Source organism: Bidens hawaiensis, unplaced genomic scaffold (genome assembly GCF_021521415.1).
Source record: "Bidens hawaiensis isolate Kalapana, Puna unplaced genomic scaffold, B.hawaiensis_p1.1 tig00028533_1, whole genome shotgun sequence".
In the NCBI taxonomy this organism is placed as follows: Eukaryota; Viridiplantae; Streptophyta; class Magnoliopsida; order Asterales; family Asteraceae; genus Bidens; species Bidens hawaiensis.
Genome location: NW_027505122.1, coordinates 1 through 72,089, shown reverse-complemented (window position 1 = coordinate 72,089; position 72,089 = coordinate 1). Strand labels below are relative to the sequence as shown.

Here is a 72,089-nt window from a genome sequence, read left to right as displayed (position 1 = left end):
AGTAGGTGTTGAACCAAGACGCTCTTTGCTCGAACCAAGATGTTTCCTCTTGCGACACTAAAGTCAATAATGATGATGCCGTCTAATCTTGTCTTCCGTCCCAAGACTGTTGTTCGGCTCCCAATCAATTGAACAGGGGCCTATCCACCACTAAATCAAGATAATATCAATCCTTTTATAATTAATAAATGCCTACATCCCTTAGACTTGCGTGGCAAGGCTTTATTTTTTTCGTGGCCTCCGTTCAGCCTTTGTTTTGCTTTAGCTTAATGGGCTTCCAAGCTCTCATTTAATTTGGTGTATATTATGTCCAGCCCAATACTCTTTGTTATAGCTCTCGAATTTCCTGTTAAAATGTAGCCACTTATTTGAGTTAATAATTATCATAGATGACTTTATTAATTAAAAATTTTGAGTTCACATAATTTTAATTTACGTCTCATTCATCATAATGATTAATTCACACTTAAATTAATTTAGTTGTCATACTAACTTGATCTATTTAGATTGACTTCCTTTTAAACTAAAACATATATGTTTTAGCTCATAGTCTCTTTAAAATTTTAAAATCTAAATATGAGCCAAGAATGTGTATAAGTTTTTAAAAACTAGCTCAAAGCACTTAAAATTGTAGGAAATACTTATACAATAATGTATATATTTTAGGCCATATCAATGCAAACATATTAAGATACATATAAAATAAAACTAGTGAGGAAAAATTATTAGTTAATCATTCACATTACGATATGCAGTTGTACATGGTCATTAATAAACACGTCATGATTATAAGCTCTTTCATAATACTTATGGGAGATAGTCCTTTAGTTATAGGATCCTTAAGCATATCATGAATGCATTCGATACGAAAATTTAGTTTCCTTAGCTCGTTCATAAACAAATAATTAATTTCACATTGAATTTTAATGCAACACCTCTCAAATTGTTACTGAATGAGAAAACATTATAACTGACTTTATCACAATAAGTCTTCAATATATAATTTATACGGAGTTAAGAAACTTATGAGTCCACTGATAAATTCTCAACAACACTTATTGACATCTGCATTGTGATTAATCAACATGTTATGTCATCATGACTTAGGTTGTTGTTATTAACTCATTATGACTCCTCCATGAGATAGATTTATCTGCTGACATAAGAATATATCCCGAAAGTTACATTATGTTATCTTTGAACATAACTAAGTTTAGAGTTATCAACCAGTTTGTGTTCTCACTTCTGAATTTAAAACTATAGTCTCTCGTTTCCTTTAAAGATATTTTAATACTCTTTTAGATGTTTCACATGAGTCTAGATGTACCTAGTGTGTTGCAATTTGAGTAATCTCTAAAAGAGTATCTACTTGAATGTTAGAAAGATGTGATTTATTGATAAATCATATTTCATGACAAGACAGATGCGTTAGAACTCATTCAGCGTGTAGCTAACTTTCAGTATGCATGCAGGTATTGCTGATGATGTGGCGAGCTTAAGATGCGTATGAGGCTATCCATATTGAATATTAGTTAGATAAAGAAGTTAATGAATAAAAGTTTTAGTTTCTGCTGCATATTTTATGTGCTTTCGTTGTAACAAACATAGATTATGGGTAAATCCAACGTCTAAAGTAGGGCACCCGGGTCTGAGGCCTTACAAGTTGGTATCAGAGCAAAAGTTTAAGAGATTTAAGCATCCTTACATTCTTAGACTCAAACAGAGAATGAGACCTAAAAAGAATGACAGTATGGATAGTCGTCGTATGCCACTCAAGAAAGCTCACAAGTAGTAAAGCATATAATTAATTTGAATGTTAGAATGTATGGTATAGTGCGAATGAAAGTATGTGTTAAGTTTTGTTGTTGTTCCGGATACGTGGGGGGAGACAAATAAGATCTCGGAGATTAAGATTGAATATGATTGGGAGCCCCCCAGATGTTCTCTATGTGAGGTGTTTGGTCATTCGAACACTCAATGCCCGAAACAAGTTCATGATAAAAAGTTAAATGAAGAACCAACGAAAGTCACTAATGATGATGGTTTCCAGAGGGTGAAGGGAAAGAAAAAAGTTATTGTCAAAAAACATAATCTTGTCTATCGACCGGTCGTTAAACCTGCTGTGTCACAACCTATAAATAAACCACCTGCTCATGGACAAGTTAATAATCATCCTATGGGTAAACCTACAACTCCTATGGCTGTGGGGGTCCAGTTAAAGGAAAAGCATGCTGTCCAAACAAGTAACCGGTTTGGTAATTTGGCGGATGAATCGGAAAGTGATGCAGATGATGATGATGTGGAGGAGCTGTTTACGGATGTGGCTAAAGCTATGAAAGCGGATATTGGTTCTGAGGGTGCAAGCACACCCGGTGAATTGGGTGTTTAATGGGTACCATCGCCACTTGGAATATAAGAGGGTTGAACCGCCCTCTTAAACAAAAAGAGGTTCGTAAGGTAATCCAAGAGAATAATATTCAGGTGTGTGCTATTCTTGAGTCTCACGTCAAATTAAACGCGGTTTTTGATGTTTGTAAGAAGATTTGTAAAAATTGGGATTGGACCAGCAATGGTAGTGTTTGTGATAAAGGTACTCGGATTATTGTGGGGTGGAATACGGATTTGGTTGATCTTATGGTTATTGATTATTCGAACCAGGTTCTTCACGTTCAGTTAAAGTTTAAGCTTGATAGCAAGGTGATGTATGGTTCTTTCGTGTATGCTGAGAATTGTTATTTGAAAAGAAGGGAGTTATGGCATAATCTTGCTGTTCATAATCAATTCACTCGTGGTAAACCTTGGGCTTTACTTGGAGATTTTAATTGTGCTCTTAATTTGGAAGACAGCTTGCATGGTTCTTCCAAAATTTCCACTGGGATGCTTGATTTTCGTGATTGTGTTAAGAACATTGAAGTTGAGGATATTAATGGGGTCGGACTCCAATTCACTTGGAGCAATAAACCGAAAACGGGTATGGGTCTTTTCAAAAAGCTTGATAGGGTGATGGGAAACTCTAAGTTCATGGAGATTTTTAATGATTCTTCGGCGGTGTTCCTTCCATACCGGATCTCAGACCACTCTCCATGTCTTTTGAAATTCCCCTCTCTTATTAAAGGTAAGCCTAAACCGTTTAAATTCCCTAATTTCTTGATTGGAAAACCGGGTTATAATGATATTATTGCTAACGGCTGGAATATTGAGGTGAATGGTTATCACATGTTTCGCGTAGTAAAGAAACTACAAAACTTAAAACATCCTATCCGTTCTTTGCTGCACCGGCAAGGCAATCTCCACAAGAAAGTTAATGATCTGAGAACCCTTCTGGATGCTTGTCAAACCCGTCTAGACATTGATCCTACTAATTTGGAGATGATTCGGGAGCAGAGTAGTTATCTCAAGGCTTATCATGAGGCGGCTAAAGATGAGGAAGAATTCCTTAAACAGAAGGCTAAAGTTGATTGGTTAAAGCTTGGTGACTCTAACACTGCGTACTTTCACAATTCCTTGAAAATGCGAAACCATAGGGGTCGTATTGATATTATAAGTGATGCTCAGGGTCGTTTATTTGAGGGGTTGGATGTTCCTTCGGTGTTTGTTAATCATTTTAGGAACATTTTTGGTTCAGATTTGCAACCATTGAGAAAACCGGATAATCAGATTTTTACTACTAAGCTCACGGCCTCTCAGGCGGAGCTTATGGTTAGACCTATATCCGATTTGGAAATCAAGGATGCGTTTTTCTCTATTGGGAATTCCAAAGCGCCGGGTCCTGATGGGTTCTCCTCGGCTTTCTTCAAAAGTTCTTGGGATATTGTTGGGAAAGATGTTTGTTTGGCGGTTCATGAATTTTTCAGAAAAGGAAGTCTCCTTAAACAGGTAAACCACACTATTATTGCCCTTATTCCCAAAGTGACCAACATTGTGACTCCTAATGATTTTCGCCCCATCTCGTGCTGCAACACTTTATATAAATGCATTACCAAGATTATCTCGGTTCGTATGATGAAGGGTTTGGAGTCGTCAATTGATATCAATCAGTCTGCGTTTGTGCCTGGGCGTAGGATTTCTGATAACATCCTTTTGACCCAAGAGTTAATGCATAATTATCACACTAATAATGGTCCGCCTAGATGTGCTTTTAAAGTTGATATCCAGAAAGCTTACGATACGGTCAGTTGGGACTTCATTCGTGATATTCTTTTTGGGTATGGTTTCCACGATAAGATGATTCATTGGATAATGGAGTGCATAACCACTTCTTCCTTTTCGATATCCGTTAATGGGAACTTACACGGGTTCTTTAGTGGTAAAAGAGGTCTGAGACAGGGAGATCCGATGTCCCCTTATATTTTCACACTGGTTATGCAAGCTCTCACGTTAATTTTGCATCGAAAGGTTCGTATTGAACGCTCGTTCCGTTTTCATCGCTATTGTGAAAAATTAAATATTATCAATATTTGCTTTGCGGATGATTTGTTCCTGTTTGCTCAAGGTGATGTGAATTCTGCTAAAACTATTATGGGGGCTCTGAATGATTTCAAAGATGTGTCCGGGCTTACTCCGAGTGTTCCGAAAAGTACCGTGTTTTTCTGTAATGTCCCGGACCGCGTTAAAAGTGGTATTTTGAGTATTATGCCCTTCGTTGAGGGAAGGCTCCCGGTTAAATACTTGGGAGTTCCACTTATTTCCACGAGGTTAAATTACCGTGATTGTAAGAGGTTGCTGGATTGTATGGATAGTCGGATTGGAGATTGGAAGAATAAAACTTTGTCCTTTGCGGGTAAACTGCAGCTGGTCAGGTCTGTTCTGTCGTCCTTATATATTTATTGGTCTGCTGTGTTTTCACTCCCTTCTAGACTTATTGCTGATCTTGAGAAACGGATTAAAAATTTCCTTTGGGACTATGGTCACAATAAGGGAAAGCATAAAGTCTCTTGGGATATGGTGTGTCGGCCGAAATGTGAAGGGGGTTTGGGTATCCGGAGTATCCGGGATGTCAATAACTCTCTTCTGGTTTATCATATTTGGAGTTTAATCAATGTTCGTAATTCGTTGTGGGTTAAATGGGTTCATGAGTATAAAATGAAGGGGCGAAATTTTTGGAGCTTGCAGATTCCTAACTCGTGTACTTGGGGGTGGAGGAAAATTCTTCAGTTTCGTCCCCATATTAGACAGTTTATATGGCATGAAATTGGTAATGGGAGAGCTACTTCAGTTTGGTACGATAAATGGGACGTTCTTTGTCCTTTAATTGATTATATCAACCCTAGAGCAATTCATCGGGCTGGATTGTCTTTAGAGACCTGTGTCAGTGATGTTGTTCATCATAGTAACTGGGGTTGGCCGCCTGATTGGTCGTTGAGATACCCAATTCTTTCGAACTTAAAAGATGTAAGTCTTTGTCCGGATATGAGGGACAAGATAGTGGTTTTGGATGAGAATGGGACTTCAATGAATTTCTCGACTTCAGGTATATGGCATATTCTTCGGAGACCGGCGGATAAGGTGTCCTGGGTGCATGTTGTTTGGTTCTCTCAATGTGTTCCAAAACACTCCTTTATGTTGTGGACTGTGATTCATGACAGGTTGAGCACGCAGGATCGTATTATGGGGTGGAAGATTGGTGGGTATCCAAATCATAACTTGTATTGCTGCCTTCTTTGTAATGGAGAGCCGGATTCTCGTAATCATCTCTTCTTTGACTGTAAGTTCTCTTCTGAGGTTTGGAGTATTGTAAAAATGAAGGGGAAGTTTCAGGGGTGCAGAAATGGTTGGGCGAATATTCTCCAATATGTGTCTCAATTTGGAAGGTCCAACTCTATTGATAATGTTGTTAATCGGCTGTTATTTGGGGCGTCGGTGTACGTTATTTGGAAGGAGCGAAATAACCGGCTTTTCAGGAACTCCTTGAAGACTCCTACGACTGTTGCTGAAGAAATTATTAGGGGTACTCGCCTAAAGCTTATGACTCTAAAGTTCAAGAATTCGGAACGGATTAATCGGGTTCTCGAGGATTGGCACTTTCCGCGGGGAGTTTCCCATCAAATTGATGATAATGGTTGATTTGTTTTTTTTGTTTTGTTTTTCCTTGGTTCTTGTGTAAGCTTTAGCTGTGTTTACCAGTTTTGGTGGTTTTGGTTTGTCTACTCTTGTATGGCATGTCATACTTGAGAACTAATATGGCACTCTGTCATATTACTTGTATTTTTTTGGATGTGTGAATGCATTTAACCGGGTGAACCCCTTTACCCAAAAAAAAAGTATGTGTTAAGTTCATGATTTAATTCATGTGATAGAATGTATGTTTTGGTGTAATATTTTGTAAATACTAGCTTAGTTGCTAGAGATAAGGTGTTAAGAATGTTTAAAGTATGATTGTGTGATTAATGCGAGTAAGTTGTAGAACCTATCACAAGTGTGGTCATAAAGGGAAGTATGTAGGACAAGGGGAGTAACGTGGTTAGTTAATTCATGAAGTAATAGCGTTTGTGTTTCTCTTAAGATTTAGATCACTAGATGGTGCAAGAGAATAGAGATGAGGATGTCGTACTTGACCCATGGTGAACCGTGTGCCAACCGGGCATCTTCTGCGAAAGTGTGTAATAATGTAATGAATGGGAACAGTAAGACTCAGGCAGTTGAAGACAATGAGGAATGGTGAGCTAACATTGAGAATTTCTTATGTATGTGAGATTATGTTATTGAAGTTAATTTAATCTCTCTATATATACACCCAAGGGGAAACCTTTTGTTAGCTAGTAAGGGTAATATGGTCTATCAGCAATTACCAAGTTAATATATAATAAGGTATAATTAATATTTTGATATATTATTATATAAATAATTATAATGACCATATAAATAAATTTATGTTAGTGTATTTATTCTTACAGGATGATAAATAGGGGGCTTCCCTCTACAAATACCGACACCAAAGAAACTTTTGACTCAAGTGGTGCTAGCCTCAACCCAAAACTTCAAAATCTGGGTGCATTATAAGCTATTTTTTTCTATTCTGATAATAAAATACATGTATATATGCAAGTAATGTGATAAAATTTTCATAAATATTTTTCTATCAATTGTGTATATTTAGTCGACCATTCAAAATGAGAATAATTCTCATTATTTGCGACTGAACTATTCATGCAAGGATAAGGAGACAACTGATCTTAAGGCACACCACAACAACATAAAATGTTAAATATTCTTGCAACCTTCGATAAAATAGTGAAGAAAAGAAATACTCGATCGCAGAAGAGAGAGGGGATGCCTCCCACAAATGGATTTTATTGGCCTTATGTAAGGCCGCAAACTGTGCATCTTACTAAACGTTGTATTTACTAATAAACATAGACCATAGTTACAAATATCAATGTTAGTACATGTTTTGGCGTCTCAATCTTGGTTTATTTATATAATTGGTCTTATTAATGTAAAGGGCATTTTGGTGATTGTAATAGTGCCATTCGTTAATGTAAGGTGCCATTCGTTATGTGTTGTATAACGAATGAGCACATAAGTTATTATTAGGCCAATCGTTAAGTCTGTTTAACGATTGAGAATCAACGAATGAGTTATTCGTACTTAATGTATTAGATAGGACGAATGGAGCCCATTCGTTATGTGATGTATAACGAATGGAGTCGTCATCTATATATATATATATATATATATATCCATGTAACTTAATGTTTATGAAGAAGTTGTTAGTATTATTGAATCCTCTCGATACGCTGCCCAAATTAACAGTCACACATTCATCCTTAACGTAATTCAACCTGTACCTAATCACTAGAACATATCAAGCGACTAGATCCTTGTGTAATCATATTTATCGTAATTGTAATCGTACGGAAGTGGTTTCTCATGTGCTATTAGAGCCACTGTCCGGTTTTCAAGTGATTAGAAGCTGAATTAACATCAATTGATGTTAATTGATTGATTAATTGTATTGAATTGGATTATGAAATTGTACGGAATAGTTTTGATCAATTACACAGTAATTCGTTGTCAATTGATATCAAAATTACTTGTGAACAGTTCGTAATAAGATCCTGAAGGTTCATTTGTGATTAATTGTATTTGTTTGGATCAAATCAATGGAATTGATAATCTGGACGTTTTGGTGGAAACAGAGGTAGTTTGGATCAGAATTTGGGGTCCGGATTGGTTTGGTAAGGTTCGGAATGAATAGACGAGTAATTTGATAGGTTATTTGTTGATTTTGGTTGAGTTTGGACATGTAATCCAAGTTTGATTGAGGTATAAATTCGTGTATAAATATGGAAAATTTATGAATATTTGAATATTTGAATGACTATTCATTACGGATGAATGCACATTCGTTAGGTATAACTGATCATTCGCATGAATAGTAGTAACCATTTGTTAGCACGTGTCATTAGGTTACAACTGATAATTCGCTACACTGATTCATTCATTACATCAACATTACCCCATTCGTGATCAAACCTCATTACTTATCATTCGTGTGATCATTCGTTATTTAATAATTCATGTGAATAGTAAACCCATTATTCACCATTCGTGATACATATTAACCCATTCGTTACCAAATCATAATCCATTCGTTACCGAAACCATCTTCCATTCGTTACCAAAGGTAGAACATATTCGTTAAAGTTTTTGGTTCATTCTTTAACCAAACTTTCAAAACATGATAGTTTTGACAAATAATTTTACAAGGTTGATAGTTTTAACTATAGATTTTCTTAAAATGACTAACTTTTACGCGTTAGCTTCTCAGAACATGTTATGCAGTAGATGCTTCATCTGGATGCTGAGATTGGATCACATTCAAAGTGTTCAAGACTTAAAAATCAAGTGACTTCGCAAAATGGGAACCGGGGTTAAGTGCTCATTTAGGATCCGTACATCCTAATTGTGCTTGAAGCCTTGATAACGTTTATAGCCCTCCAATGATTGGTGATCCAAGTACCAATTATGAAGAAAAACCGTTTGATACTTATTCTCAAGATGAGAAGAAAGCCTTGTAGATTGAGACTAAAGCTTATCCAACGTTGATAATGGCTTTACTTGATAATATTTTCCATCAAGTTGGGAGTATTATGATTTGTGCGTCTCTTTTTCAACATTTGAGAAAGAGAAGTATTGGTAACACGTTGGAAAGCAAGAAGGTCATGTTAAAGTTTCAATATCGACGTTTTTGTTTATTGAAAGGAGAGACCATCGAAGGAATGCTGAAAAGATTTTGTCATCTCATTGTCGAAATGTAAAATTTAAAGATGGAACCTACTCAATTTGACCAAATTGTTACGGTCAAAAATTCGTTGCCAACTTCATATTCTACTTTCCTACTTGTGTTGAAAGAAAAAACTTTTTTCAAGAAAGACGATCTAACTGCATTGGAGTTCATGCAGAAGATTGAAGAAAATGAGTATGATTTGAGATGCCAAAATTCTTCAAAGGATAATCAAGATCCTAGTCTATATGGTCGTTCCTTACATATGAGTAGCACTTATGTTCATATCTATGCTTTTTATTTTCAGAATACTAAAGAAATCCCAAAATCTGTTGGTGATTCTATGCCTAACGTGTGTTTTATGGCATCAGGTACCAACAATGCATTTGGATATTCTAGTGCTTAATTTGATGGTGCGAGTAATTATTCTACATCACAACCATCATAAGTCAACATGAAAGAAGCTGAACAACATTTTGTTTTCTTAAGTGCATTTATGAGTTAATATGAACAACTAGTGGATGGGAAGATTTCCACGAGTGAATTAACTGATGAGGACTATGACCAAATGGATCCAGATGACTTGGAGCTTATGGATCTCAAATGGAATATGACGATGATTGTGAGAAAGGTTAAGAGGTTCATGCAGAAGTCTAGGAAGAGGTTAGTCCTGATCCTACTTGTGTTGAATCTGATAATGTAAGATGTGAAACTGTGAAAGAATCTGAGAGCTCATCTTGTGTTCAATGTGAAGAATTTAAGTCTAAATATGACTTAATTCGTGTTCACAATGAAAGCTTGATGAAAGATTTAGCGATAGTTCATGATAACTACCGGTAAGCCTCTGATTTGGATCAAAAATAGAAAATTAAAATTGAGGGGCTGCCAAATAGTAATCATGATCTAAAGGCTGATTTTTTGAGAAAGTTTATTATCATTGATCGACAGTTTCAAGAAATTCTTAAATCAAGAATAAAAATTACTGAACTTGAGAATGAAGTATTTGAGTTGAAAAATAAGCTTGGGAAGTTTAGAAATTCATCTTTTCTGTTGAATGAAATAATAGAAGTATCTGGTAAACAGAATGGTTCTAAAAACGTCTTAGGATTTGTTAAGGTTCCTCCCCCGTTTCATAGTGATTATTCAAACAATCCATTTTCAGGAGAAAACGAAAAGGTTGTTAATGATAGTTCTTCGACTGTTAATCCTCCTAAAATGGTTGAACCAATAATTAATGTGGAGAAACCAAAACACATTAACAATGAAAAACCACTTTTTCAATACTCAACTCAAGGAACTCATGTTAAAAGTAACAAAGTTTTTGTTAAAATTGTTGATGAAGTAGTAATCGAGGATGTGCTTGAACAAGAAGAAGTACACAAGGAAAAGAACATTCCTCATTCTAATCACATTTTATGTTTACCTCATGAATTTGAGGAAGATGTGTATGGTTCAAATACTTCTAAAGTACACACCAAGAAATCAGAAAAACCAACTATTTTTTATGAAGATTTAATGAAATTCAATAATCCATTTGTTGGTAAAGTAAAAACCGGTAGTTTTTAACTTAAAGGGTGTGAACAAAGTCTTTGATGAGAAAGAGATTCCATTACACTTGATCAAACCTGAATTGATTAAGAGTGTCTTTTGGACAGGATAAATTGTTTCTCATGTGGTGAACGTGGTCATGTGGCACGTAAATGTGGAACTAAGGTAAACAAGACTACAAAACATGTATCCAAGGAACAATCATCAAAGGTTCATTTGGTTAAGGAAATTTTGAAAAGACAACCACCGCAAGTTCAGTTTGATGATACACAAATCAACTTTCATGACGTGAAACCACGGAAGGTGGTTCATGTTAATGAAAGTAAGATTAATTTAAAGAACAAGTTGTTTGAACCCACTCAACCAATTTGTAAAAATCATGATACAAATGTGATTAAAGATGATTACTTACGTAGAAAGTCAAAGAGTCCTATGAAATACTCTCAAGTGCATAAATCACATTTGGAATATGAAGTTATTGGATCTCAAAACGAAACAAAATGAAAGTGGTGCCCAAGATTGTGTCCTAGGCAACCTTTTTGGTCTAATCATTTTCCTTGTTTTATGCAGAGTTCATCCAAAACTATTTATGGAGATATATGGATCAAGGATAAAGGACGTTCTCGACATATTACCATCAATCTCAATCTTCTTACAAACGTCAATGAAATTCAAGGAGGTTATGTTGCTTTTCCTGGAAATCAGGGTGGAATGATTACCAAAGAGGGTGATGTTTCAAATGGTAGCATTACATTTGAGAAGGTTAATTATTATGATAAGGTGGATCACAATTTGCTGAGTGTATCTCAGATTTTTGTTAAGAAGTACACCACCTTATTCACTGATAAGGAATGTATAATCCTTAAATCGGTTTATGTTATTCCTAAGGGCATGGTTGTCATGAGATCTCCCTGATCTAATGATATTTATGTACTTAATATGAGTACGAATGTATCGTCGTCTTCATATTATGTTGAAACTTGTTTTTTCTCAAAAGCAACAGAGAAAGACTCGATTTTGTGGCACGTGTGGATGGGTCATATTCATGTTAGAAAGATGAATCATTTGATGGCTGATGATTTGGTGGACGTTGTTTCACTAAAGCATTTCAAATTGACCGATAACTATGTTGCATGCAAGAAAAGAAAAAAGATGAAGAAGAAGTCGCACTCGTTGAATCAAATCAATTCCATTTATATTTCTTTGGAACGTCTTCATATGAAATTTTTAGGATCCAAGAATCGTTTGAGTGTTGCTAGTGATTGGTATTTTTGTAACATCGTGAAAATTTCGGATCAAAAATACCAAGTTTAAAAAGATAAAGGATCAAAAGTGTAAAATTCGGATTTCCTGAGCCATCGCGATACGCGACGGATCATAAGACAAGCTCATCACGTATCGCGAAGGGCTTGGTTACAAACCCAAGAAATAGATACGTAACGATACGCGACTTCCAAACAACCAACGCCATCACGTATCCCGATGACGTGGTGTGACATGTGCGACACGTGTTGCCACGTGTCAACCGGTGGCATGATGTATTGCCATGTGTCACCACGTGGCACCATGTCCGCCACGTGGCACCATGTGGCAGGCCTAGTTGTGACTTGGCAGACCTACGTCGCGATACGCGACAAGCTAAGCAAGGGGCCATCGCGTATCGCGATGGATCCCCAAAAATTTCTATAAATAGCAAGCTCCGGCCATTCCATTTCTCACACCAAAATTTCATACATCACTCTCTCTCTCTCTCTCTCTCTCTAACATCTTTCTAGACCTCATAAAGCGTACCCTCGATCACCTTGTAAAACGTGCCCAATTTCCTTGATATCCGTGCCACTAAAACAACAAGCCCCGAAGTACCTAAGACGTCATCTTGAAGTTTGAGCCATCACGAGACGATCCAACGACCCTCTCGAAGTACGTGCCGTGAAGATTGGGTGCCTCGATAAACGTGTCAAAGGAAGGGTTGACCAAGAAGATAGAGAAAACGAAGCGGCGTCGAAGTTCTGCTCGATTGTGTAGGGTTTCTATAAGCCAACCAAGGTAGGCATAATGCCCGAATAAAATAATAAAGGCTTAAAACCCTAAGTCGAGGATATACTCGATACCTCGAATAATAATAAAAGGAAATCATAACAAAGAAAAGTAATATAATATTATTCTTTGTTATAAATGTTATTTTAGTTTAATATTATTATTCTTAGATAATAAGTAAAAGAAAGTATACATTTCTTAAAGAAGAAGAAACGTAGGATTTTAAAGAAAAGTAAGTAATTTAAAAGAAAGAGTTTTACCTTATAAAAGAAAAGAAAGAAATAATACTTTTAAACTAAAGGTTTAAAGTAAAGAAAGAGTGTTTTGAACTAAAGGTTCATAAAGAAAATATAATCGAGGTAAAGATTATAAAAAAAGACTAGAGGTCTTAAGTCGGATTAAATATCCGACTAACAAAAAGTTATACTCGTACTGTAGGTGCGAGATAGCAAAAAAAAGGGAAAGACCCTCGGACAGTGTATTGAAGCTGATCCAAAAGAAAAGGTGAATACGCCCCAACTTTATTATACTTGTTTAGTCGAGTCAAAATAAATGAAAAGAATTACATGGGACTACGTGTCTCTAAAACGTTATAAACAAAAGTAATCGCTAGCCATCAGGTTGGCGTGTATGTTTGTTTGGATCCTTACATATGTGGTAAAAAGCCGGTGGGCACACCGCACCACACTTGGCCATGACCTCCGCCACTATGGGTCGGACCTAATTTACGTCCGTGTGAGACTAACCATGTGTGTACGTATGGTACCTAAGTAATGTCGAACGCTGCGGTGTTTGCTGGGGTGCCTTGTGTGAGACTTACTTTATAAATGTGTTTGTTTTAAAAGCTTGATTATTCCTAAGCCACGATGGCCCGGACCTAAGTTATGTCTCGAGGGGTAATCAAGTAAAAGAAAATATTTTTGCGTTAGCATATTCACCAGCATGTGTTGCTGACATATTTTCTAAACATTTTGTAGGTAATCAAGAATAGAAGCTTGGGATGCCGAAGTACTTAAGTTATCCGATGGCTCAGATAATTTTGTTAAACTTTAAAATATAAATGGTGGTTTGTATAAACAAGTAATATATTATAAATATTAAACGGGTATTTATAATCCCGTCTTTTGTAATGTAAATATTATAATATAACTTCCGCTTTAAAACCCGCAACTCTGATTTATTTATAATTGTGGTACCAACATATGCGTCACACGCCTAGGCCGTGGTCTGGTGTGTGAAAATTTTTCTTTTATATATAACACAAACTGAGCTACATCTGGATAAAGAGTTCTAAAGATCTTACACCAATTCTTATGCAAAACTTAATCACTTAGATCGAATCACTTTACAAACACAAAGTGAGGCGTATTCGAAGTGATATGGTACGAAGTTTAAGAACAATGTTTTGGAATTTTTCTGTATTCAAAAGGGAATTCATATGGAATACAGTGCTCCATACACACCACAACAGAATGGTGTTACAAAGAGGAAGAACCGAACACTGATTGAGGCTGCATGAGCGATGTTTTGCGGATTCAAAGCTTCCCATTCAATTTTGGAACGAAGCTGTGAACACTACTTGTTATACGCTCAATCGTGTTCTAACGATTAAAAAGTTAAAGAAGACGAGTTATGAGCTTCTCAATAACCGTAAGCCTAACTTAAAATTTCTGGAACCTTTTGGGTGTCCATGTACAATGCCGAAACGTGAGGCGGGGAAATTCGATGAGAAGGCCATTGAAGGTTACTTTCTGGGCTATGCTTTGCCTAAGAAATGTGTCTCTAACTTTTCTTTGGTTGTGTAGAGGAATGGTATCACGTTGATTGTCAACGATACACTACACCAGCTGTCGACATGGGACCTGATTGGATGTTTGACTACGAGGAATATTTAAGTCATTTACTCCATCGGTTGAAGTACCAAATGAAGACTTGGTTTGTGCTTATTTGGAAGAGCAATTGTTTTCCATACCAAGATCTTCTATTTATGATGATACTGTGGTGCATAATCAACCTAAGACAACCGATGATGTTTCTGTTTCTTCGGATGATGGTCATTTTTAAGATTCTTATTCTGCTCCATTTATTGACACTCCAGAAGTGACTGAGAAACTTTTAGAGAATCGTCTCAAACATGAATGAACTAGCAGCAGAAGAAAACATCACTAATTTAGAAGACGACGTTGTTGTCTCTGAGAATCCGACTCTTCGGATTAACACTTATCATCCTCAAGACATGTATGAGACATCAAGTTGCTAATGTATGCGATGATAACGTATTGTGTGCATATGCTAACATGCATGCTTCGGGAATCATGAGTATCGCCCGATACACTTGCTTTCTATCTTAAGTAGAGTCGACAAGTGTCCCTATGTCACTTCAAGATTCTTCATGGGTTGAAGCAATGCAAGAAGATTTGCAACAGTTTGTGCGACTGGGTGTATGGGGTCTCATTGATAAGCCTGAATGGGTTAAGAACCTTATACCGAAAAATGGGTATTTAAGTGTAAGAAAGATGATCGTGGGGTTATTGTGAGAAACAAGGCACAGTTAGTTGCTCAAGGTTTCAATCAGCAAGAAGGCATGGATCACACTAAAGTATATGCTTCCGTTGCAAGATTGGAGGCTATACGTATTTTTCTAGCCAATGCAACATTTATAAACTTCAAGTTTATCAAATAGACGTTAAGATTGCGTTTCTTAACGAGGAACTTCATGAAGTGGTGTTTGTGAAGCAGCCTCTTGGTTTTGAAGATCCAGACTATCCAGATCGTGTTTATCGTTTAAACAAGGCTCTGTATGGAATTCACCAAGCTCGAGAGATTGGTATAGCACACTTGCAGACCATCTGATTGATAGTGGCTTCAAACGTAGGACTGTGGATTGTACTCTCTTCTATAAGACTTTTGGAGAAGATCTGCTCCTTGTCCAAATTTATGTCGACGACATTTATTTGGCTCGGAAAATGAAACGTTATGTAAGGACTTCGAGAAGTCGATGCAAACCAAGTACGAGATGAGCTTGATGTATTGCAAAACACATAGCGTTTTATCTTGTTTTTGTGTTTGTTTTATGCTTAAACGTTAACAATTACCGATTGTTTCTCGCATGAAATTACACGTTTTTTTATTATTGTAGGTCTCGTGGTTGAAGAGCATGGAAAACGAGGTCTAAGAAGAGGAAATGAGGCAGAAACTGGGATCGAATCAGAGCCGGCATGCGTATACAAAGTTAAATGAGTCGAGAAGCGAAAAACGCATGCTGATAGAGCTGGCCATGCCACGCGACCAGGCTAGACTACATGGTCAAGGGTGGCGGCGTGGCAACCACAAAAGTAGTGTACAATGAAATTTTTACTTATTTGTAAAATATTCGTGTAATGTTTGTTTTGTAATTCTTGTAATTTTAATATAAATTGTAATTGTATTAACAATATATGATAATTGTGTTATTGAAGGTATGATGCTTAATTTTTAAGTCTAAAATTTCATCAATTCCCCATGTAACACACGGGTCTCAAACTAATTTTTTTAATATTTGTTGAAAGTGGTTGTGAGTGAAAGAGAAAAAAAATGTAATTATAAAGGCATGAAAATATATGAAATAAAAAAAAAGAAAAATTAGTGATTTTAGTGTAATTATAAAGATGAAAATAAAGAACCTGCCAAGAATGCTCTTAAATAAAAGGGGTTACTATATAAAATAGTAACCAAATTTTGAAATTGTTTCAATCATGTCATTCATGAAATATTTTGTTCTAATTAGGCCACTAAAGTTTCATTTTTGTTTCAATCCTAAATATTTTACCCGTATAGCATATTATTTAGGTTTTTTTTTAAGTTTGACAATGGATAATATTGTTTTAAAAAATTAGTAAAAATTAAGAAAAATAGTTTTTAAAGTGCGAAAAATTGCAAAAAGAAAAAAAATGAAAATTTATGAAAACAAAATATATGAAAAACAACAAAAAGTTACAATACAGTTAATATGTTCCTATTTTTTTTTGTATCGAAAAGTTAATAATTCTAATATTAAATATTTTAATACCAAAATAACTATCTATTTGAAATGTTAGCTGTGGGTTCTTATAAAAAAACCGTAACCTATTTTTTTCTTTTTCTTTTTTTTTTTGCCATTTTTTGTAATTTTAAAATTATTTTTGGTTAATTTTTTTAAAAAATATTGTAAGTCCCCGCGGGGCGTCGCCGATCGATACGAGATCCGCACGAGGTCTAGGAGTGCGGAATCCTCCTAGACTCGTTTATTGGTGTAGAAGACGAAGAACAGATTACACACAAACACATACACGAACAAACACACGAATGGGATAAACACATCTGCAGATCTTTTCATATAATAATCAAAACACTTACATACCAAACACGAAAACAAATGACGGCCTGCCCGAGGTGAGCTCTACCTCGGGACGTCCCACACGACTCACCCTCTCGGTTTCTCTCTAGACAAATAAACTGATCACAAAACTCTAACTTTTCTGGATTACCAACCTAAACAAGACACAGCCGATATATATAATCACAACTTCACGGGCTTGGGCTTGGGCTTGGGCCTGTAGGCGAAGTTGTTACAACTTCGCCTATGGCGAAGTTGTTCTAACTTTGCCTATGGCGAAGTTGTTCAAACTTCGTACTTTGTTTCGGCTGAACAGAATTGCATAACGACGGTCACAAAACATGCACCAACAGACTCCCCTTTGACCGTTGCTCTCAATTCTAACAAACACAAAAGATCATCTGTTACAAAACATGCACCAACAGACTCCCTCTTAACTGATGATCTTCTGTTTGCCCTTCAACCAGCCGTGTCTGAAACTGTCATGTAGCTTCACAAATCTACCAATCACCCAGCGTCTTCCATATCAGATCTCCCCTTCAGTGTAAGCTTCACCGACTAAATAGATTGAGGTCTTTGAAATGCATGCATCCCCGTGCCTAATTGATCATCTCAACCAATCACGTGAGTCCTTCTGACTTCACAACACGTGAAGTTGATCTAACTTCACTAACACGTGAAGTTGGGCTCTCTCCGCAACTTCACCAACACGTCGGCATACGATAAGGTTTAATCTTCAACTACTCAACATCAAGTGATCAATTTCATCACAAAACCACCTTGACAGAATCTAACACACGTGACCATTAATTAATCCGAAGCATCTTCAATCACCAGGGATAACGATCAAGAACATAAACACTTTAATTCCCGATTAAATCCAACTTGTTCCAGAATTTTCACTTTAATAAATAAGCATCACGTTTCAGGATCCAATTCTCGAACGCCTTGAAAATAACATAAATAATATGCTCTGACCGCAATCCAGTAATGACGAAAATCTTCAGTTCAATTTGACTTTCTTCAGTTGGTCAACCTCGAACAACAACAATTTCATTGCCCACAAACACCCAAATATGTGTCAATATCCAGTTTCAATCAATATCCCATTCACAAACTCAACTCCATATCCAGAGTTGACACGTATTTGTTCACACGTAAGACCCAGAGATAACAAGTTTCACTCATTGACGGAACAACATCTCCGGTCTCACAATAATCGTGTACACCTGGCCATACAGACGAAAACTCCAAAACACTTTTTTTTTCTCGTTAACTTCGCCTAAAGTCAACTTCGCCTGTCCATAACTTCGCCTGGTTATAACTTCGCCTGGCTAAAACTTCGCCTGTCAATAACTTCGCCTGTCCATAACATCGCCTGACTGATAAGCGAACTTGTAAGGTAGGCGAAGTTGTGGATAACTTCGCTTAACCTTATATCTTCGCCGAAACCCTACAAACAGTAGCGGCAACTTCGCCTGAACCCCATAACTTCGCCTGTAGCAGCTGTTCGGCCAGAAACGCATCAGAAACGTGCCAGAAACACCAAAACGCAGATCTCGAACCATAGCATAAGAGCCTAAGGCTCTGATACCACTTGTAAGTCCCCCCGGGGCGTCGCCGATCGATACGAGATCCGCAAGAGGTCTAGGAGTGCGGAATCCTCCTAGACTCGTTTATGGTGTAGAAGACGAAGAACAAGATTACACACAAACACATACACGAACAAACACACGAATGGGATAAACACATCTGCAGATCTTTTATAATAAAACCACGTTACATACCGAACATAAACAAATGACGGCCGACCCGAGGTGAGCTCTACCTCGGGTCGTCCCACACGACTCTCTCTCTCGGTTTCTCTCTAGCTACTTGAACTTAACACACAAAACTCTTATTTTCTGGATCACTAACCCTAAACACGACACACACATATATATATAAACTTCGCGGGCTTGGGCCTGTAGGCGAAGTTGTTATAACTTCGCCTAAGGCGAACTTGTTCTAACTTCGCCTATGGCAGAAGTTGTTACAACTTCGCCTATGGCGAAGTTGTTACAACTTCGCCTATGGCGGGCGAAGTTGTTCTAACTTCGTACATCGTTTCCGCTGAACAGAATTGCATAGCGACGGTCACAAAATGTGCACCAACAAATATTTTGCAATATCATACTATTTAAAAATAAAAAAAAATCCTAGATTACCTGTCAACCTGGTAAAATATTTAGGATTAGAACAAAAATGAAATTTTAGTGACCTTATTGGAATAAAATATTTATTGAATGACCTAATTAAAATTATTTCAAAACTTGATTACTATTTTATAAAGTAATCATGAATAAAACTAAAATTACATACAATGTAAAATAAAATATTATCTTCATTTTTAAATAAACTAACCAAACATCTTCATAAATTTCTAAATCAAATTCAACTCAAATTATAATTTGATTCATTTCCAAAATATTTTGTAACCGCAAACGACAGTGTATTGAGATAAAACCCATTCAGCTAAGGCTGACACTCGTCTGAAGGCACGACAGTGTGATACGGGCCAGCAGGTTAATGGGCTCAACAACTGGGCCAAACAGATGTCTAGAAGGCCCGCATGGCTCATGGACTGATGCAACAAGTGGTGGACTCTTTCAATCAGCGCGTTTAATAATTTTTGCACAAGTATTTGAATTCAGTTATGCATGTTTAATTTAGTTACATCTTTATTTCCTTAAAATATGCCAAGTATCTGTTAGTGGGTTACTGGTCTAGGTTGTTTTCATATTTATTCCGATGTAATGCATTTGAGAATGAATGAAGAAAATTGTCCCATCTCATGTCTCTTTATCTTAAACCTTCTTGGAGTTTGGCCTACTCTACAAGCTCCCACCAAATTTGTGCTTTCATTGCTCTTATTCCATGCCTCCAAACAAAGACTCCTCATCAGAGAATGTCGTCCAAACCCTATGCGAAAAGTTTAACCAGTTCCTGTCCCACAACTCAACCACCACTGCTAGGGTTGATGCCCAATTTCAATCATTGCAAGCTGCTTTTCAACAACAAATGGAGCTTTCCAATAAGCTTCTCACCACTCTGATGCAAGATAAAGAAAAATATATCCCAAAAACCCTTTCTTTCGGTTCGTTTGGCCCAACCTATCCGACACAACCCCACAATCGCCACCCTGAAATTACCTTACCCATGTTTGATGGTTCCAATCCCTTGGACTGGAGCATTCAAGCAAACATCTTCTTTAAGTATTACAAAATACCAGAAAAATAACGTGTTGAAGTGTTGAACTGACACAGTTCTATTTCACTGGGGAGGCTCTCAGTTGGTACAAGTATCTAGATAAAAACGATCCCTTAGGGTCGTGGACCGATTTTTCCTAGGAACTACAACTCCGATTTGGACCGTCCGCCTATGCTAACCATCAAGCCGCACTATTTAAGCTTACCCAAACCACTACTTTCACCATATATCAATCTGAGTTTGAGAAACTCAGTAATTGTGTCATGGGGTTGCCTAAATAAGCCCTCCTCAATTGTTATATCTCTGACCTTAAACCAGATATAACAATTGAGGAGGGCTTCAATCCGAACTAGTCGTATTTTAACCAACCTCCCTTCATCAGGCCTATGGCTTGTCCAAACTGGTTGAAGACAAACTTGCCCTAGCCAAATCAAATTTCCCACAGCCTCGTCCCTACCTCGCGTCCTCCTCATACACCACCAGCCCAAAACCTGCCTCGACACCTAACCCAAAACCCACCACGCCCCTGCTGCCTAACCCTACCTCCCTGGAAACCACACTACCCTTCACTAAACTATCACCCGATGCCCTTCAAAAATGCCAAAGTGAAGGCTTGTGCTTTCGTTTCCCCGAAAAATATTTCCCAGGTCACAAATGCAATCCTCCCCAATTCTTATTGGTTGTGGACTATGAAGCCGATGATAATCAAAATTTAACTGGTGAACCTCCGACCACTGAAAATGCACCACAACTCTTTGCCCTTTCCACGGTGGCTTACTTTGGGATTTCATCCCCTCAAGCTTTGCGAGTCACCGGGTCAATCAACGGCCATTCGGTGCAAATCTTAATTGATACTGGTAGTACCCACAATATCATTCAACCACGCGTGGTGTCATTCTTGAAGCTAAAATCGCAAGCGATTCCACAATTTTCGGTCATGGTGGGTAATGGTGAAAACTTGCGTTGTGAAGGTATATGCCCTACTTTAGAGCATCATTTAGCCGATACACACTTTACTCTTCCGGTTTTCATCCTTCCTGTAGAAGGAGCTAACCTAATTTTAGGCCTTGCTTGGTTGCGCACACTAGGTCCCTTTTTGACAGATTTTTCAGTACCCCAAATCACCTTTAACATAGGCCCAAAAGCTATCACACTTAGAGGTGAAGACTTCTCTAGCCAAGTCTCCACATTCAGCCTACATACCCTAATTGCCAAAAGCAATATTGCTTCCCTCCATACCCTTTATTTCACTTTTCAACCTACTAACAAATCACCAACCTCAAACATTTCCACCCACTCTAACCCTCACATTCAAACACTACTTCCCACATATGTTCACATCTTCTCCAACCCAACAGCCCTACCCCCAAATCGACCCCAAAACCACCATATTCCAACACTTCCCTTATCTCAGCCCGTTAATGTCCGGCCGTACCGTTACCCGCAATACCAGAAAGAAATCATGACCTCTCTAATTCATGAAATGCTTAGAGATGGGATAATCATACCGAGTACGAGCCCATATGTAACATTCGTTACTTTTCAAACCCGAAAACCCGACCAGTTTTAAATTTTCGGTTTTCTTTCTATTTAAATTTATATATTTTTATAATATTATTAATTAATCTCAACTTTCGTTAATGTATTTTATGTGATCACTTCTATGCAGTTATACTTTTCACCACCCTTGTAGTATTACATACAAATTTAAAACATTCATAATCAAGATCAAATATTTATGTACATGTCCCATGCAACTTACTAGAATTATTATTTAACTACTACTACTACTTTTATTATAATTGTTATCATTATCATCATCTTTTCATATTATGTTACTTAACTAATAAAAAAAACTAATATATGTTTTAATTACACAAAGTTTATTTAAAATAGTTAAACCTTTTGAATGCTCCATTAAACTATTTTTAATTTGTGTTTTAATTATATTAAACATGATTTAATTTCTTTAATTCCATAAGACATAACAACTCTATATTTTCACTATAAAAGGAGGACAAATCCTCCATTATTTTCACACTTCAATACATTATTTTCTTAAGCTTAAGAGCACTAACAAGTAAGTTTTTACCATTTCATGCATTTTATAGCTATTGTTTTGATATTTATCTTGAATGTTCATACTTGTTCATAAGTTGTTCTTCATGATCATGTTACTTTTATCATAAAAATCTTATATTTTGGTTATAAGAATCATTATGATCATGGATATCCAAGATAAACACTATGATATTTTCTAAATCTTGGATCAAACCTAGTTATTATGCAAGAACAAGCATGAATATATATATATATATATATCTAAATCTTATGATTTGTTGATCATCATAAACTTATAAATTTTCTTTAAAATAAGATGATTTATAAGAATTTCTTTTATTTAGAATATTTCACAATAGATATAACATACTTCATATCTTTAAATTAATAATTGACTAAATTAGTTATTGTTTATTTTATTTCAACATAAACTAATGTTTATAATTTCTTTAAAAGAATTCATGCAAAATATTTAAGTCAATTAATTAATTATGTTACTTGGAAACAAATGCTTAATCATAAATTGTTATTAATATTATTATTTAATCTTATATTAATAAGTTATAATTATTTGTCTACAAATCATTCTTCAACTAATAAACATCAAATGATTTATATAAACTTTATTCATTTTTGCTAAACTCATTAAAAATCCCCAAGTCCCCATTTACCATAAGTTAATTAACTTTATAATTCCGGTAGCTAGTCCTTGATTTTTGTATCTTCGTTATTATTTATAGTTTCGTGAGATTCAATTGCTTCGTTTGTTAACTCGCTTTCGGTTATTATTTCAAGTTGTCTCCAATATCAAATGTGAGTTTCTCACACTCCCTTTTACCCTTTTTAACTATTTTGGGGGTAGCATATATATCCTATCAACTATTCAATTTCGTTTATTCATTATTTACAAACTACAATTCGCTACATGGACTTGTGTGTTTACTTGTTATTTGCTACAAATTACTTGCCCATGGATTACTTCAAGATAGTATGATCATATCCCCCCCTTTGCGCTCAATAAATTTGTTGTTATGAGTGGAAAAAGGGCCTAATTATCCGAGTACGTTGGTGCACAATCCCAATTGGAAAGGACCTTACTTGCGCTTATCTGAGTACGTTGGTGCACAATCCCAACCGGAAAGGATCTTACTTGCTCATTTACACTTGTTCATGGAATTGTAGATTTTTATGTACTTATATCAAAACTTGTGTGAGCTCACCAACTATTAGTTTAGTTGAGTTTATTTTATATATATGCTACAGGTACAATTCATTAGATGGTGAGACTTGGAGAAAACACTAGAACTTAGGTTATGTTAATAGACGGACAAGTTGTTAATTGTTCTTGTATTTTCCTTGTATTTCTTGTTACAAACTTGTATACTTGATATTTAAATTAATTAATGATAATATTGTCACTTAATAGTATCACATGTGTTTTGGGCAATTTGTACGTCACACTCAAGCGTTTCCGCTTTAGCCGGGGTGTTACACCATACTCTGTCCTACTTGTAAAAAAGAAAGATGGTTTGTGGCGGTTCTGTGTGGATTATAGAGCCCTCAACTCTATAACCATCAAGGATCGATTTCCGATTACAACCGTCTATGAGTAAGACGAACTCCATGGTGCAACGATTTTTTCCAAAATCGATCTCACTTCGGGCTACCACCAAATTCGTGTCGCACCACCGGACACTCACAAAACAACATTTCGAACTGTCGACGGTCACTATGAATTTTTGGTAATGTCGTTCGGCCTCACCAACGCATCATCCACTTTTCAGGCCACCATGAATGACATTTTTAGAGGTGCTCTTCGTCGGTACGTTTTTGTTTTTGATGATAACATCTTAGTCTATAGTGCCTCCAAATTAGAACACTATCATCACTTACAAATGGTCCTAGAAACATTAGCAACCAATTAATTATTTGCCAAAGCGACTAAGTGCTCCTTTGGTGTTGACTCAATTTCATACTTAGGTCATGTGATCTCATCAAAAGGGGTCGATGCTGAACCAGATAAGTTAAGGGACATACAAGTGTGGCCACAGCCGACATCTCTCACCTCCTTGAGAGGGTTTATCGGGCTCACCGGCTATTATCGTCGTTTTGTGATGCTAGGCTCGCATCTCCTCTTACTGATCTTTTAAAACAGAAAACTTTCAAGTGGAATGATGCAGGCACCACAGCTTTTAAACAACTAAAGGTAGCTATGGTCTTTCTTATTTCTATAACCTTACCTAATTTTGCAAGGCCATTTGATGTCACAACTGATGCTTCTAGTGTAGCTATTGGCGCCGTGTTATCTCAAAACGATAGACCTATCGCATTTTTCAGCAAGAAAATGTGCCCTCTTATGCAAGTTGCTTCGTCTTACGTTCGAGAAATGTATGCGATCACCGATGCAGTAAAAAAATGGAGGCAATACTTACTCGGCCAAAAGTTTAATATTATCACGGATCAACGTAGTCTCAAGCACCTTTTATCACAGGTAGTACAAACTCCTGAGCAATACCGATGGGCTACGAAATTGTTGGGGTATGATTTCGAAATGTTCTATAAACCAGGGAAAGATAATCGAGTTGTTGACACCCTTAGCCGTATCGATGAGCCAACGGTTGGCTACTCGTCGACTTCTCCAAAGTGGGTCGTTATGCTCAAAGACTTTTATAAATCAGCTGAAGATAGTTCATTAGTCAACAAACTGATCAATTCAGGCCGCCTTAAACTGACTGATGGATTGCTATTTGATAGCAACAAGCTCTTCATTCTTGAAGAATATCATGCGTCCACAGTCGGCAGCCACTCAGGGGTCAAAGCCACAGTTAAACGATTATCGTCTTCGTTTACATGGCCAGGGCTCAAAGATGATGTTACAAATTTTATTCGGAACTGTGGAACTTGTCAGCAAGTCAAATACGGAATGCCGAAGAGTATTGTTTCCGATCGAGACTCCATATTTTTGAGCCAATTTTGGCGTGAGATGTTCAAACAGGTAGGCACAAAACTGAAGTTGTCAACCGCCTACCACCCTCAATCGGACGGCCAGACTGAGGTCATAAATCGCTGCCTCCAAAATTATCTAAGATCCTTTGCAAGCGATGAGCCACACTCATGGAACCGTTTCTTGTATCTTGCGGAATATTGGTATAACACGTCTCATCATTCATCTATTAATATGAGTCCCTTTCAGGCTCTTTATGGTCGTCCAGTTCCGTATTTTCTTCAGTATGTTCCGGGAAACTCCGATATGCCATCTATTGATTCGTCCTTAAAAGAATTGGACAGGTTGAGGAAGAATTTAAAACTCAATCTACACAAAGCACAACAACGAATGGTGAGTCTAGCAGATGCCCACAGGTTAGACAAGACTTTCTCATTTGGTGATAAAGTTTATCTCAGGTTGAAGGATTACAGGCAAAACACAGTGGCTGCTCGGAGTTCTAAGAAACTGTCAAAACGCTTCTACGGGCCTTTTCACAGTGCTGGAGCGAATTGGGCAGGTGGCTTACAAGCTGAAATTGCCACCGGGGTCTCACATTCATCCCATGTTTCATGTATCGTTGCTTAAGCAAGCACATGGGAACCCAGCACAGGTACCCTTACCAGATATCCTAGATGTCAACACAGGTGTTCATGATGCAATCATTGATCATCGCATAGTAGGGAAGAAAAACAAGTTTTAGTCTTGTGGAAAGGTTTTTCAGTCGAAGAAGCTACGTGGGAATCATATGAAGACTTTCCAAGTAAGGTTTCCCATGTTTCAAATCATTCCAATGCCTCAGCTTGAGGACGATCTGGCAGTGAAGGCGTGAGTAGTTGATACGGGCCAGCAGGTTAATGGGCTTAACAACAAGCCCAAACAGATGTCTATAAGGCCTGCATGGCTAATGGACTGATCCAACAAGTGGTGGACTCTTTCAATCAGCACGTTTATTATGTTCTGCACAAGTATTTGAATTCAGCTATATATGTTTAATTTAGTTGCATTTTTATTTTCTTAAAATATGCCAAGTATCTATTAGTGGGTTACTACTTGCCTAGGTTGTTTGCATATTTATTTTGATGTAATGCATTTGAGAATGAATGAAGAAAATTGTCCCATCTCCTGTCTCTTTATCTTAAACCTTCTTAGAGTTTGGCCTACTCTACAGGCTCCCACCATAGTGGAAAGAGTTAGTTTTAGAATTCAACCAATGAACAATATGTCACTTAATCGCCTAGTCTCTCATCATCACCAAGTGACACCAAATTAAACGATGGAGAAATGAATCAAACCTAGGTAAGATAATCATTAACCTTGTAGAAAACATTTGGTAGTCAGAATCAAAATTCATTTTGGTGTTTTGGCGGGAAAAACATTAAAAAAAGGATATAATTTTCCCCTGAAAACCCAAATGATGAATTTCCCCAAATCATCATCAGAATAATATAGGTGTCGAAGTCTCAAGCATGAAGAAAGACGAGGGGCAGCTGATTGCAGCTAAGCGAGCGTACAAGAAGGCGTCGTCGGAAGGCAACCGGCAGGAAGAGGCGCGATGGGCGAACGTAATCGGAGACATCTTCAAGAAGCGAGGCGAATACGTCCACGCCCTCAAATGGCTTCGGCTCGATTACGAGGTCTCCATTAAGCATTTACCCGAGAAGCATCTGCTCCCCACCTGTCAATCCCTCGGTGAAGTTTATCTTCGCCTCCATCATTTCCAAGATGCCCTTATTTACCAGGTACAATCAATTCATTAAGCATAAATATATTATATTATATTATACTGAAGCTTTATGTGAGTTAAAATTAGGAGGGTTTTTATATGTACAAATGCTAAAAGAAAGGTTTACTTGATAAATAGGTTTACATAGATGAGATTATGAAATAGATCCCATGTTTGATGTTCTTTTTAACAGAAACGGCATTTGGATCTGGCAAAGGATGCAGATGACCTGGTCGAGCAGCAACGAGCGAGCACACAACTTGGTCGAACATACCATGAAATGCATTTAAAATCCGCAAGCGATCAAACCTCTCTTAGAAACGCCAAAAAGTATTTCATTTCCGCCATGAACCTTGCTCACACGCTCATAACATCAAACAAGCTCACGTTTCTAAAGGAATATGTCGACGCACACAACAATATAGGAATGGTTGAAATGGATCTCGACAACTTAGAAGAAGCCAAAAAGATGCTCTTAAAGGGCTTAAAAATATGTGATGAGGAAGAAGTGGCTGAAAACGATGACGCACGCACTAGACTTCATAATAATCTTGGCAGTGTTTACATGGAACTAAGGAAATGGGATAAAGCTAGAGCTCACATTGAGAAAGATATTGTGATTTGTAATAGTATTGGTCATATTCAAGGTGAGGCAAAAGGGTACATAAACCTTGGCGAGTTGCATTATAGGGTGCAGAATTACGAAGATGCGATTCTTTGTTATGAAAAGGCGATGAATTTGGCAAAACGTATGGATGACGAGTATGCTTTGGTTAATCATGTCAAGGAGAATATACAAGTTGTGAAAGAAGCAACTAAGGTGTTGGAGGATATGAAGAAAGAAGAGCAGAACTTTAACAAGTTGATAAGAAATATGACTGTGGCTCGAGGTACTTCGGGTGAAAGGAAGTGTTTGTTGCAACAAAATGCGTCTCTTGATCTCCTTATAGAGAAATCAAGCATCATATTTGCATGGAAGAAGGTATTGTTTCGAAAGTATCTTGATTGTTTCCCTATTAGTTATATTATTTTTATACAATTAAACTAATTTTTTTCTAATAGCATTGTGAGTTTGCCAAAAGGAAGAAAAAAATAGCAAACGAACTTTGCGACAAAGAAAGGTTAGGCGATTCATATCTTGTTATTGGTGAATCGTATCAAAAGCTTCGGAACTTCAACAAGGCCAAAAAATGGTACACGAAAAGCTGGGAGACGTACAAGTCAATTGGTAACATGGAGGTATTTTTGCTTGCAACTTAATACTTATGTTTTTGGTAATTTGATTCCCGTTTATGTTTACTTTTTTCTAGGCTTTTTTTACTTAAGAATAATGGTTATTATAGGGGCAAGCATTAGCAAAGATCAATCTTGGAGATGTTTTGGATTCGGTTGGTAAATGGTCAGATGCTTTGGAGGCATTTAGTGAAGGCTACAGGCAAGTATTGTTATTATTTTCATTGATAAAAATGCACATTCAAATTAGTGTTTTAATATTATTTTCTTTGTTGCAGAATCGCTCGTGAAGCTAACCTACTCTCTGTCCAACTGTCTGCACTAGAAAATATGCATTATAGTCACATGATCAGATTTGATAATCATGAAGAGGCTAGGTAATGTAACACTAATCAAACTTTTCAAAATTTTGATTATATGATCTTACAGCAAAGTCTTTTATACAAGATTTTCAAATAAAAATACAAAAGTCTCTCTCCAAGGAACACACTAAAAGTTATGTTTTATTTTGGTGTAATGAATGATAAGTTTGCAAATGACACCAGAATTGGTTTTACTATTCATTATTTCATTACACTAAAACTTTTGACATTCTAAATTAACCATTTTGGTAATTTGCTTTTAGTTTATACCATTACAGTTTAATATTATTTCAGATTATAGCTAAATTTTTAACTTAAAAAGCAAGCAATATCATACATGTATCATGCATGTATATATCTTAAGATGAAACTAGCATTGCGTATGATTTTTTTAGTGTATTTACTATTTCAAATGAGTAGGAGGTTGCAGTCAAAAATAGATAAGTTAAAGCAGTTAAACTCAACCAACAAGGTTGAACAACGAGAAAGCTGCTCTGAGACTGATACAGACGGGGAAGATTCACCACCAAAATCATACGTATCCAAAATGCATGAAAATGACGATTCAGCATTTGATGACGTCCCATTGGCCTCACTCGTTACCAAATCAAAAGGAAGAAAACATTGTACTTCTACAAAGTCTCTAGAAGCTTCTGCCACAAGCGTGCCTAGTCAGATAGTTAGCCGGAAACGAGGTCGTCTTGTTCTTTCTGATGATGAAGATGATGATAATGATAATAAGCAACATGTTGATGGTTCCACTTCTAATGAATGTGAGTTGCAATATATGTTATCTGAGGTAGCAAATATAGGTATGCATGGATTGGTTTTGAGCTCAAATCGAATCAACTATCAAAAATTTAAGTTACCTTTTTTTGGGTTTTGTCATTTGGGCTTGAAATTACTGGGACGAAAAAAATCTGCCCAAAATAATGAATCTGGGCTTTTTTTTGTTAATTCATAGTTAATTGATTATCACACATTTGGGCCTTGAATTTTTGTGCCTCACCATTTGTTTTTTTTATAAATTACTCGCCATTAAAAAATAAAAGTACATAAATTCAATAACAAAAGTTGGTCTTTTCGGTTCGATTTGGTTCTTGACACATGCAAAACCGAAACTCAGGACTTCTGTTTTTGTATAAACATAAATCAAACCATTTGTTTTGGGCTGGGTTCGGTTATGTCAGTTATTTTGGTTATAGATAACTTATTTCGGTTTCATGCACATCCTTAAATTTTAACAACTGGTAGTTTTAATCCTCATTGTTTTTAGTCATAAATAAAAATAAAACAATGTGCCAAACTGGGCCGAAATCGTCATCCTTACTGATTCATATTTATATCAATTCGAGTACAAAACAAACTGTCTTTTGTTGATTGCAGTTAAGAGTAGACAGAGTCTAAACAGTCATATTCATGAACATCAGGTAACACATGTTTTGATTTATCTTAGGCTGACCCGACCCGTTCTTATTATTGTTGGTTAACGGTAAGTAGTTTCGGGCGACACTTTTCAGGATGAACTTAGTGATTGCAATCCTCCAATACATCTGGAAGAAAGTGCTTGTTCCCATGAAGGCAGGAGTCCACATGAACCCGCTAACACTTCCAGTGGAGTTTCCGAAAATATATGTCTAAAGAACGGTCACTCTGGTCCCATTTTTGATGCTTGTGAAGATGAATATTGTGTGAGTATATGTTAGTTTCTTATTTATAAATATATAATATAATTATTTATTAAAAGCATAAAAGTTTTTATTCATGATAACCATTGATAGAAAAATTTAAAACTTTTGTTGGTTATTTGCTTACTTTTAGAAACATCTTATATTCAAAGTTGAGGATGACTTCGTACATATACAACCAGGCTCGTGTAAATTCGGCGATAAGATAAACATGGAACATATGAAGGTTGAAGTCGCATGCTTATACTTTGTGAAACTTGTTAAGGAGAACAGGTCCAGAGGTATGCTCTTCTTTTATTTAATATTAGAATCCATCTGCTTTTAATAAATTCATCATGTTTGAAGGTCTTTTGCCAATCATTCAACATTTCAAATGTGGAGGAGAAGTTTTGCAATCCTTGGATTCATTATATTCACCAAAAGATTATATTAGCGGAAAATGCTGGATTGAAGTCTCTATTGATCGTATGTGCTTCATAAATTGATAAATATCTTTCAGAAAATATGTTATGCAATTTTAATGAATGTTATCCTAGGTTGGGTGCCGAAGCGCTTAGTAAAACTTTATGTCGATTGTTGTAAAGATCTTTCTCAATCTCCCAACTTAAAATTGCTCAAGAAGCTGTATAGTTTAGAGGTAATAATAAACGGATTGTGAAATTTGAATTTGTTAATAATGACTGATTTACTTCATTATAACAGTTTATTATTATTATTATTAGGTGTCAGAGGATGAGATTGATGTCTCTGATTGTGAATTGGAAGATATATCCGCAGCACCGTTACTAAACTCATTACATTTTCACAAGACAATTGCTGCACTAAATCTTTCCCACAATTTATTAGGTAACAAACTTTTGATTATATTAAGTAAAATATTTATTTGTATTCATTTTGTTTACAAAACTGCCCTCATGACTGAACAGAAAGAGTTTAACGCCTGTTTGTGAAAAGCTCATCAACTGTTACAGTGTATGAACATAAAGGATGATTTATGTTGTTTCCTTAGTTTAAGTACAAAAAGAGAAATTTGCTATATACCTAAAGAAAGTGTAATTTATTCAAACTAGAATGCACGATATGTTATTTTTATGCAATATATTAATTTTTTTTGTATTTTCAGGAAATGTAACTATGGAAAAACTAAAACATTTGTTTCTGTCATCAAGTCAGAAGTATGGTGGTTTGGTTTTGGATTTGCATTGCAACCGTTTTGGTCCAACTGCCCTTTTTCAGGTTTTTTATTTGCTTTTTATATTTTTCTAAAATTGTTTTTATAATTTATTTCTTGTTTTGACTTACAGATTTGTGAATGTACTGTGCTTTTGTCACGTTTGGAAGTAGTTAATATCTCTAATAATCGCTTGACTGATGGAGGTGCTTCTTATCTTTCATCAATCTTGCAGAATTGTAAAGGTAATCTGGTATTTATAATAACGGTGAGGAGTGTGAGAAGGATTTGTGACCACAAAAAAATTCTCTTAAAAATAAGTTAAAAAAAAAATCATAACTCAAAATATAAATAAAAAATGAAAAAGTTTTAAAAACTAAAACGTTTCCGCCATCATTTTCGTTCAAAAAATAAAAAATAAAATAAAATTGACCAAAAGACACAATGCCGAGATCAAAGACACAAATATAACACAATATAAAAAAAAGACACAATGTCAAGGAAAAAAGATACAATAAATGACGAAAATAAACACAAAACACGTTGATCTTTTTCACTCATCATTGTGTTTTTTTTGAACGAGAAAGATGGTGGAAGCATTTTTTTTTTACTTTTTTTGTTTTTTTGTTAAATTTTGAGTTATGATTTTTTATTATTTTTTTAAAATCTTTTTTGAGGGGTTTTTTTGTGTGGCTACAAATTCTTCTTATCATTCTCATTTTTGTTTCCCTTTGTAGAATAACTTGACCCTTATAATATATTTTCGACTTTTTAAGTGTTTGTTAATGTTATAATAATTATAACGTGTGTCATTTTGTTTTGCAGATCTTTACAGTTTAAATATACAAAACTGCAACATTACATCTCGGACAATCCAAAAAGTTACTGACTCGCTCAATTCTGAATCCCGTCTTTCAGAACTTTTCATAGGTACAAACACACACGATATAGATAATAATAATAATGATAATAATAATAATAATTATTATTATTATTATTACTACTACTACTACTTAAATGTTTTAATGTTTAACAGGATACAATAGCTCCATATCAGGAAATGCCATGGTAAATCTGTTGGACAAACTTGCAACACTAAAGAGGTTTGCATTGTTATTGTTAAATTTCAGGGGTAATTTCGTATATCCCCATCAAAACAGTATATCATATTTACCGAGTAAAAAATCTAATATCAAATATACCCATCTTTAAATTTATGGCATTTACCCTTTTTATAAACAGTATGGATAAAGAAAAAGATAAGAGTATAATGTTCATTTTATAAATTGTACCTAAGAAAGTGAGTAAATATATCAAACCGGTATATTTTCTTTCATAATATCAATACGCCCATTTTCAAGTTTATGTCATTTATACACTTGCTTTAAAACTTGCTTAAAGATACTAGAGTATGGATAGCGAGAAAGAGAGGGTATAATGATCATATTATAATTTGTACTTAAGAAAATGGGTAAATATGAAATTTTAAGTATTTGAACTCATATTTCATAATATCATTACACCCGTTTTCAAACATGACATTTATATTCTTTTTAAAAACTGCACTTAAGAAAACCCGTAAATGCGAAATTTTTAATATTCTAAATGCATATATCTGATATCAATTTTTCTAGCTGGGTAAATACGATATTATGCAAGGTTTCACAGGTATAATTTTTAATTGTGTTTTAATTTAAATGCAGCTTTTCTCAAATAGGATTAAATGGCATAAAGCTAACAAAAAATGCCATTGATAGTCTTTCTAATCTCATCAAAACATCATGCTTGTCACATGTGATGATTGGAGAGACAAATATTGGAAATGTGAGAAATCATTCCCGTCTCGTTTAACTTTAACATAATTACTGACATGTTTTGTTGTTTGCCATATTATCTTTATGGTTTGTATCTTTGTTCATATAGGAGCGGGCCCTACAGCTGTCTGAGTCATGGAACAGTGAGAATTGTGAACTCGTGAAGCTTGATTTGTCGTATTGTTTTCTTACGTCAAATTTTATCATGAAAGCTGTTACGGATGAATCTTTAATCAGTGGTATGCTTTATTTGAATATTGAAGGGAACCCGCTCATGCCAGAGGTATTCTTTACTTACATGACCCGTTTATCTGAATGAGTCAAACTAGTTGTAATCAAGTTGTAAACTTGTTAAGTAGGTTGGCTGGTTGTAATGAATTGGGTAAATGAGTTCGGGGGTTGAGCTATTTAACAAAACGGGTTAAATAAGTAAACCCGAACACGACTCATTTAATTAAACAGGATCGGATAGGTCAACTGGAACACGACCTGGTTCAAGCAAACAGGTCAACTGGAACAAGACCCGTATAATCAAACAGGTCAACCGAGCACGAGCTATTTAATATATGGGTCAACCTGAACATGATCTTTTTATGTAAACATGCCAAACCGTGCACAGCCTCTTTAATTAAGCAGGCCTACCCCACATGACCCGCTTAATTAAGCATGTCAACCTGAACACAACCTGTTTATTTTATACGGGTTGGATATGACAACCCAATACCTGATTATTTTTTGCCATGCCCTGCTTCGTGTCAGAAATCGACACCCTTAATTGATAGCCAAAAGATTCTAACAAGAATGAAATCTCGAATGCAGGGTGGCGTTGCCATGTCATCACTACTGAAAAATCCGAATTGTTGTTTAAAAGTCGTTAACTTGAGCAAGTGCCAGCTCGGACTCATTGGCATACTCGGTATACTAAATTCGTTAGCCGACAACACGTCTCTAGAGGAACTTAACTTATCAGAAAACACTCTTGAACACGAGTACAACACTCTGGTCAAAGTCAAACCACACGAAAATGAGGAAGTCAACCAAGATTTGTTGGAACTCGAGGTTGCTGCTGATAGTGAAGATGAGTCAGAACAAGAAAAGATGTGTGTTGACCAGTCACTCGAGTCAAAGTCAAAGCCCACATTTATTCAACAACTTTCATCTGCTATTTGTATGGCGAAACAGCTTCGGGTACTTGATATAAGTAACAACGGGCTCTCTGGAGAAACGTTTTATGTCGTATGGTCAACGGGTTCAAGAGATAGTTTGGCCGAAAGTCATATTGAGGGAAACACTATTCATTTATCGGTTGAGCCTAATCAATGTTGTAGCATCAAACCATGTTGCACAAGGTTTTGATTTTTATTCTGAATTATTACATTTGTTTGTCATTTGAACATTGAAGTTATGTTATAGTGGTGATAATGGTTTTGATTTTGATTCCGTATTATTACACGAGTCAAGAGTTCCCTATTAAACGGATAGGCTTTGATTTTGATAATGGTGATAATGGTTTTGATTTTGATTCTGTATTATTACACGAGTCAAGAGTTCCCTATTAAACGGATAGGCTTTTTTATGTACTTGTTAGTTTGTTAAGAAAATAAACACGTTCGAGTTCGTTCATTGAAAGTTGCGTAGATATCTAAATTGAAGTCTAAAATACCATCCAACATTTCATAATAACCAAATCAAAATTTGAAAACATTAGATGATTAAAAAATTGATTTTCCCGGCCAAATACGTTTTTCCGGCGACCTGAAACTAACAACGTTAGGATTCTGTTAGCCGTGGATTGTTAGAAACAAATACATTAAAAGTTGGGACCATCAATGACCAATTCGTTAGTTGGTACCGGTAATGACCAAAAGGTAATAGATGAGACCAATAAAAACCAATTTTCATTATAAAAGACTCAAAAAAAATCAGATGATTAAAAAAAGACTCAAAAATATCTGAAGACATTAGATGATTAAAAATAGACTAAAAAAAATCAGCTTTGGGCAAATGTGCGGGTTTTATTCACAACTTACAAAACACTTGTCATTGAAGGTTGGCTGACATGAAGGTGACTAGGGGTGGCAATCTTGACCCATTGGTTGAATGAGTTGAATCAAAATATATAAGATGGGTCAGAATGGGTCAAACTAAAAATAGAAAATGATTGAAACGGGTCAAAACATGTTGACATTTCTCGGTTTTTTTTATGGAACGAGAAAAACGGAAAAAACTTTTTTGGTATTTTTACTTTTTAAGTTTTTTATTTATATTTCGAGTTATAATTTTTCAATTATTTTTTTTGAATTTTTTGGTGATCCATAAAAAAAAACCCGAAAAATGTCAACCCGTTTTGACCCGTTTCAATCATTTTCATTTTTTAGTTTGACCCATTCTGACCCATCTTATACTTTTTGATACAACCCATGGGTCAAGATTGTCACCCATAAAGATGACGGGTTGTTGGGTAAAAATAACAAATTCGGTTAAACAAACAGAAGACATGGGAGTTAGCCTTAATGTATGCTTGCATAAAGTAGTCAAAGATGGGGAATATACTGATTTTTGGAAGGACATTTGGTTAGGGAGATCGAGTATAGGAGATATGTTTCCGAACCTATTTGCAAGAGAAAAAATGAAATTGTGTAAAGTAGCCGATAGAGTTTGTTTAGGTACAGAAGGGGTGTTGGGTTTCAAGTGGATGTGAAATGTTAAAAATTTGTCAGCTTTAGAAACGAAGGAACAAAGATTTGGAGGACATGGTATATTGTTATAAGTTTGAGTCTAGTGAGGACATGTGGTAGTGGACTAAGGATATGTGCCTTCTCGGTTAAATCCTTAAGGAGGTTACTACAGGAACATGGTATGGGTTAAACTTAAGAGGATTAATTTTATTGGTTTAAATGGATTCCTCAAAAAGTGTCATGTTTTGTCTAGAGATTAATAAAAGATCGGATCCTGACGACAACAGACCTTGCTCAAAGGGGATTAAGTTTTGGCTTGGTTGAATGTAAGTTATGTAATGCAGGGGATGAGGAGTCAAAAAACACACGTTTTGGAGCTGCAAAATAGCATCCGAGGTTTGGGGAAAAATAGCATCTGAGGTTTGGGTAATTCTCTAATGTCGGTGTTGGAGTTTGCTAGTAAGGCGTCCATATCCAAGGTCTACAAAAAAGTTTGGTTATCTATATTATACACTATGTGCTGGGTGTTGTGGCTGAACCGAAATGACTTCGTCTTTAATGGAAAGAAGAAGGCTGTGGCTAGCTTGGTTGGTCAGATAACGATGTTGGCGTTTAATTGGATAAACATTAGATCTAAAAGGTCTAAGCTGATGTGGGATTCATGGATATCTAACCCTTTATATAGTTTTTAGCCAGGCCATTTAAGTTATGGTTTTTTTAGTCCTTCAGTTTTGTGTACTTATCTTAGCTCGCTAAGTGCCTTTTTTTTAATATATTACAATTAAAAACAAAAAATAAAAGAAAATGCAAGCTTTAGAACACCATCTTCAATCACAATCATCAAATCAGATCAATGAACCATCCATATTAAAAATCATAACAATGATAAGTAATTAAATACATGGGTTAAATTAAAATACAAAAGATAACAACAATAAAAAGGGTGAGAACGAATCTAATAAACTGATCTTAGATTTGAATGCTAAATATTAATTTAAAAGAAAAAATTGATGGAAATGACATAAAGGTAATAACCCACTTTTGTTAACTTTTTTTCTCCATATGCAAGACATATATCAATTCCCTCATTATTTTAAAATGTTCATAACTTTTTCATACATCATTCTTTAAAAAAAAATTCACCATAATAACAACCGTTTTTTTTAATCTTTAATATGACTATCATATTGTTATATAAATATTAGTGGGATTTTATACTGTGTTATTGGTTGTTCGTGGTGTTTTAAATTGAGTTTAATATGCATTGTGTTATAGACTTTTGTTATTGTACTAACAATGGATACTCATATTAAAGATAAAAAATAAAATAAAGATTACATTATTGTATCTTTTTGTTTGTGCTCATCATTTGTCTTTCTACTTATCATTATGTTTTAGTCATTGTGTAATACGTTCATTGTATTTTGTTCGGTATTGACATGTGTTACTTAATTTGAGAAAAGAGTATTACGTTCATTTTACGTTCATGTCATTGTTTAATATGTAGTTTCCATTGTGTTTTACGTTTCAGGTCATTGTGTTATATGTATTCACCATTCTGTCATTGTGTTGTATGTATTTTTCATTGTGTTTTACGTTTCAGCTTATTGTGTTATATGTATTAATCATTGTGTTTTATGTATGAGATAATTTGTTGTTATTTAATCATTATATTTACGTATTATTATTACACAACGATGAGATGAGCACCCGTACCGGTACCGACAATACCGATCCCGAAAATCACCAATTCTTGGTACCGGTACCGGTATTGAAGGCCAAATTTCGGGAAATACCGGTACCGTACCGTACCGTACTGGTACCAGTCGTACCAATCCTGAAACTCAAAACTTTGGTACTGATTCGATACCAAATCGGCACCGGTATTGAATTTGCTCATCTCTACACAACAGTGTTATTGACATTTAAAAAACACAATTATGACTTGAAAGACAAAATGACAAACAAAAAGATACAATGACGTAATTTTTATTTATATATAACAAAGTCATACTCATATTAAAGATATAAAAACTCTAGTTATTATAGTAATTAAAAAAAATCATATGAAAAGGTTATAGAGGTTTTAAAATGATAAGAGAAAAGTGTACTTTTACTTTTGTACAATTTTTAATATTGGTCCTCACTTAACACATGCCAATTAATTATGACTTCTAACACTTTAAATTTTTGTTAGTATTTGTAGAATAACTCAACCCTTAAATACATAAACAAAGTGTTTTAAAATAAGGAAATCGCAAAATAAATACAACTGTTTTAAAATATGAAAACCAAATTATTTATAAAGTAAATAAATGATGAGCACATATTAACAAACATAACAAGACAAACAAACATGATCAATGAACAATCAAGCTGTAGTTCACAACGCTTGCTCCAATTTCCAAATAGGGATAAAATCAAATTATATAGCCTTGAATTGTCTATAAAAACCAGGCTTCCATCTCAATATAAGTTTAACTTAACAACATATAAACAAAATAACAAAATTTCCTATTTCTCCCCCTTTACACTAACAATAACCTCTTAACTTGTAGCACACTCAACAGCATAAGGATGGCTTTTGTCAACATATCTTTCCCATAAAGCCCTGTACCTCTCTATCCCAATCTTTAGCCACGGTTTCATATTCCCATTAAAATGAACCACGGCTGCACTCTCAATGAGCCTCCTATCAATACTAACATCGAACCCGAGTCCCAGCACGTGCCACCTACGGTCTAACGGCTCGGTGCGCCCATAAAAGGTCAAAAGTCCAGCTGGCAAAGTACCTAACTTCCATAAGTTCCCATCAGCATTCTGTTCCTCCCAATAATGATACACACTTGTCACACTAGCATTCCTCCAAGCCACCAGATCAAACACGTTTAACCCGAACGCCCACCCGCACCCTTGCGGGTCAATCTTGGAGCTCAAAACCGGGTTTGAAAAGTTGAGATATTTATACAACCGGCGATGCGCTTCGAGGCATGTTTCGACCGCGCCGTTGACGTTTCCGTGAAGGTCCAACGAGAATAAAGGAGTGAGATCTTTTTGAACGATGACGTCATCATCAAGAAAGATGATCTTTTCAAGGTGGGGGTAGATTTCCGGGATGTAAAACCGGAGATGGTTTAATAGAGATTCGTACATTTGGATTCTCGGGGAACCAAAAAATCTGACCACTGGTGAGTAAGACGCATTCAACCAAGTCAAATCTTCAACCTTTTGGATTTCAATCATGGACCCTTTAAAGTCATTAGTAACAAACCATGCTTGCATTGCTGCATAGTGGGCACGATTCGTGACAATGTGAAACACAAGTTGTTTTGGGTGGTCCGCATTTGATACAGTGGAGTTGACCACAGCGGATACCGCCACCAAATTATCTGAAAATAAGCAGAAATGATAAACATTGTTATCCAACAATCTTGGGGAGTTGTTGTTCTCATCCGCAAGCTCCTTAATCGTTTCGTTTTTAATCCAATCCGCCACAAGTTTAACATTAACGCAACAAAGATTCTTGGGAAGCGATTCGGCGGCTAAACTTCCAAAAAACGCGGTTTGAACGGTTGCTGCGTTTGCGCGTTCTTCAAGAGCTTGAATGTGAGATTTCATGGTCATCATTGTGGTTGCAAGGTCATAATGAGCATCTTGTGATTTGAGAATAAGAGATGATAAGCTAATAATTAGGGGCTTGGCTTCTTGTTGCGTGATGGGGTCCGCACGCATGGCGGCTTTTGAAAGCAAAGATTGACAGTTTCTTATTTTGGAAGTTAATTGCCAAGCAAGATGCAGGTTGTTGTGTTCTTTTGCCAGGACTAAATAAGCTTTTGCAAGTGACATTTGCTCTAATAGTTGTCGCGCGTATGAGTTGCCATTATTTAACTCCTTTGTTAGATTCAACTTGTGTGTAACTTGTATGTTTCTAGCATTCCGATCCTGAAATAGTAAATACAATGACAAAATCTATAAATCAATCAATCATACCCAGTGAAGTCCCACCAACAACAAAGCTATAAGTAGGGTCTGGGGATGACAAAATCTAAAAAATACTTCCTTTATACAATCTTTAGAATTTGTAAATCATTAATATGGTAAATATAATAACAGAAGTTATGTTATAGCAGCAATAGCATAACTTTATTTAATAAAGCAATTTAGGGAATTTATGTGTTTTAAAACATTTTGAGCTTTATTTGACCTGTTTGCTTTTAAATTGTATCTTTTAGTTTACCCCATTCAACCGGTTATATAAGACCAAACCTGCTTAGAGGGGTAGGAACTATCACTTTTATATGTTCACTATGTTAGCATCATAAATCTTACACATATTATTAATTGTGTTTCTTAGAATAGAAATTGAGATGAAACAAAAAACAAAAAAAACACAAATAACCTACCTAACTAGGGAGTCAAGCTGCTCATGAGCTACTCGAGATCGGCTCGCTAAAAGCTCAAATCGAGCCGAGAATAAACGAGCTCAAGGCGAGCTCGAACCTAAAAATAAGCTTGTTTAAGAGGGGAAGGGGCACTCATGGGTTCTACCCATACATCGGCTCATCCGGCACTGGCACAGACTACAAATTACTGATAAATTAATTATTAATTCATTTTAATTCTCTAACCTTTGCCATGTAATCAATTTTATGTGGCAAACCTTTGCCATAGAATGAAGCCATGCACCCTTACCCACATGAGGTGGCGGCGGTGTTGCTATGTGGTCATGCACCCCACCCATATGGGTGCCCCACCCTCTCTGAGCCTAAATTTCACTTATCAGGCTCGAAGTGGCCTGCGAGCCTATGATCTATAGCAATTTTATTTAATAAAGTATAAATATACACACACACACATAAATATATAGATATATCTTATAAATTCTGATAATAAGACGTAAATAATACAATAATACACATTATGTAACATAAAAACTGTTAGTTTTAATTGTTATGTTCACAGGTTATGAAACGGGTCAGCTGCAACCCTTGGTATTTTACTGCTGTTAAAGCTTTTTAAACCTAGGGCAATTTTGTAATAGGTAAGGTAAACAGCTGGTGTGTCAAGTTGTTGTATTAGGATAAGTTAAAATAATGAAGGTTATCATATCTAGGAAGATAAGGTTGTAACTTGCAACTAGTTGTGCAAGTTGTTTTAGATTATGTAGATTTTATGTTTTATGTTTTAGTATAAATAGGTGACTAAAGTGTCTTGTAAAAATGTGGTGGTTTAATCCCTTTAATACAAAAACAGTTTTGTGACTTTGATTGCCAACAAAAACTATAACTGAAATACATATAAAAGTAATTCAATGCATATAAGATAATTAATAAATGATAAATGAGCCACACCGAGTTTGAAAATCTAATCACGGGCCAAGCTTTAGAAATGGAGCTAGAAACGAGCCGAGTTTAAACTCGTTCTCTCACAAGTTAAACTTTCTGAGCGCGGGTCTAGTCAAGATCGGGCTCGGCTTGTTTGCACCTCGATTCCTAACTATCTTAAATTATCACCTAGTTGATTCCATGAGGTAACGTCTATAGCAATGGAAAAAGAAGCGTTACTGACTCGGTATATAATTGGTAACATATGGCAAGATATGAGTCTCATTTACTAAGTACAAACTTGCATCACTCAAAATCAAAGTCAACATAAAAAAGTTATTAGAAAATGAATTTATAAACCGTGTTAAAAATATGAGCTTACAGAAAAAGGTTTGGTGAAATGTTAGTTTTTGAACTGAAGTTCTTTTAAAAAGTACTCGCGTTCAAACATTATAGACCTGTTTTGCAATGGCAAGATAGTATTAAAGAAGCCAAAGTAAAAGAACATCTAAAAGAATAAAGATGAGCAAAGAGCCCCACAAAAAGCAAATAGTATAAATCAAGAATAGACAATCTTTTAGTTGATGTTTGGTGAATTCTAACATATGTAACTCAACATTTGAAACATATCAACAAACAAAAAATTCAATACTCTTGTAAACAATCAAGATAGTTAGGCGGGCCCATGAATTTTTTTTACTAGTTGAAAATCAGTGCACACTACGGCATAAACAATGTCACCTACTTAAAAAACCATGAGTTGTGTAATGCATACAAAACTATGTGATAGTCTTTCATTGTAATCTTTAAGAGTTACTGAATAATGTTGGTTTGATTTAATTTTGTTCTAGCCAACAATATAACCTTTCTTAAATATCAAACCAGGCAAAATCTACAACAACTTTAACACCTAGAGTGAATTATTCTATCAACTTACAGTTCACACCGGAACAAACTAAATAACAGATTTTTCCTAAAATATTCAAATCCAATTAAAATAATAATAATATTACTTACCAATAGTTGGTGGTGTTGAAGGCGATCTTGAGTTTGAGTTTGATGGTGAAGAATAATAATAATAAGAAAGCCAGCAGCAAGAGAGAAGAAGCCAAGAAACAACCAGATCCAAATTGAAAGCCTCCACCGGACCCGGGCGGCTCGCCGGCGCATAATTATATTATATATTTATTAAGAACCAAATCACCTATCAAACTGGATCAGATTCGATTATGGGTTCATCAAGATTCAGTTTTAGAAAAACCCATCAATGAATTAAGTAACGGTGGGTGTTTGATAAATTCACAAATGCAAGTGATAAAAGTGTCGGCTTGGGGGGAATGCGACAGACTGTGTTTGATTTCCTTGTGTTAAGACGATGGAACTTATTTGGGGGAAAACATATTCATGTGGTAAGTTATAACATGTGTATTTAGCTTGTATTCTAAGGGGGTGTTTGGTACAGAGAAAAAAAATGAAAAGAAATGGAAATGGAAATGGGAGAGAAATGGAATTGGTGAGAAATGGAAATGGGTGGAGATTTGAAAATCATTTCCTTTATTTGGTACAATAGAGAAATGGGTGGAGAAATGGCGGAGAAACGGGAGCAGAGACCCTAATCACCGGTGGCTCATCGCAGGTCGGAAGTGGCCGGAAGTGGTGGCTCTAATCGCCGGTCGGCATCATCATCATCCTCGCAACACCCTAATCGTGATTTAGGGTTCCGATTTAGGGACGTGGGTTATGAACGGACGCGAACGCAGAAGTGGCGGCTCATCGCCGGTCGGCATCATCATCATCCTCATCGCAGAAGTGGGTTTCCTGAGTTGGCCGGAAGTGGCGGCGGCGAATCTGTGATGGCCGGCGGGAGGAAGGGATGAAGAAGGGAGTAGAGAAATCCATTTCTCTTCCAAATGGAGAGAAATCCAATTCTCCAATTTTACACTAAACCCAATTCCCAGAGAATTGAAATTCTCTACCCAATTCTCCTCTCAATTCTCCCAAACAAGAGAAATTCAATTCTCCACCCACAACTCTCTCTACCAAACACCCCCTAAAAGTTGATAAGCTTTTTTTAAATGTTTGTTTGTGTTAGTTTTTTATTTAGTTTATGTTAGTAAAATAACCAAAAGGAGCATGGTCACATATTACCACATATATTATATTTTATATGTATTTAAGTTTCTTTTTATGAGTTATACCATCCGTTTAAAATAAATTTATATCGAGGAAGACGTAAAACTTCTACAAAAATACATTAACATTCAATAAACATTCATCTTGGTTTGGTTAGATCTCCTCTAATCATATCTCTAATCGCACTCATGTATAAATCATCTATTCTACGTTGTGCACTTGTGTCTTCATCTATTTTATTAATGTCACTAGACCCTCGACTATCAATACCATTATTTGGAGTGTAAGATTCTTGTTGCGCCTTGTTAAATCCTTCATCACATGTATCTTTTTTTTCTAATGTAATTATGAATTGTCATTGATGCTAGCACGATCTTCACTTGTGTCTCGTAGGTGTAATTGACATGCATATGTCGTAATATCTCCCATCAAGCCTTCCATACTCCAAAAATTCATTCAGTGACATTTCTTAATGATGAATGATGATAGTTAAATATCTCTTTAGGTCCTCTAGGAGCACGACTATCAACCGTTTTTCCACGACGAAAATCTTGTACATGATAACAAATGTTGGTTCCTATATATGGATCAAGATAACCTCTAGTATTTGGATATCCAGCATCAACAACGTAATATTTAGCTATAAGGAATAAAATACATATCCAGCATCAGCAGTGACTCCACCAATACGAAAAAAAATGTGCATCATTCGCATACCGGTAGCAGCTTCAAATAGGTCATATATCAATTCTCTTTCGCGAAAAATATAGAAAAAAGGAGTATGTGCCCCAATATCTGCCATAAAAGGGCAAAGCCATAACAAATGCGAAGCTATACGACTTAACTCCAACATAATGACTCTGATATAACTGGCCCTTTTAGGGACTTTAATATTGCCTAATTGCTCTGGCGCATTTACAGTTATTACTTCTGTGAATATAGTAGCTAAATAATCCCAACGTGTTACATATAGCAAATATTGTATAATTGTTCGATTTTCCGCAATTTTTTCCATACCTCTGTGTAAATAACCCAATATTGGTTCACGGTCAATAACATCTTCACCATCTAGAGTAACAATGAGTCGAAGAACACCATACATTAATGGGTGGTGAGGTCCCATAGTTCCTATCATGAGGTCTTTTCTTGTAGATGGTACAGTCATAGGTTTTTCCTAATTCATTCTTCAATGAATTGCTGAAAGTGAAAAGAAGTTCATCAAACTTATATAAAAAGTAAAATAAAACATAAGGTTTAAGAAAACATGGAATGGTACTAACCACCATCATTTGAGTGCAAATGAGTAACTTACATCCTTACACAAATAAGCTTATTCAAATAAGCTAAAAAACTATCTTCAAATAAGCTTCTTCACATTATCCTATATAAGCTAATAAGCATAAGCTTAAAAAGCTAAGCCAAACACCAAATTAAGCTTATCTTGTTAAAAAAAAAAAGCTAAAAAACCTATAAGCTTCACTAAAAAAGCTAGGCCAAACACCCCCTTATTGGGTTAGGCTAAACTTACTTCACTTACTTCCTCGTGTACTTGTCATACCCCCTCTTCTATACTTTCAATTCCGTTAACAATTTTATTTGATATATTACTACACTCTATCATTTTTTATAAAGTTTATCATAATAGTAATATTGATTATTTTTTGTAAAGATTTTTTTTATTTTATATCTTTTTGTGTGTATTATTCTTTATAATAATAATAATAATAATAATAATATTTATTATATATTTAAAGACTTAATGATATAATCTCCTTATGAAAGCAATAAAACGAGTTGTATATTTTTATCATATTATATGTCTCCCGTCCGACAAAAAAAATCCTTTGAATATATTTTGTTAGGTTTGGGCATATAAGATTATTGTCACATTATAAAAGAACCAACTTGTTGATCAAGTCAATCTTGTTTAATCTCTTTTATTGGTTTAAAAAAATGTGATTTTTTAAAAGATGTTGTTAGAGTGTTAGGGCATAGATTTTTATGCTGAGGATACGTTATCCTTATGTAACTTTAGGATCACTTGTCCTTAGGATCTGTTCCAGGTTGCACATGATCAAGGATCATCTGCATTATTTCTTTACTAACATTTGTTTTATTTGAATGGTGGTGTGATTAACAGGTTCAATGGTTATAAGACTTAGTCCGCCTACTTATCCGCAAGTCCGTGAAGTTGTGCACATGGTCAAATAGCTACAACGGATCATGGAGAAGTGGCGAGATTATAGGACTTATTGTTAGCTTATATTTTTGTATATAATGAGCTTATGATCGGCTTAGGAAGACACAACCTACACACTGTTTACATACGATTATCACAGCTCACTAGCAGAGATTGTTCTAGTTTTTCCCTCGTTTGCAGTTAGCTTTGTTGGGTATTATATTTTAGACCGACGCATCGAATCGTTACTCGTTTATAATAAGAAATTAAAGAAAGACAACAAGATATTATAACGAGTAATTGAAGCATTTGACGGGTGAAATATTATATTATATTTTATTCCTTTGGTCTTATCCAAGTGGCGGTGGAGTGAAGACCAAGGCACAAGACTAGCATAAATAGATGATTTAGGTCATTTGTTTAGGTCATGTGTGCATTGTGAGATTTATTATTGTATTAGGAGAGTTTTCCCCCGGGGAAGAGATCTCCCCGGGTGGCCGTTCCTTTGTATGTATGAATGTATGTATGAGTGTTCTTCATGACAATCATTCGGTTAATGAAATCATACTACTACATCTATCTATTGTGTTTCGATTACATACAATTGTTCATCCTACTTTATTGATTATTGTTAATCGAAACGAACTCTCCACATCCGTCCATTATTATCATTCAAGAGTGAATACGTGTTATGATTCGATCCATGAACCGAACTCGTTTATCACCGTTCGACACGCTTCCGCACCGGGGCTCGGTTATGTCAATTGGTATCAGAGCGAGGTTACCGACTCGTTCAGACTAACCGCTGAACTTGATTCATTTCGCTCTTGAATCCGTCATGGACGTTAAACTTGAAGTTTGTTGAAGTTTTTTGAGGGATTTGGATGGAATTTGATGTCTTGAAGATGATTTATGTGAATTGATGTTTGAGTTGATGATAAGTTCAGAGATTCAACATCGTTTTCACGTTTATACGTTCATATTCGTCCAAATCTACATCTTCGGTTCATTTTTGGTAAGTTCGTTTATATTAGATTATTCATCTATGAGTATTTGATGAAATGATCGAATGATTTATGATAAAATGATGAGTTGGAGATGATTTGATGAGATTTAAGCGATCAATTTCATGTATAAAGTGTTTACACTCATATCTGAAAAATTAGGGCTCATATGTTCGTTTTGGGGAAATCATAATTAATGTTACTTAGGGCAAATTGGTGACTGATCCGGTTCATATGATGATTATGGTGTGTTTCGTACCAATTTGGATGATTAATTTCACGATTTGGAGGATTTGTTTTAGCCCTACACGAGTAGTTGATGAATAGTGCAGATACAAACGGGTTGTCGCTGCTATTTCAGAATTTTCTTGACGGGCAGTTATGATTTAATTCACGAGTTATTTAGTCAGGTGTTTGATCAGCTGCAAGTCCAATAAGTTGTTGATGGTATTACGGCTCGACCAGATTGGGGATCAATGTGATTTGTAGCTGCTGATTTGGTTATTCACGAGTAGATGTTGCAGTTGATGTTTTCTATTCACTAGTACTTGGTTTGCTGATTTGCTTCAGCTGATATGATAAGAGGTCACGAACATTAGTGCACGGTTATTTCTGGGCAGATTCAATGTGTGTATTTGAGCATCTTATTCATGAACAGATGATAAGTGTTCGAAGTTAGTTGCTGATTGAGATTGTTGTTCATGGGTAAATAACGCATTTCAACTAGTTTGCTGCTGATATTTTTTCCCGAACCGCTGCAGTAGGGGCATTGTAGTCTTTTTGCAGCTGTAACAAGATTGATGCAGAATATACATGTTGTTGCACAAAGTCTGTTTGAGATGTTTCATAATTTTAGCAGTGGTACAATGTGGTCTATGTGGTGTGTGCGGGCTGATTATGTAGTTTTAGAGGGTAATATTGTTGCTTCACTAATTTATAAGTACAATGTTACTGATATGATGCAACTTCTTACTGCTAATATATGTATCGACTAGTAGATGTTGGTTGGATTTGAAGAAGTTAGAGTTAGTTGCTGCACTTTAAACTATCATTCGCAATCAGATGTTGCAGCTGAATGAATTTAGTTACTAAAAGATGAGGATGCTTGTAGGGTTGAAAGCTGCTGATATAAAACAGGTTTTAATGAACATTTTCCGCCGCTGATCTATTTATTAACGAACACTCATAATTGCTGCTTTTGCAATATTAGAGGGCAGTATGGTCACTTTATTGCTGATATGAAGGTTCTGAAACTTGCTGTTGTTGCTGCACTATTTTACATCGGGACAGTTTGGTCTCGAGCTCTTTGTTGCTGATATGAAACTTAACGATTAACTAGAGTTAGTAACAACAGTGTGTTGATGAGTTGATATGTTTTTGCTGATGTGTAGTTTTAGTTAATGTTCGGATAATTTCCAAGTAGCTATGGTTGTGACTGGACATTTAGTACAGTGTGCTGGTCTCGAGTAAACAGGGCTGCTGTTCTCTATCAACTTTGCTAATAACTTCACGAATAGTTGCAGCAAGGGTTGTATGGTCATTTTTAGTGCTGATACAAGATTTCAACAGTGTGTAGAAGCTGTTAATGCAATGCAGCAGGGGTATTTTCATATGTTTGATGCTGAAACAAAGGTTATTGCAGGAAATATCAAATGTTCGGTGTTCGAAATATATTCTGTTGCAAAAAGTTGACTTTCAAAGTCAAACGGGCCAAGATAAAGAAAAGATTGTATACTCGCTTACCGGTTGACTTTCTGACCAAGTGTTCTACATGAAAAATGTTTGCCCAAGTATGAGTGACCGTTCGGAAGTGACTTTTCTGGTCAAGTCGGCCGTTGACTGTGTTGGGTCAACGAGGGGTATTTTGGTCATTTTTGAAGATTATTGAGCAAAAATTGTTTCACAACTTCAACAATGTGATTACAAGAACAAGATGGTTGATTTATCCGGATCATTTCAAGAGTTGACCATGTCAAATGTCAACTTTCAACCACAAAAGGTATCTTTTAATGCGTTTATTTTGAATATTTATCAACAATACTTGATAGGGATGGTCAAGATTGTTTGAATTGAAGATGTTCACCCGCACTTGATTTAAAGACACATTCGTTTATGACATTGCAACGAAATTGGGGGAGAAAAATTATATGGAATTTCATTGCATATTTTGGTCGAATCAAGTGAAAGACTCACTTTAAGGAAAATTTTTTAGTTTATTTCCTTTTGCGGTTTTGGATTAACTCGTAGTTGATCATTGAAGTTTGAATCCTCGATCTTATGCCTATACAACTATATCCGAAAGAGATAATGAGAAGATGATTTGAAATGAAAAATGGGAGACTCTTATTGTGAGGGGGAGAATTTCTATGAAAGGGATCGGGTTATGAGGTGATCGTGAAAGTGATTCGATGGCATCGGCCTAAGGGGGAGATTGTTGGGTATTATATTTTAGACCGACGCATCGAACCGTTACTCGTTTATAATAAGAAATTAAAGAAAGACAACAAGATATTATAATGAGTAATTGAAGCATTTGACGGGTGAAATATTATATTATATTTTATTCCTTTGGTCTTATCCAAGTGGCGGTGGAGTGAAGACCAAGGCACAAGACTGGTATAAATAGATGATTTAGGTCATTTGTTTAGGTCATGTGTGCATTGTGAGATTTATTATTGTATTAGGAGAGTTTGCCCCCGGGGAAGAGATCTCCCCGGGTGGCCGTTCCTTTGTATGTATGAATGTATGTATGAGTGTTCTTCATGACAATCATTCAGTTAATGAAATCATACTACTACATCTATTTATTGTGTTTCGATTACATACAATTGTTCATCCTACTTTATTGATTATTGTTAATCGAAACGAACTCTCCACATCCGTCCATTATTATCATTCAAGAGTGAATACGTGTTATGATTCGATCCATGAACCGAGCTCGTTTATCACCGTTCGACACGCTTCCGCACCGGGGCTCGGTTCTGTCAAGCTTTATTGTAACCGATCTTAAGCTCCACCATTGTAACCTTATTTTCTTGATTAATATATTGGTGATCGACAATTGTCATCACCCATATATTAAGATCAAGGGATTTTCCTCGTAACAAATCCTTGGGTTCCTCATTATTTCGTTTTCGTAATTACCATTGTTATACAAGCACTAGACCTCACTATACAAATTTAGTTACATTATCCTTAAACCGATTTTTGACCAAAACAATTTGGCGCCCATCGTGGGGCCATTGGTGCTTTAATCCAGAATATTTCCCATTAGTTTTCAACCTTTTCTACCTATATTACTACCAATGGCCACTTAACAAACCTCTGCTTCAACCACTATGTCTTCATCACTTTCTCTCTCATCAAAATCCTCATTTCCAATGCATCCTTTACACGTGGGTGTTGGGTTTTAACAAAATTATCAAAGTCATATAAACCCATTTATATGAAAAACGCAGCGGATTAATTAGTTTTAAATCTTGTTACATAGATTAATATAAAACTCATTTTATATGTAAAACCCAAGCCCCGGATCCATATACGAATTTACATGCTTACCAAACCAACAACCATAGGGGGTTTATGTAATATAACCTTTCAAGATGCAGGAAAGTGAAGGAGATGACGGTTTGAACTGCGAGCCTTCAATGGATAAGAGCCTCAAGCTTGTATACACTTCCAAGCCTTCAAAAAACACCTTGTATGCTAGGATTTGTTTTTAGAAAACCTCCTTCTTGTTCTTCCTTGGCCGAAAATGGAAGAGAAAGAAAGAGTTTTGCTTCTTGTGTGTGTGAGAGAGAGAAAGTGCTGTTGAATAATAACACTTCAACCAACAATAATTCTTGCATGTCCTAGTAAATAACTGTGACATTTGTGACAAAACGAGGTATACCTTATTCATTACGTAGCGAGTAAACGATAAATCGGTTAATTCGTAGCGATTAAACGAGTAACCGACCGATGCCGATTATGACCCGAATATATTCCGAGGGGTCATACATGAGTTATACATATATTATAGAGGCTAACATATTGATATTTAGGCCCCAGTACCTTTAAAACTATTTAAACGAAAAAGGTTTCGTTTATCGATACGCTATGACCTTAAACGTAATCGTTAACATCAAAACGAGCATTGTAGCATCCTTCAAGCCAAAAAAGATTCATAAAACACTTATATGACATGTTCTAAGCAATCCGTGAAAATATTTTGAATTTTTACAACGATTCATTACGTTTTTCTTATTTTACAAAAATGGGCTGAAAAACACTCGTTTTCGCGTTGTTTTTCGCACTCTAACTAGTTTTCTTGCGAAAAACCGAACCCGAACTAAATTTGGACCGAGATTTAAACGTGGCACAAAAACCGAGGCACAAATGGGCCAAAAAGAGGCCCAATGGGCCCCCCTTAATGGTCCGACCACAAGTTAAGTGTGTGGGGGAGGGGCCCCTTTTGTTTTAGCTTATTTAATAAGCTTCACCAAGATATTTTGCACAAACTTTTGCAAACCAACTGAATTTCCTGCTGTGTTCTTCATCCTTGCACCCAAAAACCTCAAGGTAACAATCAATTCTCATAAGATTTTTGCTTGATTAACAAAGTTTAAATATGGAAAATTAAGTCTTGATTAATTTTAAACATGTTTAAGCATCCAAAAACCATAAAAATCAACAAAAATCATGTTTTGATGTTAAACATGTTTACAAAGCAGAAACATATAGATGTTTGACCAATAACACGGATTAGAACATGAATACGACATTTTTACGGTTCAAAAGTTCGGTTTGAAACCAAAACCGAAACCCTAATTAACAAGGTTGTTCTATGGATGATTTATGCTTGGTTTGATGTTATATGATATTTAGATACACTGAGTTTGTGACCCAAGACCTGGAGAGTCGTTAAAACCATCAAAATCTACCGAAAACCGACAAGGTATTACCGGTTAACTCGTTTAGGGGCTGTTAGTGCTTCGATTATGACGTGCTTGTTTTTAGGTTATGAAACTTTTCTGGGACATTAGGGATCAGATAAGTGAGTCCCTGTTCAAATTTGGTAATTTTTCGATAAACGGAGAATATTTGGCGAATTTATTACCGTTTATTAGCGTTTATTCGGGAAAAATAGGTAAACTTCATGAAAAATTATGAAATTTGGTTTGGAAACCAAAGATGTTATTTTAAGATCACTGGAAACATTTGGAAACATTTTGAGTTGTCTAAATATTTTTTGTGCAGTTGTGTTTTAATCGAGTTTTAATAGCCGAAAAACGCGTAAAAAGGTATTTTGGCCAAAGAGTTAGATTCTGGAGATTTTGCAGGGGCTATGTGATGATATTGAGACCACTTGGAAAAATTATCGGATTTTTCAGATGTCGTTTGGTATAAACGGGCTATTCATTACTTAATTATAACACATTAAATGAATTTTTATAAATATATAATTAATTATAAAATTTCTGAAAGTAATTGTATAAAAATCTCCATATTTTAATTTATTTTTACAAAACTTTCCATAATTTATATATAAGTGCATAATTAGTTATGATTAATCAAAGATTTAAACAATATATTGTTTTAACAAAACCGGCAGTTTTATGTTTAACGAACTGACTGGTATGTCAAAATATCAAAAGTGGTCAAATATCATAGTTTCTAATGAATTTGATAAAAACGAACTTTTTACGAGAATTCCGGACAAATGGGGTGAATTGTACGCGTTTTGTATAATCAAACCTGTGTGAAAACGAAAATGAACCCTGTGATCAATCCAGATACCGAAACCTTAAAATTCTTTTATATATTAAATCATTTTATCAATCAATATGTTTACTTAAGTTTATGTTATCTTACCTAATCCCGAAACGCATAAACGATTAAATTGGCTAGGCTCGGAAAATGGTAAAACTGATTCAAATCTGGTTTTGAACATTTCATAGTGTACAACATCACAATCTAAGACTATGGTCATGTTCTGGGCTTAACAGCTATACCCAAACTAGTTATACATCCCGATTCAGCTTAAACATTGTACTAGTATTAACAGTACGATACCGGTTATAGGAGTCAAGCTATAATCGAGGAACATTACTTACTGATACATATTACCAGCTTGAACTACGATAAGGTGAGTTTCACGACCCCATTTTCTAAACTGTTTTACGAACTTTTGGGGTGGAAAGCATGTTTACATATACTTATATACTTGAAAACGTGTGATGATGTGAATTATCTAAGTACTAACACCTGAAAGCCCCCACAAACACAAGTGATTAACTTTGTGCCGGTGACGTGTGTATAGTACTATCGGTTTGACAAACCCAACTGACAGGGCCGGAAGGGTATGCCGGAACATGTTAACCCAGTTGCACATTGTCATTTAAACTTATTACATTCTGCTATGTGGCGTTAGACATAGTACATACTTGGGGCAAAGTGGCTGTTAAATGCCAACGGGAGTACATGGGCAAGGGTGACCATGCGTGCGAGCTGTCTTGGTTTCACTTGTGGCTTATACATCATGCACATATATACTTATATACATACGCACTGTGAATTTTACTAACTTGTATACTGATTTTGTCTGTACTCGTGAAACTTGAAACTCACCAACTAGACGTAGTTGACCCGTTTTAACATGCTTTTCAGGTAAACCGAAGTTGGAATGAATTGCTTACGTGCTTGGTGTTAGAAGTGAAGTTGAATAGCTGTGAATAGACGTAAATACATAGTATTGAATAAGAAGCTCGTGAACTGGTTATGTGATTTTCATCTAGTTTGTAAGCATAGTACCAACCCATGTAATATGATGTAAATTAGTTTGTTGAATTTCTTTATAAACAACGTGGTTGATACCAGTAGTATCTGTTATACTCCCGTATTATGCTTCCGCAACTACCTAGTCGGGGTGTGACAATAACAAACTAATAAAGAGATGAGAGAGAGGAGGTAAAAGTGGGGGGGACTCCCTTTGGTTTCCCCCTCAAATTTCAAATCCCATTTTTATTTATTTGTTACTTATGTATGTTATTTGCAACATAGCATAGCAAGGTACATGTATATTGTAATATGTCTTTTATGTTTGTTATTTAACCAACTTAAACAACATAAAGTACTTTCTCTCAAAATATAAATAACCATATAATTTATATGTTACACAAGTGCAAATATCTAGAAACCCATTTCTAAATATTCTAAGTGTTGATATTTATTTGTTAGATCATATCTAAAACAAATATCATGGTGTTTGTCTAGCTTGTTATTGGGTATGACCCAACATGGATCATAACGTACTAGCCACATCAACTCTAATATGTGTCTTGGGCAGACCGATTCCTACAATCTCCCACTTGCACAAGATACATAGAAGATTGACGCAAGCAGCAAATACCGCCTAACAACGGTTTACTACCCCTAATACGTATGACGAAGTGCCATTCAATATCATCATCCCCTTCAAGTCCTTTTCTTGAAATGATTTAGGTGAATCTATCATTTATCCTTTTGTCACAGATGTCATGTCAAATCCAAAGACACAGAGTGATCATTCTTTGTTGATTTAACTTAGCAGGCCTTAGACATCTCACTCTCAACGAATAAGAGGGACAAATCCCCTATTGACTGCATACGTCTCTCACAATCACCTCGTACCATACCTAATCTTAGCCTTATGTACTGTAATGTTTCAGAGCAGCGAAGAACTGAGTCAAAGCATAATATTTGGTGAATATCTAGACCCAATATGTACCTCAGGTTGAATGATACTATGATATTCTCCTTTACTCAAATTTACTTATGACCACAAATCACAAGGATTCCATTCAGTAACATTTGAGGGCGGGTCAGTCCAATATTTATATCCTATAAATATCTATGAACCTTGGCAGCAAACCCTTGCTCTATACCTTATGAATATCCACCAATCCAAGTTCAAAATAGTCTTACCTTCATATTTGTTCCCACAAATATGAACGACTACGGACATTTATAATAATTAACTTATTCACGGATTTAAACATGCTAAAATGGAACATAACTCAAAAGTCATAATCATAAACCATAATCATATGAATGAGTCAAAATAACAATTGTTCCGATATCCAAATACAAAATAGATCAAATCCAATCACTAGAATATCGAAGTCTTAAGGCGCAAGTATGACCCTCGTGCTTCGGCCTTTCAAGGAGCTTCGTGAGTGGATCCGCAATGTTTTGATCGGTGTGAAATTTGCGAATACATATCTTTCCCTTTTCAACTTCATCCCTTATGTAGTTGAATCTCCGCTCAATGTGCCTTGTCTTTTTATGTGCACGAGGTTCCTTGATTTGAGCAATCGCACCCTCATTGTCACAAAAGATCTCTAGAGGGGCCCGAATGGTATGGACCACCCTTAGATCGGCAATGAACTTTCTTATCCACGCAGCTTCTTGAGCTGCCAATGAGGTGGCGATGTATTCCGATTTAGTGGTGGACAATGCTACCACTTCTTGTTTTGCGCTCTTCCAAGAGACAGCCCCACCATTCATAACGAAAACATAGCCCGATTGTGATCGAGAATCATCTCGATCAGTTTGGAAACTCGCATCCGTGTAACCCTTTACAACGAGTTCCTCCTCACCAGAGCCATATATTAGAAACATATCCTTAGTCATCCTAAGGTATATCAATATGCTCTTAACCGCCATCCAATGGCTTGTTCCCGAATTTTGTTGGTATCTAATTGTTATGCAAAGCGTATGACACATCCGGTCTAGTGCATATCATGGCATACATGATGGAACCTATAGCAGATGCATATGGAATTCCATTCATTTTGTCTTGCTCATCCTTTGAGCTTGGACATTGAGAAGCACTCAATATTGTTCCTCTTTGAATAGAAACCAAACCTTTCTTAGAGTTGTCCATCTTGAACCTTTTCAAGATTTCGTCAATGTATGCACTTTGATTTAAACTTATCAACCACCTTGATATACCTATAGATCCTTATTCCCAGAATATAGGCGGCTTCACCAAGATCCTTTATGGAAAAACAACTTCCAAGCCAGGTTTTTACACCTTCTATGGCTGGAATGTCATTTCCAAATAGTAGTATGTCATCGACATATAATACCAAAAAGGTAATGATGCTCCCACTAGCTTTCTTATACACACAAGCCTCATCAGCGTTTTTGATGAATTCAAATTTCTTAACTTCATCATCAAAATGGCGATTCCAACTTCTAGATGCTTAGTTCAATCCATAGATTGATTTCTTTAACTTGCATATTTTATTAGGATGTTGTGGATCGACAAAACCTTCGGGCTGAACCATATAGACATCTTCTTGAAGATGTCCATTTATAAAAGCGGTTTTGATATCCATTTGCCAAATTTCATAGTCAACCCATTGCGGCTATGGCAAATAATATCCTAATAGACCATTGCCATGGGCGAAAAGGTCTCATCATAATCAACCCATTAAGTTTGAGTAAAACCTTTTGCTAAAAGTCTGTCTTTATAAGTATCCAAGTTTCCATGCATATCGGTTTTTCCTTTTGAAACTCACTTACTTCCAACCGGTTTGGAGTTAATGTGGTACAACCAAATCCCATACTTGGTTGTCATGCATGGATTGCATCTCAACGTTCATAACTTCAAGCCATTTGTCACAATCGGATTGCGACATTGCATCGTGGTAAGTGGTGGGTTTATCCGCATCTACCACATAACATCCATCCATGAAAAATCCACATCTTTCGGGTGGATTACTAATTCTACCAGATTTTTGAACGTTTTGTGTGTCTTGATCAACCATTTGATCATTTTCGACAACCTCTTGTTGAGTGCTAGTATCAACCAAACGTCTATCGGCTTGTGGTTCTTGATCCTCATTGATTTCCACCGTTCTACTAGTTCCTTCCATAAGGAACTTAGTTTCCAAGAACTCGACCTTTCGAGCAATGAACAACTTTTGCTCGGTTGGGTTGTAGAAATAATATCCCATAGAGTCTTTGGGATATCCTACAAAGATACACTTAGTGGATCGGCTTTCAAGTTTGTTTTGGGTGTTGTGCTTAACATAAGCCTCACAACCCCATACCTTTAAATATGATAATGATGGAACCCTTCCATGCCATATTTCAAAAGGTGTCTTGCCCACTTTCTTGGTTGGTGCCATATTTAGAATACGGGCTGCGGAGAGCAATGCGAAACCCCAAAATGATAGAGGCAATGTGCTTCTAGCCATCATAGATCGAACCATATCCAATAGAGTTCGATTCCACCTTTCGGACACACCATTATGTTGTGGTGTTCCGGGTGGAGTGAGTTGTGAGATGATTCCACAACTCCTAAGATGATCTAGAAAAGCATCACTAAGGTATTCACCTCCTCTATCCGAACGAAGTACTTTGATGGTTTTATTGAGTTACTTTTCTACTTCATTTTGAAAGACTTTGAACATTTCAAAGGCTTCATCTTTTTGTCTTAACAAGTACACATACCCATAACAACTATAATCATCGATAAAGGTAATGAAGTATCTTTCACCATTCCTTGTATTGCCTTAAAAGGACCACATACATCCGAATTTATGATACCTAATAAGTCTTTTGCCCTTTCATTAGTTCCACTAAAGGGTTCCTTGGTCATCAAACCTTGTAAACAAGATTCGCACTTATCAAATGAATCTTCATTTGATTCCAAAAGACCATTCTTTTGAAGTGTATGTATCCGACCCTTGTTTATGTAACCAAGGCGACAATGCCAAAGATAAGTCTTACTCAAATCCATTTTGAGTTTCTTGGTGTTTGATTGGTACAACGTGTTATCAAAGGATGTGTTATAATGAACCAATTCATAAATGCCATTAGACGGAATCGCTTTAAAATAAAAGACACCATTCATGAAAACACAAATACCATTGTCTACAAACTTCAAATCATAACCATATTGTCTTAAAAGAGAAACAGAGATAATGTTCCTAGTCCAACTAGGGGCATACAAAATGTTTTTCAAAACAACTTCCAAACCATTTGGAAGCTTCAAAATATAGTCTCCTTGGGCTTCGACATCAACCTTTGCTCCGTTTCCCATGAAGAGACTTGTATCTCCTTTCTTGAAATGCTTATTTCTTTTGAACTCCTGCAACAAACTGCAGATATGAGTTCCACATCAGGTATCCAATACCCATGTGTTAGAAGAAATAACATTGAGATCAATATGGATAATGAAAGTTGTACCCGAGGTTTGCCCCACATCCCTCTTTGCTTTCAACTCTTTGAGATAGGTTGGACAATTCCTCATCTAATGTCCTTTCTCACCACAACCAAAGCACGGGTCCTCCGAGCTAACCTTTACCTTCTTTTCCTTTGGTTTGGTTGGTTCCTCTTTAGCCTTTCCTTTGAACTTACCCTTGATGTGTCCCTTACCTTTGACAACCTTTGCCTTAGGATCCGGGTGATGCCTCTTCTTATTGCCACCTTCATTGATCGTGAGAACCGGTAAAACCTTTTAACCCATTCCCGTTTCGGCCGTTTTGAGCACTGCGTGAAGCTCACCAATGATCTTGTCCCATACATTCATGTTGTAGTTCATGACAAAAGACTCAAACCTTTTAGTTAGGCCATTAAGGATCATATCAGTGGCTAACTCTTTTGAGACAGGACAATTTAGCCGTTCGAGTCAATCAATGTGGCTTTTCATCTTAAGCACATAAGATGAAACCCATTGAGTTTCTTCCATATGACATGCATGAAGCACTAAAACCGTTTCGAAGCGTTCCACCCTAGCTTGAGTAAGGAACATTTCCTTAAGTTGGGTGATCATGTCATATGCCCCATGATGTTCAAAATCCTTTTGAATATCGGGAATCATAGTTCCCAACATGAGGCAAGAAACTTGCACTGAATCCTCGGTGTATTTCAACCAATCGTTATCGGCATCCAAATCGTCAATGTTTGGTTCATCAGGAATAGGATTGTCCAATATGTAGGATTTCTTTTCTTGTTTGAGAAAAATTCTCAAATTTCGATACCAATCCATAAAATTGTTATAGTTAAGACGATCCTTATCAAGTATAGCTCTTAGTGATAGGTTATGCACGAGTGGGATAATTGCGTTAGGTGGATTGTTGATTGCAGACATCTACATAATTTAACAAAGCTCAATTTTAGTATTTTTGATATCATTAAACTAATTTTAATCTTTAATACCCTTTATGTCTTCAAGACAATTAATGATAAAAATCTAGAACCCAACGTTACATTCACATAGTAGTTAGGTGACCTTTATCCTACTATTGAATTAACAAGGTAGTCAACGTTTGACGATTGCAACCCTTTGCAACTTCTAGTTTTATGGGATCGGTTAAACTTCATATGTTTAGTTGGCATGTTTAATCCCATCAACACCTTTGTACGCCATGCTTCGGTGACCCTATTCACATGGTTTCCAAATCAAGTCGCCCTACTTACACACACATGTGAATTTGACATACAAGTGGTTAGGTGGCCTTTATCCCACAAATATGTCAAACCCACCTCAAACTCAAAATTTTTATCCAATGTGGTTAGGCGACCTTTATCCCACATCGAGTTCCCAAGTGATTCGAGTGTTGTATAAAAGGATGGTGTTACATTTGTTTTAAAAGGGATTTAAGTTTTCTAAATTCTAGATTGGAAAACTATTTGTATACCTTGCATTTGCATGCATTTAAATGTATGGTACTTTGTTTGAAAACCAATTTTAAAAGTTCATTTTAATAAAACCCATTTTATTTTGAAATCATTAACCTTTAATAAAACCAATTTTATGCAAGTTGTTGATGTTAAGTTTGTTAATTACCCTTATCCAAATAAGATAAAACTATATATGTAAATCAACCATGCAAGCATAAATAAACAACCACAAGTTCATAAGCATAGCCTCCTAATATTGGCCACACTTGTTGACCGAAACAAGTGTGCCAAAAGTCTCTCCTAGGGACCAAATGCACAAAGGCATGTCCATGTGAACAAAGTTCTGTCCAAGTGAACAAAGGCATGTGTCGGTGAACTCCCACTTGACTCCGCATCCAAATGCCTCAAGTTCCCACTTTTGTGTTGTGACTTCTCCACTTCATTTGGGCTTCCTTTTAGGCTCCAAATTTAGCTCCTAGCTTCCTTGGGCCTCCAAGTTTGGGCTTTGGTCTTTGGGCTAGAATCCTATCTTGGACTATGAGGTCCATTAAGGCCCAAAACCAAAAACCCTTACTTTTGATGCTTCTTCTTTTACAAAAAAATAAAATAAAATATCCTAATACATTTTTCTATAGTAAAAGAAATACAACTAATCTACTTATTATTACAAACAAATATGAAATGAATAAATATATTACAAACCAAATAAAAGAATATTACAACCAAATTGAATATTAAACAAATCACAACACAAACACACATCCAAACACAAGGTCTTGGCTAGGTTATGAACATCTAAATGCACACTCAAATATGCAAGTATTACATGTCTAAAATGGTTCCCCTTTTAACCTCAAACTTTCGGCCAAGGATAAGAAAACTGAAAGTTTCGGGTTTTGTCCAAACAAAACAACCAATCATCCAAATGACTTAATTCTTAAAGATTATCACATGCATGTAAAGTATAATCTTGAAGATCCAAGGGGTAAACAAAAGCCCCAAAATTTCGGCCATATGGTGAACCACACCATAAAACTCCAAAATTTTTTAGATCTATTGAAGCATGTAAACGTATAAGCGGCTCTTGATGCCATTGTTTGGGTTTAACTAGATTATCAAAGTCATGTAAACCCATTTATATGAAAAATGTAGCGGATTAATTAATTTTAATTCTTATTACATAGATTAATATAAAACCCATTTTATATGTAAAACCCAAGCCCCGGATCCATATACGAATTTACATTCTTACCAAACCAACAAACTTAGGGGGTTTATGTAATACAACCTTTCAAGATGCAAGAAAGTGAAGGAGATGACGGTTTGAACGGCTAGCCTTCAATGGAGGAGAGCCTCAAGCTTGTATACCCTTCCATGCCTTCAACAAACACCTTGTTTGCTAGGATTTGTTCTTTGAAAAACCTCCTTCTACTTCTTCCTTGGCCGAAAATGGAAGAGAAAGAAAGAGTTTTGCTTCTTGTGTGTGTGAGAGAGAAAGTGCTGTTGAATAATAACTCTTCAACCAACAATAATTCTTGCATGTCCTAGTATATAACAAACTAATAAAGAGATGAGAGAGAGAAGGGAAAGTGGGGGGGGGGGGGCTCCCTTTGGTTTCCCCCCTCAAAATTCAAATCCCATTTTTATTTATTTGTTACTTATGTATGTTATATGCAACATAGCATAGCAAGGTACATGTATACTGTAATATGTCTTTTATGTTTGTTATTTAACCAACTTAAACAACAACATAAAGTAATTTCTCTCAAAATATAAATTAATCATATAATATATATGTTATACAAGTGCAAATATCTAGAAACCCATTTCTAAATATTATAAGTGTTGATATTTATTTTTTAGATCATATCTTAAACAAATATCATGGTGTTTGTCTAGCTTGTTATTGGGTATGACCCGACTTGGATCATAACGTACTAGCCACATCAACTCTAATATGTGTCCAGGGCAGATCGATTCCTACAGTTTCGGCCTAACCGACAGTTTAATTAAGTTAATTTGACCAATTTGATTCATTATACATAATTATCAATTGCCGACACTATTTGGATCTCGTTATATTAGTAATAGACGACAATAAAGCAATTAAACTCGTGTATTCCTTGCTACCAGTCTCGCGAACCAAACTGTGGATGCTATTGATCTATTGTTGTCCGTAGCAGCAGTTTTTAATTCATTATCAGCCGGGCCTCTCTTGGATATTTTAGCTATCAATTAATCATCATATGAGGTAATCAAAATATGTTTTGAATTCGTTTTAACCATTAATCAAAAGCCCTAAACTTAATTCAACCAACATGCAATGGATTAATCGATTCATGAATTAAGGTTCATAGGTTTTGGGGGTTTTTCTGGGCTACTGCACTTAATTTATTATTATAAAATTTAAACAATAAGAAGTCCCAACGCAGTTGGTTAATGATGTGTGTGTTCTAAGGTTCAAACCGGCTGGGGGCGCGGGTTCGAGCTTCCCCCAGCCCAGTTTTTATCATTCATTTTCTTTTTGGTATTTAAAGGATTTTTTAGCTAATTATAATTAATAGTAGATATAACATAAATGTACTTTTATCAAACCGACATCAGTAAAATAATGTTTCTTGTCAATCAATCTCGTTAAGAGCTTTCGTTTACGTATGTTTGTGTGTGTGTATATATATATGTAACTACTATAGATATTATAATAATAAAAACAAACTTTACTTCATTAAAATTCGAATATCATTATTGACGTTTCTCGTCGTAATCCGTTTTATCAATTTCTTATATATATATATATTATGTATTAGTCTTTAAACAAAAAATTATAATCAACATATTTTAAACGTATTAGTTATATTTATAAATTTAGGTTATCGTTAAAGATTTCAAGATGTATATTGTATGACAAATATATATATTTTTTTACGTTTGTCTTAGATTATATAGTATACTACGAGTTATATTTATATATATACACATTTATAATTGCGTTACATTTAGTTAAATATTATTTAATTGAACATATAATTATTTCAACTCATATTTACTTATTTTACCTAATATTGATGCTTTCAAAATAATAATAACTGTAGAGTTCAATCGATCAATCAATAACCGTCCTAATCGCAAACATACTCAAATCACATCGAAATATTTATTCAATAAATCGTGCTATAACTTTATTAATTAATACAAACGATTTATCCGGGTTTAGAATAGATTGATTTATCCGTACGTGATAAAGACAGCCGTCACAATCAATTTTTGGAATAATATCAGGTGTTTTATCATGTCTCAGGTTGTGTGGTCTGCTGTCAAGGCGTGCCCTAAATTATTCCTTTTATAGGCCTGCCCTGACAGCAGTCATTCCTTCTAGAAACCCTAATCAATGATACATACTCATAAAATCATATTACAAAAAGATTCTAAGTGTAACACAAGTCTTCGGGTAAGCTTTGCAGCTTTAGTCTTCTTCGAGCAGACCTGGTAACCAAAGTGTGCCGGGGAACAGTTCTCCTGGTAGATTTTACGTGGAATATTTTCCTAAGAAAATGTTCACCTAGCAGACTTCAATCCTCTTGACCATAGCAAACTTTGCTTGATATTATCCTACGAGCAAATTTCTTCTTCAGAAATCCCTTCAACTCTTTGTTAATACTTAACTTATTTAACAAACCAGATTGTGATGGTAGCACTGTTTCTTGCTCTGAGTTGAACCTTGCTAGAATAAGTCCTTAAGACATTTCCTTATCAACTTACTTCAAGCTTGCTGGGACCACTGTTTATTAAGTAAACCTTGTTAGATCTTCCAAAGTACTTGGTTTCATTAACTTGGTTTAGACAAGGATTTGCTAGGAAACAAACCATGCTTGACTTGAAGAACAACCTTGCTAGACAAAGTGAACCCTGCTCGGATTGACACTTAAGAGGAATTCTAGAAGATAACCTTACCTGAAAGGCAAATTACCTTTCTAGGATAAGTAAAAGCTTGCTCGGAGGCCTAAGTGTGCACGGTATCCATACTTAGCCATTTTCAGATAGTGTTGAGAAGATTCCAATCTCTCTTATGTCATTTCTTGTCAAATATTCGACCCAACAATCTCCCCTAGATTGGAACACCTCAGCTGTACCAAAACACCTCTATGGTTACATACACTTAGGCAAAATACACATCAAATTTCAGAAGTACTTTTACATATCATAATCAAGAAGTATTACAAGATGGAAACTCTGTCCCATGGACATTACAAAGTAAATCTAAGCTAGAAACATAATCTTTATCTTCTTGAGCTTGAGGCTTCTTGTCTTCTAGCCAACTTGACACTTGCGGTAATATGTCTTGGACTTGGAGAAACCTCTTACATATTCGGCAAATGGTGAGACAATTTTTCTGGTTTCGAATAGGGAACGGTGAATCTACTTATGTCTGGTATGATAACTGGTGTGCTATGCGTCCTCTGATTGATATGGTTTCTACTAGATCAATCCATCGGGAGGGTTTTTCGTTATCTGACAAAGTTTCAAATTTGGTTGAAGAGGGTTTTTGGAGGTGGCCGGTTGAATGGAATTCTATTTTTCATTCAGTGCAGTTTCCTTCAATTCAAAATCATAAAGATGATGAAGTTTGGATCAAAGATTTGAATGGAAAGTTTGTTCAGTTTTCTGTTAAGGATATTTGGCATGCTTTTCGAACTAAGGATCGCAAGGTCACTTGGTGTAATGTTGTATGGTATCCTAACTGTATTCCAAAGCATGCATTTTTATTGTGGCTGATCATTAAGAATCGATTAAAAACTCAGGATAAGGTGAGGTATTGGGAGACCCGAACTGATGTCAGCCAGGTATGTCCGTTTTGTGATTCTCAACCCGATTCTCATGATCATCTATTCTTTCGATGCTCGTTTTCGCTTAAAGTCTGGAAAGGTGTTTGTGATTTTGCTAAGATTGAGTCCTATTCTGATTTTTGGGGGGATATCTTGGTGAAATACGAGTCTCTTACTTCTTGTAAAGCGGCGGATGTGGTTACTGCTAAACTTGTTTTAGCTGCGTGTTGCTACTTGATTTGGCAGGAAAGGAATTTAAGACTATTCAAAAATCAAAAGAGGGATTGCAATCAGATCATTGAAGCGGTAGTGGGCATTGTCAGATTGAAACTTCTCTCGAGTCGGTTACGTTCGGGCTCAAGGAAGTGGATGGAAGTTTGGAAGCTGCCTAATGCTACGTTGGAAGTCTAATGTTTATTTGGTTTTCTTGTAGTTTTATGGGCTGTGTTTAGTGTGTTTTGGACTAGCGAGTGGTATGCCTCTCGTCTAGTTTGTGGTTGTGTTTTTTTGTTGCCGTTTTGATACTCTGTCATTACGCCAGTTTTTAATTTTAATATAGCCTGGGTAACCCCCTTTTACCCAAAAAAAAAAAAAAAAAAAAAAACTTGACACTTGCGTTCCTTGAAGATGAATAACTGCGTGTGGTTTGGATGATCAGCGGGAATAGTCCAAATGATAATGTCATTGAGATCTTCCACATGCAGGTATTCCATATCAGTATCCTTCTTTATGATGCCCAAGTCCCATCCATCAGAATTTCTGAGAATGAAGGATCCATCTTTATCATCAATGTCAATGCTTGTAATCCTTCCATTTCTCTGGACTTCATAGTTTGGCCTTGTCTTCTGCCGTCTCATATTGATACATTCCGTCATAGTGGCAAGAGGGTTCTTGCTTTTGTTCTTTTCTTTGAATGTCTCTTCAGTGTACTTGATCTCCCTCATCTTCTTTAACCTCTTGTTTCTTTCAAACTGAGAGAGTTCCCATTTCCTCTTTTTGTTAAGCATGGGGAACCCCTTTGTAGCATTGTCTTTGAGATGTTTAGATAAATTGTTTCTTTTTCTCCCAGCAAATCTATGTCTGTCATAATTGTCATACAGATTCATAGTTGCCATCTTAGCCAGCTGCTCCCTCTTGAACTGCAAGAAATTATATCTGAATATCACTTCCTTCAACTCACCACTAGACATGATTATTTTAAGAGTTTCAGTCTGAGAATCAAAGAACATTCTCTTTGGTAGGTCCACATCAGAAGGTGACCTTTGTTGTCTTTGGTGAGCGGCTCTAGTGGTGGGAATTGGGACACTTACAGCTAAGGGCCTAGAAGTAGGTTTCTTCTTAGGAACAATGGCCCTCACATGCTCAAATCTCTTTTAAAACATAGCAGTTACTATTTCCTTGGCATCATCATCAGATCAAGAAGGTTTTCTCCTCTTTCTTTAGAAAGTTTAGTGATCAGGCCCATCACCTCTTCATCACCTAGTTGACCTGCATGGATAAATATTTCTCCCCTAGGTCCACATTCATAGTTCTTGAGGTCCTTTTTTCAGCCTCTAGTTGCTCCTATTCATCTTTCTCTGTATAAAATAAATTTTTCAGTTGGTCTTTGCTAAGATTGTCAAACACCCCTTTAGCCATACCCTTACTAAGCATCAACCCTTTAAGGGTCTTGATTTTGTTCTCATCTTCCCATGGCTCAGGGTGTTCAATTGGTTCCTGTTTCACAAACACAAATGGAGGAACCTTGGAAGCTTTTGAAGATTCAGCCTTTTCTTGATCATTCTTTTCCTTTTTAGATTTGTATAAGACGAGCTTTTGTTTTCTGCTCATGCTTTGGTTTCTCCAGTTCTCCATCTAGCTTCCATTAATCTATCAAGGAGTTTCAAGTGGTCATCCTCCCTCTTTGTCTTTTTCTAAGCCTCTTCCCTCTCAGCTCTAGTCACAATCCTTGGCCTCTTGGTTGTTCTTTCAATTTTGTTTGGACAAAATCAGTATATTCAGCTCTGGCCGAAAACAGCTCAGACCCCATTTTCGGTTGACCGAAAACTCGTTTTGGCCAAGAACTCCAAGTTCTCGGTCTTGGCCAAGAACCTGGCCGAGAACTAAACATTTAGGTCACTTGGTCGAAAACACTCAGTTTAGGTTTCTGGCCGAAATCATAAAGGGGTCAAAGGGGAACCATTCTGGTTAAACGTTGACCTGATTGTTTGGATGTTCATAACCTAGCCACGACCTTGTGTATGTTATGTGTTGTGTTTGTTGGTTTTTAACAAGATTACCAAAGTCATATAAACCCATTTATATGAAAAACGCATTGGAAAAATAAGTTTTAAATCTTGTTAATTTGATGAATATATAAAACCGATTTTATATGCAAAACCCAAGCCACGGATCCATATACGAATTTGCATGCTTACCAATATAAACAACCATAGGGTGTTCATAGCATACTACCTTCAAGAGTCCAAGAAAATGAAGGAGATGATGATATGAAGGGCGAGTCTCCAAGATAGAAGAACCTCAAGCTTGTATACCCTTCAAGCTTCCAACAAACACCTTGATTTTGCTAGGATTTACCCTTGGAAAACTCTTCCTTGATATTTCTTTCCTTGGCCAAAATCCAGAGAGAGAAAGAAGAAAGGTTTACTTGCAACTTGTGTATGAGAGTAAGAGAGTCTAGGTTGTGAGTTATCAATGCACTATTTAATTAAACCAACCACCTCTATTGCATGTCTTGGAATAAATAAAACATTAAGTGAGGAGAGAGAAGGGGGAAAAGTGTGCAGCCAAAGATTTCCACCAAATTCAAACTCAAGTAATCTAATGTTCCCATTATTCTCCAAATTTGGACTATGGAGTCAGATTTGGAGAAGGAGGATGTACGGTCTGTTTCGGTTTGGGTCAAATTACAAAACATTCCCCTGGGTGCCTTTACTGAGGAGGGTCTAAGTATGCTCGCGTCAAGAATTGGGGATCCGATAAGTATGGACTCTTATACTGCTAATATGTGTAAGGAATCGTGGGGAAGAAGTAGTTTTGCTAGAGTACAGGTTGAGCTCCATGCAAATCAGGAGATTAAAAGGAAGCTTGTTGTTGCTGTTCCGGATACGTGGGGGGAGACAAATAAGATCTCGGAGATTAAAGTTGAATATGATTGGGAGCCCCCCAGATGTTCTTTATGTGAGGTGTTTGGCCATTCGAACGCCCAGTGCCCGAAACAAGTTCACGATAGAAAGTTAAATGACGAACAAACGAAAGTCACTAATGATGATGGTTTCCAGAGGGTGAAGGGAAAGAAAAAAGTTAATACGCAAATCAAGAAACATAATCTTGTCTACCGACCGGTGGTTAAACCTGCTGTGCCACAAACTATAAATAAACCATCCGCTCAAGAACAAGACAATAATTATCCTGTGGGTAAACCTACAACTTCCATGGCTAAGGGGGTCCAGTTAAAGGAAAATCATACTGTCCAAACCAGTAACAGGTTTGGTAAGTTGGCGGACGAGTCGGAAAGTGATGAAGATGATGATGATGTGGAGGAGTTGGTTACGGATGTGGCTAAAGCTATGAAAGCGGATATTTTTTCTGAGGGTGCAAGCACACCCGGTGAATTGGGTGTTTAATGGGTACCATCGCCACTTGGAATATAAGAGGGTTGAACCGCCCTCTTAAACAAAAAGAGGTTCGTAAGGTAATACAAGATAATAATATTCAGGTATGCGCTATTCTTGAGTCTCACGTCAAATTAAACGCGGTTTTTGATGTTTGTAAGAAGATCTGTAATAATTGGGATTGGACCAGCAATGGTAGTGTTTGTGATAAAGGTACTCGGATTATTGTGGGGTGGAATACGGATTTGGTTGATCTTATGGTTATTGATTATTCGAATCAGGTTCTTCACGTTCAGTTAAAGTTTAAGCTTGATTGCAAGGTGATGTATGGTTCTTTCGTGTATGCTGAGAATTGTTATTTGAAAAGAAGGGAGTTATGGCGTAATCTTCTTGTTCATAAACAACTCACTCGTGATAATCCTTGGGCTTTACTTGGTGATTTTAATTGTGCTCTTAGTTTGGAAGACAGCTTGCATGGTTCTTCCAAAATTTCTACTGGAATGATTGATTTTCGTGATTGTGTTAACAACATGGAAGTTGAGGATATAAAGGGGGTCGGACTCAAATACACTTGGAGCAATAAACCGAAAACGGGTATGGGCCATTTTAAAAAGCTTGATAGGGTGATGGGAAACTCTAAATTCTTGGAGATTTTTAATGATTCTTCGGCGGTGTTCCTTCCGTACCGGATTTCAGACCACTCTCCATGTCTATTGAAATTCCCCTCTCTTATTAAAGGTAAGCCTAAACCGTTTAAATTCCCTAATTTCTTGATTGAAAAACCGGGTTATCATGATATTATTGCTAAAGGCTGGAATATTGAGGTGAACGGGTATCACATGTTTCGCGTGGTAAAGAAACTCCAGAACTTAAAACACCCTATTCGTTCTTTGCTGTACCGGCAAGGCAATCTCCATAAGAAAGTTACTGACCTAAGAACCCGTCTGGATGCTTGTCAAACCCGCCTTGACACTGACCCTACTAATTTGGAGTTGATTCGGGAACAGAGTAATTATCTTAAGGCTTATCATGAGGCGGCTAAGGATGAGGAAGAATTCCTTAAACAAAAGGCTAAAGTTGATTGGTTAAAGCTTGGTGACTCTAATACTGCATACTTTCACAATTCTTTGAAAATGCGAAACCATAGGGGTCGCATTGATATTATAAGTGATGCTCAGGGCCGTTTATTTGAGGGGTTGGATGTTCCTTCGGTGTTTGTTAATCATTTTACGAACATCTTTGGCTCTGATTTGAAACCATTGAGGAAACTGGATAATCAGATGTTTACTACTAAACTCTCGGCCTCCCAGGCGGAGTTTATGATTAGACCTATCTCCGATTTGGAAATCAAGGATGCGGTTTTCTCTATTGAGAATTCCAAAGCGCCGGGACCTGATGGTTTTTCCTCGGCCTTTTTCAAGAGTTCTTGGGATATTGTTGGGAAAGATGTGTGTTTGGCGGTTCGTGAATTTTTCAGCAGAGGAAGTCTCCTTAAACAGGTAAACCACACCATTATTGCCCTTATTCCTAAAGTGACTAATATTGTGACTCCGAATGATTTTCGTCCCATCTCGTGCTGCAACACTTTATATAAATGCATTACCAAGATTATCTCGGTTCGTATGATGAAGGGGTTGGAGTCGTTAATTGATATTAATCAGTCAGCGTTTGTGCCTGGGCGTAGGATTTCTGATAATATCCTTTTGACCCAAGAATTAATGCATAATTACCACACTAATACAGGTCCGCCTAGATGTGCTTTTAAAGTTGATATCCAGAAAGCCTATGATACGGTCAGTTGGGACTTCATACGTGATATTCTTTTTGGGTATGGTTTCCACGATAAGATGATTCAGTGGATAATGGAGTGCATAACCACTTCTTCTTTTTCGATAGCAGTTAATGGGAATTTACACGGGTTCTTTAGTGGTAAAAGAGGTCTGAGACAGGGTGATCCGATGTCCCCTTATATTTTCACGCTGGTTATGCAAGCTCTCACGTTGATTCTGCATCGAAAGGTTCGTATTGATGGATCGTTCCGTTTTCATCGATGTTGTGAAAAGTTAAATATTATCAACATTTGCTTTGCGGATGATTTGTTCCTGTTTGCTCGTGGTGATGTGAATTCTGCTAAAATTATTATGGGGGCTCTGAATGATTTCAAAGATATGTCCGGGCTTACTCCGAGTGTTCCGAAAAGTACCGCGTTTTTCTGTAATGTCCCGGACCGTGTTAAAGGTGGTATTTTGAATATTATGCCCTTTGTTGAAGGAAGGCTCCCGGTTAAATACTTGGGGGTTCCTCTTATATCCACGAGGTTAAATTACCGGGATTGTAAGAGGTTGCTGGATTGTATGGATAGTCGGATTGGAGATTGGAAGAATAAAACTTTATCTTTTGCGGGTAAATTGCAGCTGGTCAGGTCTGTTCTTTCGTCTTTATATATTTATTGGGCTGCTGTGTTTTCTCTCCCTTCTAGACTTATTGCTGATCTTGAGAAACGGATTAAAAACTTTCTTTGGGATTATGGTCAAAATAAGGGAAAGCATAAAGTCTCTTGGGATATTGTGTGTCGGCCGAAGTGTGAAGGTGGTTTAGGTATCCGGCGTATACGGGATGTCAATAACTCTCTGCTGGTTTATCATATTTGGAGCTTAATCAATGTGCGTAACTCGTTGTGGGTTAAATGGATTTATGAGTATAAAATGAAGGGGCGAAATTTTTGGAGCTTGCAGATTCCTAACTCGTGTACGTGGGGATGGAGGAAAATTCTTCAGTTCCGTCCTCAGATTAGAAAATTTATATGGCATGAAATTGGGAATGGGAGATCTACTTCAGTTTGGTATGATAAGTGGGATGAGATTTGTCCTTTAATTGAATATATTAACCCTAGAGCTATTCATCGTGCTGGCTTGTCTTTAGAGACCTGTGTCAGTGATGTTGTTCATCATAATAACTGGGGTTGGCCGCCGGATTGGATTTTGAGGTATCCAATTCTTTTGAACCTAAAAGAAGTCAGCATTTGTCCGGATGAGAGGGACAAGATCGTGGTAATGGATGAGAATGGGACTTCAATGAATTTCTCGGCGTCTGGAATTTGGAATCTTATTCGGAGACCGGCTGATAAGGTGTCTTGGGTGCATGTTGTTTGGTTCTCTCAATGTGTTCCAAAACACTCCTTTATGTTGTGGATTGTGCTTCATGATAGGTTGAGCACGCAGAATCGTATTATGGGATGGAAAATTGGTGGGTATCCAAATTATAACTTGTATTGCTGCCCTCTTTGTAATGGAGAGCCGGATTCTCGTAACCACCTCTTCTTTGAGTGTAAGTTCTCTGCTGAGGTTTGGAGTATTGTAAGAATGAAAGGGAAGTTGCAGGGATGTAGGAATGGTTGGGCGAATATTCTTCAATATGTGTCTCAATTTGGAATGTCCAACTCTATTGAAAATGTTGTTAATCGGCTGCTATTTGGGGCTTCGGTTTACGTTATCTGGAAGGAGCGAAACAACCGGCTTTTCAAGAACTCTTTGAAGACCCCGAAGATGGTTGCGGACGAAATCATTAGGGGGACGCGCCTAAAGCTTATGACTCTAAAGTTCAAGAATTCTGAACGGGTTAATCGGGTTCTCGAGGATTGGCACTTTCCGCGGGGAGTTTCCCACCAGATTGATGATAATGGTTGATTTGTTTTAGTTTTGTTTATTTACATTGTTCTTGTGTAAGCTTTGGCTGTGTTTACCAATGTTTGGTGGTTTTGGTTTGTTTACTCTTGTATGGCATGTCATACATGAGAACTAATATGGCACTCTGTCATATTACTTGTACTTTTTGATTGTGTGGAATGCATTTAACCGGGTGAATCCCTTTACCCAAAAAAAAACAAGAGAGAAAAACAAGAAAGAACACAATATTTCTATGTTTTCTAATGTTTTTGGGTTTTATCTATACAAATAAAAAGCATAATATTTTTGTATTTTCTGGAAATCACCCCCTAAAACCTAAAAATAAATGAAAATTAAACTAGAACAATAAAACAAGTAAAGATAATTATCCTAATTTTAGGATCTCAGCAAGGGTCTTCAATCCATTTAAACCAAGCAAAAAATTAAAACGTGTTTTATCAAACGCTTTGGTAAATAGATCGGCTTTTTGAAAATCAGTGTGCATTTTCTCAAGATCAATTATTTTCTTTTCATAACAATCCCGTATAAGATAATTATCC

At 36.1% G+C, this 72,089-nt stretch overlaps 3 protein-coding genes across 3 annotated transcripts; 2 read left to right on the top strand and 1 right to left on the bottom strand.

Moving 5' to 3' along the window:
• Window positions 1–26,927: 26,927 nt before the first annotated feature.
• Window positions 26,928–34,886, top strand: LOC143610867 (protein TONSOKU-like). The gene is made up of 19 exons (XM_077085227.1): window positions 26,928–27,200; window positions 27,378–28,166; window positions 28,247–28,423; window positions 28,528–28,619; window positions 28,696–28,794; window positions 29,200–29,552; window positions 30,166–30,209; window positions 30,300–30,470; window positions 30,601–30,748; window positions 30,813–30,932; window positions 31,004–31,104; window positions 31,190–31,313; window positions 31,591–31,703; window positions 31,772–31,883; window positions 32,464–32,568; window positions 32,675–32,741; window positions 33,342–33,462; window positions 33,562–33,735; window positions 34,272–34,886. The coding sequence occupies exons 1-19, from the start codon at window positions 26,928–26,930 to the stop codon at window positions 34,806–34,808; spliced, it is 3,720 nt and encodes a 1,239-aa protein (XP_076941342.1). The 3' UTR covers window positions 34,809–34,886.
• A 3,703-nt stretch (window positions 34,887–38,589) lies between these two features.
• LOC143610869 (hexosyltransferase GAUT11-like) lies at window positions 38,590–42,624 on the bottom strand. Its single transcript, XM_077085229.1, has 2 exons — window positions 42,472–42,624; window positions 38,590–40,072 (listed from the first exon to the last, which is right to left on the bottom strand). The coding sequence occupies exons 1-2, from the start codon at window positions 42,622–42,624 to the stop codon at window positions 38,678–38,680; spliced, it is 1,548 nt and encodes a 515-aa protein (XP_076941344.1). The 3' UTR covers window positions 38,590–38,677.
• A 21,176-nt stretch (window positions 42,625–63,800) lies between these two features.
• Window positions 63,801–64,661, top strand: LOC143610868 (uncharacterized). Its single transcript, XM_077085228.1, has one exon. The coding sequence runs from the start codon at window positions 63,801–63,803 to the stop codon at window positions 64,659–64,661; it is 861 nt and encodes a 286-aa protein (XP_076941343.1).
• Window positions 64,662–72,089: the final 7,428 nt, after the last annotated feature.

Bases quoted from the DNA above. Each gene is read 5' to 3' on its own strand.
- LOC143610867 (XM_077085227.1), top strand. From the start codon at position 26,928: ATGAAGAAAGACGAGGGGCAGCTGATTGCAGCTAAGCGAGCGTACAAG. The intron at 32,742-33,341 runs GTTTGCATTGTT...ATTTAAATGCAG, and splicing joins AAACTTGCAACACTAAAGAG to CTTTTCTCAAATAGGATTAA. The intron at 33,463-33,561 runs GTGAGAAATCAT...TTGTTCATATAG, and splicing joins GAGAGACAAATATTGGAAAT to GAGCGGGCCCTACAGCTGTC.
- LOC143610869 (XM_077085229.1), bottom strand. From the start codon at position 42,624: ATGCGCCGGCGAGCCGCCCGGGTCCGGTGGAGGCTTTCAATTTGGATC. The intron at 40,073-42,471 runs GTAAGTAATATT...TTACTATTTCAG, and splicing joins TTCAACACCACCAACTATTG to GATCGGAATGCTAGAAACAT.
- LOC143610868 (XM_077085228.1), top strand. From the start codon at position 63,801: ATGGTGAGACAATTTTTCTGGTTTCGAATAGGGAACGGTGAATCTACT.